At 38.7% G+C, this 72,089-nt stretch overlaps 1 protein-coding gene and 1 pseudogene across 1 annotated transcript; one reads left to right on the top strand and one right to left on the bottom strand.

Annotated features, from left to right (window-relative positions):
* The first annotated feature begins 35,424 nt into the window (after positions 1–35,424).
* Positions 35,425–36,187, top strand: LOC125477495 (annotated as a pseudogene).
* A 7,288-nt stretch (positions 36,188–43,475) lies between these two features.
* LOC125477496 (cinnamoyl-CoA reductase 1-like) lies at positions 43,476–48,955 on the bottom strand. Its single transcript, XM_048584642.1, has 5 exons — positions 48,697–48,955; positions 48,360–48,514; positions 47,726–47,911; positions 45,997–46,349; positions 43,476–43,829 (listed from the first exon to the last, which is right to left on the bottom strand). Exons 1-5 carry the CDS (start codon positions 48,833–48,835, stop codon positions 43,643–43,645), a joined length of 1,020 nt encoding a protein of 339 aa, XP_048440599.1. The 5' UTR covers positions 48,836–48,955; the 3' UTR covers positions 43,476–43,642.
* Between the last annotated feature and the right edge of the window lie 23,134 nt (positions 48,956–72,089).

The following is a 72,089-nucleotide window of genomic DNA, read 5'->3' as shown; positions in this document are numbered from 1 at the left end:
GATTTTTGAGCAGGCGCCTCTTCGATTTCTGAACGACGCCTCTTCGATTTCTGAATGACGCCCCTTCGCTTTCTGAACGACACATAGTAGTGCGGATGCGGCTCTGTCAGAGATCTTTTGACAAAGTTGCACGCGTTTTCTGAAAAGCAGAGAAAGCGTCGCCGAACTTTGCGCTTGTCGGCAAAAGTGTGTAGTTGCGATGATGGCCTCCACGCGTTTTCAGCTTTGTCAGAGATCTTTTGACAAAGTTGAACACGTTTTCTGAAAAGCCGAGAGATCATTGCCGAACTTTACGCAGGAAAATCCGGCTCTTTGAATCGGTGGTCGTGGCGCATTGGCTTTTTATAAAGGTATCGATCACCTCCAACATACACACTCTGAAGATTTCCCATTCTTGAAAATCGTCACTGGCCCTTTGAAATTTTACTCCATCCAACCCTTATCTTTGAACACCTTTGAAAAATGACTAACTCATCGAACCTTTGCTTAGATTTGAGTCTCAGCAGCGATTCGGTTGCGCCCCGTCAAGGTAATGTATGGCGCCCTTCTTTTTTATCTTCTAATGGCCCTCTTACAGGTGAAGACTCCATAATGACGGATGCAACAACAGCTACGATAGTAGCTAGGAACCTCCTCACTCCTAAGGATAGTAGGCTGCTTTCAGGACGGTCCGATGAGTTGGCCGTTCAAGAGTCCCTCGCTCTCAGTGTTCAGTGTGCAGGCTCTGTGTCCAACATGGGCCAACGTCTACTTGCTCGTTCCCGTCAGGTTGAATCGTTGATGGCAGAGGTGGAAAGTCTCAAGCAAGAGATCAAACAGCTTAAGCACGAGAATAGAAGTTTGCACGTGCTTGCCAACAATTATTCGACGGGCATGAAGAGGAAGCTTGATGAGCTGCAAGAATCTAAAGGTCGGATTCAAAGTGACCATCAAAGGCTTGCTGCTTATCTTCAGAGGCACCTTTTTCCTGGGTCATCCAGCGTTCCACCAAGTATTGAGGCCTCGAATGGTCTATCTTCGATGCCTCCCGCTTTGATGCCTCCTGCTTCGATAGTTTTGCCACGTAGTGGGGCTTCACGTAATCAACCTTTGTGAAGGCTACATCTGCTTTATTATTATTATTTCTTTTTTTTTTTTTTTTTTTTTTTTTTTTTTTTTTTTTTTGAATCAAACGGCATGGAATTGGTCCTTGAATGGAAGGTGATACTTGAAGTGAACCGGCATTGGTTTGAATTCTAGTGTAGGTGCCTGATTCATCAAAATCAGCAAGTTAGTATAAAATGTAATGGAATTTGGAAAATATGACTTACTTGTTTTGTCCGACAAGAACTCAATGACAAACACCACTCCTTTGAAAGTTTCAGGGATATTGGACTTGGCCAGATTGCATGTGATGGTTATGACTTGTCCAATGTCATCAAATTCAACTTCTTTGGGTTTTGTGGTTTCAAATATGTCCTCTTTGATGCCTTCTACATCTTCTCCAGCCACTACCTTCTCTTGAATCATTCTTCTTGGTGTACAAAGTCTTTTGAAGAATTCAACACCATCTAAAACTTGCTGTGTTGCACCAAGAATTGGAATAGCATTTTTCACCTTTGGGAAGGCTTCCACGATGTCCTTTTTACTCTCTTCTTGGTTGGGAATCAAAAACCTGCTAGGAAAAGGGACATTGGGTGGAATAACATCAGAATAACATGGAATTGGGACGTCCTTACTTGTGGTGGGTGGTTTAGAGGGCTTAAGGGGCTGCGGCAAGGGTTATTCTACCCTTGCTGTGTGCATGTCTTCTTCCTCCTCCTCAATTAGCAGCTCCTCATCCACTTCTAGGCTATGTTTGGACATTTTTAGGTCAGCTCCAACCTCCATAGCACTTCCCAAAATGATAGCATTATGGATTTCAAAATCTTCCTTCGAGTTTTCAATAGTTGAGTTGGAGAGTTCACTTTGCTCTTGAATTTGTAAGCCCTGCACCAAACAAATTAATTCATCAAGCTTTTGATTATAATCTATTGACGAACTTGAATTTAATTGAGCATATTGCATATGAAGTTGTGGTGGCTGCATAGGTCTTGAATAGAACTCCTCATATGGCTGCCAATATGCTTCACGTTGAACTTGTTGAGCTTCCCACCACATAGAGTTTGAATGATCCCTCCAATCTCTTTGTGGACATTGATTGGCTGGGGATCCTTGCCTATATGAAGCACCAAATGTAGGGACACTCTGCATTGTGGTCCTTTCGGCATACGGCGACAATTGAGAAGTAAGATTTGCCAATTGAGCTTGAATGCTAGCAAAATCCATATCTTACTTCTCTAGTACCTAAAATCAAAGAAAGAGAACTAAATAAAATATCAAAAGTAACAACAAACAAAGAAAACAACACTAAGTTAGAAACTAAAACGAAAACAACTAAACCAAAAAGAAAAGAACCAAGGGATTAGCAAAGTTGCTAGTCCCCGGCAACGGCGGCAAAATTTGATGCGAGATTTATACGCACACAAATTAAACCCTCTTTTTGACAATTGTAGTAATGATGTAAGTAGGGATCGTTCTGTACCGTGGATTAGGAGGGATTGTTAATCACTTGGATTTGACTCAACAACGTAAAAACACAATATAAAACACTATACTAGACTCAAAGAATGCAAAACTAAACAAACGTAAAAGACTTAAAACAAATCAAATGACTAAGACTTAACAAAATATGGGGGGGGGGAGGGGGGGAAGTTTGATTTGACGAAAATTGAAATAACAAAACAAGTTAATAAACTAAGCAAATTGTAAAACGAATTTGGATTTAATGAATGGAATGAAGGCTAGCTAAGGGGTTCTTCTCCACACATGTTACACTTGCATACAATATTGATTCTCAGTTGGTCTTTCGATAAATTATGAAACTCAACGCCTCGGGTCAATTAGGTCCGCTTAAATTAACCGTCAAGTTTTCCTTAAGTTAATGAATTGGATGGGTTTGCGCAACGCAATTCACTACATTCTCCAAAAGTCCTTTACGTGAACAGCACAATAAAGATACAATCAAAGATCATTAAGCATTATGAAAACTATAAGTGTTGACGAGGCATTCGTTACTATGATGAGCATGAAACTCGTGCCAAGAATTCATTTAACGCGATTGTTTATAAGCAACCTCCACTACTTGTGAATATAAGTTCATAACGATTAGGTGAAACTCATTTATATTCTAGCGTCATATTCATGCATGAAAATTAAGCGCGCATTCTCAATAAACATACATAAATAAGTTATCAATCAAACGGTTAAACAAATTGAATCCACAACTTATGAAATTCCAACGAAAGTTAATCAATTCATATTGCAAACATAAACATAGTTTCGAATCACCCCCTAGCTAAAGGGGGTTTAGTTCCTCATAACTTTGAAATCAAAGAAACACCTAAACATTCCAACAACTCAAACTTGAATTGTATGAACGTTTAGGCACTCTTCTCTTCCATTCCTCATACGTACAAAACAAAAAGAATTGAATTTAAACATTGAAATCAAAGAAACACCCAAACATTCCAACAACTCAAACTTGAATTGTATGAACGTTTAGGCCCTCTTCTCTTCCTCTTCGTTGCGGCACAAGGTCTAAGGAAGTGTTTAGGGCTTTAGGTGTATGTGGAATGGAGTGGGGAATGGTTGGAGTGGCTGCAATGGAGGAGAAGAAATGGTGCAGAAATGGAAGGTGATGCACGGCACAAGGTTGTGTTTGTGTTGTGTGTTGTGTTGTGAATGGAATTGTGATGAATGGAATGAATTGTATGAATGCAATGCATGGTTTTATAGGGAGAGACAACTAGATTGGTTGGTGGAAATCTGAAAATGCAAATGGGAATGCTGGAAATGCAAGGGTGGCCACGGCATGGGTGTGTTTGTGTGTTGTGGCTGATTTGTTTGTTGGTTAAAGCTTGTGAGTGAATGATTAAAGATGCATGTGGATGAATTATAAAATGGGAAAGTATGTGATTGACAACTAGGGTGAATGGTGGCTGCAATGATGAAGTGTGATGGCTGAAAATGGCAAGGGAAGGCATGGCAAGAATGGGTTTTGTGTGCATGTGGCTGAAATTCTTAGGTTATGCATGGGTTAGGATGATTTGTGTTAGGTGATGGGTGCATGTGTTGAATTGGTGGTGCAATGATGAAAGAATAAGTGCATGTGGCTGAATTGAATGAATGTAAAGTGAATGAATAATGAAATGGGAAAGCATGTGCAAGGTTGTAGTTTTAGGGTGTTTGAGTGAATGGTTGAGATGGTTTCTAAGGTGAATGGTTGAGATTGTTTCTAGGGTGAATGGTGTGTTGGATGCATGGCAAGGTATTAGAATGGGCTAGGCCCTTTGTTTTATGTCCTAGAGTGCATACAAGGCCTTCAATTTCGTCCAACACTTTGGCTCCAAGCATAAGCTATCCATCCTTAGCCCAAAAGTGCTCCAAAAGGCCCCAAAATGCATCTTTTTGCTTCCTTAGCCATATGAACCTAAAAACACATGAAAATGGCTTAAACTACTAAAACAACTATGAATTAACAATATAAATGCACGAAAACAAGCTAAGTAAGTTTTTCCAAGGCTGACCGTCATAGAGGAGAGCTAGCCGTGTTGCTTTACTTCTTGGGTTTTGACAACCTCTCGAAAATAAAGCTTTGGGATGGTTGCATGTTAAGCCTTTAAAAGACAGAGGTTCGATCTTAACCACCAATGCGTTCAAGTGCCGAAATTCTGGGTTTTGAATGGTTCAACCTATCGAAGATTGATGTTCGAGGGATGGGTTTATGCTAATCTTGACTTTATTCAATGCTCACGTTGATGTGTTAAGCATTAGCGTTTTTCATTTTTCTTGAAATCTTCATGAGCGCATTTGGTGTGAAGCCAAGTCTAGCTTTGTTATTGCCAACTCCGTAATCATGCTCCTTTAACTTTTTTTGAGTCTCGATGAGGTCACGTTCTTTGTTGTTAACAATGTTTGAAACTTTCTTTTGATAGGAGCATATTCATGCGACTTAATTAGCTTGTTCTTGTGCATTTATGTTGTGTTTCCTTATCTATTTTAGTGTTTAAAGTCACTTTTGTGCATTTTCATATTATAAAGCCAAAGTGTGCAAGAAGATGCAAATTGGAGTCTTTTGGAGCAAAAGAGGAATGAATGAGTTGAAGACTTGAAGAAACGATGAATTCCTACTCCAACGATGAATTCCTACCAAAACGAGGATTCCTACTCAAACAAGGATTCCTACTTGAAGTAGGAAAGTTAACCCTAGGTTTCCCGTTTTGGTAACCTTTCCTAATCTTAAACGTCCGTATTTTCTAGCCACTTTGAAGGCCTTGTAGGCACTTTGGGACACAAAACGAAGGCCCTAAGCCCACTTACACAACCTTGCCGTGCCTTAACCCTTCTTCCCTTCCCTTGCCGTGCAAGGGGGCAATTTTGTCCTAGGTTTGCACTTAAAACACATGCTCCTAACCCTAGCCGCACCTTGCCCTTTTGATTTTTGATTTAAACCTATTTCTCTCCCAAACTAAACCCTAGCCGCACCAATTAATCAATTCCCTCTCTAATTTCTAATTTTATTTCCTTTTTCTAGAAGCCTTTGATTGAATTTTAATTAACCAAAATAAGCTAGGGTTTGTTTTCTGAAGTCATACATATTCCTAACCCTAGCCGCACCCTTCCGTACTTCCCTTGAATCCGTAGCCGTTGATTCATCCAAAATCCATCTCAGCCGCAAATCCCCATCCATTTTCACCCTAAGCCATCTAACTCATATCTCAGCCGCACCTATTCTAAAACCCTAGCTCTTTCTCACTTTTCATTCATATCATTCAGCCACCATAACCCTATGATTCTATTCTAAGCCGTAGCCTCCATCACCCTACTTCCCAACCTTGTCGCAGCCTTCCCCACCCTTCCAGCCACCATACAAACCTTCCTCCATCACTCCACCACCTTGCCGCACCACCATATCACCATAAACCTATCCCTAAACCAGAAAATCATCCAAAAACCACCCACACCATCTCTGCCGCAGCAAAGAGAAGAAGAAAGAGGAGCTTGGACGCGCAGAAATTCAAGTGGATTCGTTGGGCGTTCTAGGTGTAATCAATCTTTTAATCTTTATGTTTAAATTCAATTTTATTTCTCTTTCTGTGAACATGAGAGGCTAAATCCCTAGTTAGCTAGGGGGTGATTCGAAACTATGTTTATGCTTGCAATATGAATTGATTACCTTTGGTTGGAATTTCATGAGTTTTGGATTCAATTCGTTTAACTGCTTGATTGATAACTTATTTGTGTATGTTTATTGAGAGTGCACGCTTAATTTTCATGCATGAATATGACGCTAGAATATAAGTGAGTTTCACCTAATAGTTACAAACTTATATTCACAAGTAGTGGAGGTTGCTTATAAACAATCGCGTTAAATGAATTCTTGGCACTAGTTTCATGCTCATCATAGTAACGAATGCCTCGTCAACACTTATAGTTTTCATGTTGCTTAATGATCTTTGATTGTATCTTTATTGTGCTGTTCACGTAAAGGACTTTTGGAGAATGTTTTGAATTGTGTATGCGCTGTCCCATCCAATTCATTAACTTAAGGAAAACTTGAAGGTTAATTTAAGCGGACCTAATTAACCTAGGGTGTTGAGTTTCATAATTCATCGAAAGACCAACTGAAAATCATTTTGTATGCAAGTGTGACATATGTGGAGAAGAACCTTCTAGCTAGCATTCCATCCATATTTTCATCAAATTCATCTTTACAATCTGTTTTAATTCAAATCTGTGCATTTTATTTAATTTCATCAAAAACTCAATCCCTCTTTACTTTAGTGTTCAATTTAGTTAGAAAGTGTCTTTGTGTTTCTAAGTGTTTTGATTCAAGTTAGTACCCAAATTCGTCCAAATTAGTCAAAGTGCTCAAAACTACCCAGAAAGTGTTTTTAAGGCAGTTTTGAGTGTTTTGGTGCAGTTTTGAGTCTTTTGGTTTGTTTTAGTGTTTTTATTGTTTAGTTTTGCATTCTTTGAGTCTAGTTTAGTGTTTTAACCTTTGTTTTAAGTTTTTGAGTCAGTTTCCAAGTGATTTAGCAATCCCTCCTAATCCCCGGTTTAGAACGATCCCTACTTATTCATATAATACAATTGTCAAAAGAGGGTTAATTTGTGTGTTAAGTTAATTTTCGCATCAAATTTTTTGCGCCGTTGCCGGGGATTAGCAACTTTGCTAATCCCTTGGATTGTTACTTTCTGTTTAGTTTAATTTGTTAAAGATTCTGACCTTGTTTTGTTTTTCTTATTTTAGGTACTAGTGCATGACTCAGAGTTCTCAATCGATTCGTGAGCATATCTTGGACTTTGACAGCGATTTTGAGAGGACTTTGAGACGAAAGAGGAAGCAACACGAATCAAATCCACCAAGCCCGGAACCTGACCTTGAAGAACAAGTCCTAGAAGAGGAAGAGGAGGCCACGGCAAGGATCTTGGAGGAACACACAGCAAAGATCTTTGAAGAACCACAAGTCATGGCCGTGGACACCCGGACACTCAAGGAACTTTCGGCCTTGGGATTGGATAATACCGCACCTTTGTGTATCCAATATCCTCCACCTACCCAGGGGAAGACCGACGAGTTCGAGTTAAAGTCAAACTTGCTTCACCATATTCCGAAATACCATGGGTTGTCCATGGAGGATCCGAACAAGCATCTGAAGGAATTCGAGGTGGTATGTTCAAGCATGACTCCCATCAACGTCGATGGAAGTATACTGAAGATGAAGGCTTTTCCATTCTCTTTAATGGACAAAGCCAAAGATTGGTTGTACGAGTTAGCTCCCGGAACCGTCACATCATGGGAGAGCATGAAGAGAGCATATCTGGAGAAGTTTTTCCCAACTTCTCGAATCATCCTTTTACGAAAAAGGATAAGTGGAATCCAACAAGAAGAAGGTGAGTCCTTTCCTACGTATTATGAACGTTTTAAATCTCTTGTTGCTTTGTGTCCACAGCATCAGATGAAGGAGGAGTTGCTTCTACAGTACTTCTACGAGGGGCTCCTACCAATCGAACGTCAAATGCTCGATGCCTCGGCAGGTGGAGCATTGGTGTACAAAACACCCATGGATGCCAAGGTCTTGATTGCTAACCGAGCGTTGAACGCTCAACAATACGAAGGAGTAGGCCAAAGAGGACCCCCACGGCAGCAAGTAAATGAGGTAAGTTCCACACCCGATCTTCATTCACAATTAGCTAATCTTGCTTTTATTATGTCTCAGATGGCCGAAGGAATGAGGATGCAAGGACCAATTGTGTGCAGAGTGTGTTCTATCCAAGGACATGCTTCTGAGAAGTGCCCACAACTCATAGAAAATGGTGGATGGGAAAGTGCAAATGCAATTGGATTTCAAGGCCAAAACCAACCAAGGAATGATCTGTATTCTAACACCTATAATCCAGGTTGGAGAGACCACCCGAACTTCAAGTGGAGGGAGCCCCAACAACCACCACAACAAGGAGGTTTTAGACAACAACCCCCGGGTTTCTTCACTAAGCCATACGTACCCACACATGCTCCACAACAATCTGCCCCAAATGCTTCAGGTACGTCCCTAGACAATGATACACTTCTTAAGTTACTAACTAATTTGTCTCAGGGGAAAGAGAATCAAGCCAAAGCAATGCAAAATCAAGAAAAAAGGGTGGATCAATTGGAGAAACAAATTGGGCAGATTGCGGAGTTTGTAGGGCAATTCCGAGACCAAGGTAAGCTCCCAAGCTCAACCATTCCAAACCCAAAGGGAGGGTTCGAAACCGCCAATGCAATCACCTTAAGAAGTGGCAAGGAAGTTGGAACCACTTCACAACCACCAAAATCAAGCCAAGAAGAGGATGAAAGGTTGCTGCAAGAGGAAGAGAGCAAGGGCAAAGCCACGGCAAGGGTGGAGCAACCTTTGCCGCAACCACTTCAAGCTCCTAGGTCGTCCAACAAATGTAAGGTAAGTCCAAACTCAATTGTTTCTAATGTGATTCCACCAAACGTGCCCTTTTCTAGCAGGTTTATGCAAGCCAAGATAGATGAGGATGAAAAAGACATCCTGGAGACGTTTAGGAAGGTGCATGTCAATATCCCACTCCTTGATGCAATAAAGCAAATTCCAAAGACGCTAAGTTTTTGAAGAAGATTTGTACAACAAGGAAACGGATTCGGGAGAAAGAGGTGGTACATGTAAGTGAGAATGTCTCTGCAATATTGCAAAGAAAGCTACCACCTAAATGCAAAGATCCAGGTAGTTTCACCATCCCTTGTGTAATTAGTAATAAAAGGTTCAAACATGCTATGCTAGATTTAGGTGCATCAATTAATGTCATGCCATACTCTGTTTATGCATCTATGAATCTAGGAGAGCTTAAAAATGATGGTGTTATTATTCAATTAGCCGATCGATCTAATGCATACCCAAGAGGAGTTTTGGAAGATGTTTTGGTGCAGATAGACCACTTGATTTTTCCTGCAGATTTCTATGTGCTTGACATGGAGGATTCAACCCACTCTCCACCATCGCCACCTCTTACTTGGACGACCTTTCATGAAAATAACCCACACCAAGATTGACATGGCCAAAGGAGCCTTAACTATGGAGTTTGGTGGTGATATGATTAATTTTAAAGTTTCTGAATCTATTAAGAATACTAATGATGTTTGTTCTTGTTTTTCCATTGGTATAATTAAAAATTTAGGGCAGGAACGTTCAACACCAATCAAGTAGGATACATCTAGAACCACCATCGAGGAAGGAATTAGAGTGGAGCACAAGGAGCACGCCACTACCCTAAAAATACCCAATATGGCCATTCCTAGTGATAAAATTGGCGAGATGGTGGCTGCCCTAGGGGCATTGCCATAACATCCTGGTAAGTCTCCAATCCCAATTGCAATTCCCATTTCAACTAATAGGTTGTTACCTTCTTTGGTGCAGGTGCCTAACCGATTTAAAGGTGGTGGGAGCATTTACAGGGACTTTAGGAACCCAAACGCCAAAATCAGGGAGGATCACTACCCCCTCCCATTCATTGAGCCATACTACGAGAATTTCAAGGAACATACCCCTCTATGCCGTGAGCCCTAGTGAAGATTAAAAGAAGGTATCGTCCGGCTGGAAGACGTTAAAGCAAGCGCTTCGTGGGAGGCAACCCATGCAATCACCAAAGAGAGGATGACATTTACACTCCATAACCAGATTTGCATCCCTAACCTCTTCTCTTTGTTGTTTACATTCTGCCATGCTTAGTGTGTTTAGTTGCTATTTTTATGTTTACTTTTGTTTGGTGTGATTTTAAGCTTAAAACATTGAGGACAATGTTTGATTTAAGTGTGTGTGGGGGGGGGGGGGGGTAACTAATGTTGTTGATGCAAATTCGTGGGAATTTATCACCCATAACTTCCAATGTTGTTCCTTGCTGTTTTTAAGTGTTTTTAAGCTATTTTAGAGTGTTTTAGTGTGTGTTGACTTAAAAATCCGAAAATCCCCTAAAAATTTGAAAAATTGTGTTGAAAAACCCAAAAAGAGTTGTTTTTGTGTGTTTGTTTGTGTCGTAGGTTACCTTCCAACACAATGATGAGGATTTGGTTTTTAATTGCATGATGGTTAAAGAAAGTTACAAACATGGATGAACGTTTGATATACTCATTGGTTTATGCTTGTTTATAGTTATAGTTTACGAATTCACATGTAATCACAAAGAAAAAAAATTAGTTTGTGTAACATGCTTGAAGGAAGGAACTTAAACAAACGCTACATCCCTGTGAGACTTGAGCCTAAACGTTATTTGGAGAGTTAAAATCTGTGCATTATTGTTTTCTAAAGTCGTTGCATGATCTCATTAATCTTTGCTTGGTTACTACTTAGAAGGCGTTTCATCACTTAGTTCCAAATGCTAGAACTCATGCCCATTACATTCAAAGCATGTTATTGAATTGCATACCACATATTCAAGATGAAGTTGTGTAGTGACCACCATCAAAGCCAAATAAGCCGTGTGCCCTTCACTCATTTTATGTTTAAGTTAACCCCATTGAGCCGTGTTAGCCATGTTCTTTGTTAACCCATATCATCCTCACCTAGCTTAGATTAGGACCATCCGTACCCTTGTTCTTGAAGCATAGTAAGCATGACTGAAAATGAATTCCTTTTGATTAATATGTTGCAGAAAATAAGTGTGGGGGAAGGAGTATTTATGTGAGTTTATGTGCCATATGCACGGCGAGAAAAGAAAAAAAAAAAGAAAAAAAAAAGGAGTTGAAAAGAAGTGAAAAGAGTTCCAAAGTATTGTTTGTTGAAGTAAGGGCCCAAAACAATGAATTAGGCCCTAAGAGTTGTTTGAATCTCCCCTATTTGTCTAAAAGTTGATTTCTACATTCTAAGTGAATTCTAAGTCTTAATTTCATTACTTTGCTACTATTGCTTAAAGAACTTTTGTTTACTCCTATCTTTCCTTGTTAGCCAATACCCCAAAGCTCCGTTACAACCCTTGACTTCTATCTTGAGTGTTGTGCATTTCAATTTGTGGAGTTTGAATTTGGTATGAGCATATGGGGTCACTGGTTCTCGCATCTAAGTAGTAGCATTCCATTCATGAGATCATATCTAAACATGTTTAATTACTCCAGAAATTGCGTTCTTTGTTATAACATATGTGAGTACTAGTCTTTCATGTTTACATCAATCTTCTCACATATAACTAGTATAGGGTGTGTAGTCAGAAAATTTGAGTGAAAATTGAGTGCATAACTAGTGAGGAATTGAGGGAATTTTCTAAGGCATGTTACTACATTCAAAATGTGTTTTAATTGATTAAATGCGAACTAGTGAATGGTGACTATGATTAAGTATGTGCTCGAGGGGAAGGAAGACTAAAAGCTATGTGAGTAATGATCTTTGACATGTCATGTTTCGTTGAAAATCCCTGAGGCAAACGTTGGAAGGTTTAGGTTTCGTTTTGTTTGTTTTGTTTCGTCTTATTTTCTTTAGTTGTTTTGTTTTGCTCGAGGACTAGCAAAAGTTAAGTGTGGGGGAATTTGATAGGAGCATATTCATGCGACTTAATTAGCTTGTTCTCGTGCATTTATGTTGTGTTTCCTTATCTATTTTAGTGTTTAAAGTCACTTTTGTGCATTTTCAGATTATAAAGCCAAAGTGTGCAAGAAGATGCAAATTGGAGTCTTTTGGAGCAAAAGAGGAATGAATGAGTTGAAGACTTGAAGAAACAATGAATTCCTACTCCAACGATGAATTCCTACCAAAATGAGGATTCCTACTCAAACAAGGATTCCTACTTGAAGTAGGAAAGTTAACCCTAGGTTTCCCGTTTTGGTAACCTTTCCTAATCTTAAACGTCCGTATTTTCTAGCCACTTTGAAGGCCTTGTAGGCACTTTAGGACACAAAACGAAGGCCCTAAGCCCACTTACACAACCTTGCCGTGCCTTAACCCTTCTTCCCTTCCCTTACCGTGCAGGGGGGGCAATTTTGTCCTAGGTTTGCACTTAAAACACATGCTCCTAACCCTAGCCGCACCTTGCCCTTTTGATTTCTGATTTAAACCTATTTCTCTCCCAAACTAAACCCTAGCCGCACCTATTAATCAATTCCCTCCCTAATTTCTGATTTTATTTCCTGTTTCTAGAAGCCTTTGATTGAATTTTAATTAACCAAAATAAGCTAGGGTTTGTTTTCTGAAATCATACATATTCCTAACCCTAGCCGCACCCTTCCATACTTCCCTTGAATCCGTAGCCTTTGATTCATCCAAAATCCATCTCAGCCGCAAGTCCCCATCCATTTTCACCCTAAGCCTTCTAACTCCTATCTTAGCCGCACCTATTCTAAAACCCTAGCTCTCTCTCACTTTTCATTCATATCATTCAGCCACCATAACCCTATGATTCTACTCTAAGCCGTAGCCTCCATCACCCTACTTCCCAACCTTGCCGCAGCCTTCCCCACCATTCCAGCCACCATACAAACCTTCCTCCATCACTCCACCACCTTGCCGCACCACCATATCACCATAAACCTATCCCTAAACCAGAAAATCATCCAAAAACCACCCACACCATCTCTGCCGCAGCAAAGAGAAGAAGAAAGAGGAGCTTGGACGCGCAAAAATTCAAGTGGATTCGTTGGGCGTTCTAGGTGTAATCAATCTTTTAATCTTTATGTTTAAATTCAATTTTATTTCTCTTTTTGTGAACATGAGAGGCTAAATCCCTAGTTAGCTAGGGGGTGATTCGAAACTATGTTTATGCTTGCAATATGAATTGATTACCTTTGGTTGGAATTTCATGAGTTTTGGATTCAATTCGTTTAACTGCTTGATTGATAACTTATTTGTGTATGTTTATTGAGAGTGCACGCTTAATTTTCATGCATGAATATGACGCTAGAATATAAGTGAGTTTCACCTAATAGTTACAAACTTATATTCACAAGTAGTGGAGGTTGCTTATAAACAATCGCGTTAAATGAATTCTTGGCACTAGTTTCATGCTCATCATAGTAACGAATGCCTCGTCAACACTTATAGTTTTCATGTTGCTTAATGATCTTTGATTGTATCTTTATTGTGTTGTTCACGTAAAGGACTTTTGGAGAATGTTTTGAATTGTGTATGCGCTGTCCCATCCAATTCATTAACTTAAGGAAAACTTGAACGTTAATTTAAGCGGACCTAATTAACCTGGGGTGTTGAGTTTCATAATTCATCGAAAGACCAACTGGAAATCATCTTGTATGCAAGTGTGACATATGTGGAGAAGAACCTTCTAGCTACCATTCCATCCATATTTTCATCAAATTCATCTTTACAATCTGTTTTAATTCAAATATGTGCATTTTATTTAATTTCGTCAAAAACTCAATCCCCCTTTACTTTAGTGTTCAATTTAGTTAGAAAGTGTCTTAGTTTGTGTTTCTAAGTGTTTTGATTCAAGTTAGTACCCAAATTCGTCCAAATTAGTCAAAGTGCTCAAAACTGCCCAGAAAGTGTTTTTAAGGCAGTTTTGAGTGTTTTGGGGGCTGTTTTGAGTCTTTTGGCAGGAGTTTTACGAAACCTTACGGTGGTTTTAAAACTTTAACATCGCCTAGCTGTGTCAGAGGTAAAACTGCATTTGTCTTGAGTAACTTTATATTATCCTTGTACAGCTGTGTGTTGCCTTTGCTTTGTCTTTCTTGGTTAAAACCTTGGATTAGGAGGCGGCTTCGGGATAGTTCATCCACCTTGATGTTAATTATGGTCCTTGTTCCCTTTGGCATGATGTTTATGGCCGATCCACCATCCACAAGCATGCGGCTAACATTGTGCTCCCTTACATACCAGAGACGAATAGAGGACGATTGTGACATTTGGATCTCAGCAGCAAGTCTTTATCAGCATAGTTGTTTGCGTCATAGGCAGCACAACATGTGGCATATTCATGTGGTCGAAGCTTCAAACCTTCATCCTTGCTGTCTTACACTTCGTGGTCGTTAGGACTCGCTAAGACCACTACTAGTGCTTTTCGCATCTCCTTGAGCAATTATAGTGCCTCATCAATGCTAAAGTGTGCCAGCAGGCTTTATTTGGGCGTGGGAGTTTTCTCTTCCTCGATGGTCATAACTTTACCTTTTGAGGGCTCTTCTATCTCTATATCAACCATGTGGCAGGCAGCAGCATTGCATTGTTGGAAAAAGTCCTTTAGGAAGTACTCGTTCAAAGAGACGGGAATGCATGGCTCTTGCTTCATAATTTCCCCAGCGTACGTTGGCTTAGCAGCTTTTACGTTCGTTTTGGGCTTCGTATTGTTGCAGCGACGGTGGTTTCTCCCTTGTTCCATCTTTGGCCATGCGGCTTGTGGTCTTGGCTTCCTTGTATTTTTGTAGGTCACCAATGTCCACCCTTATTTATTGTCGGTAAGTGTATTTTGGTCACTTTCCCACAACGATGATTGTGCAGAATGTGTCGGTAGCTTAAGAATGGACGAGAGTGGTCATGCGTCATTTGGAGAGGCATGGGATCGAAGAAACCAAACATGATTGTAGTAGTGTGTGTTGCAGCCGTGTCTTCAAGGTTAATCTCAATTTACCTTTGTTGTGCTAGTTTTATGATAAGCTCCTTAAAGATAAAGCATTTGCCAACAGGATGACTCATGATACGATGGTACTTGGAGTCCCTAGGATCATTAACATGATTCATCTTTTGGGGGTGCTTGCATTTAGGTAGCTCAATCACCTTATTTTCTAGCAAGTCATCTAGCATTACAGCCACGTCAAAGTCAGGAAAAGGGTACATCTTCTGCTCCAGTTCCCTCAAGGTGTTTTTGTATCTGTCTTGGGTGTGAGAAGGCTCACCTCTTTTCATCTCCTTCACTTTGTTCTTGGAGAAGATCTTGACGAGTGCGGATGAGGTCCCGATAAGGGTAGTGTTGACGGTAAAAGTTTCCTTAACTGGCTTCTTCTCAGCCTTGTCTACCTTTGGGGCAAACACCTTATCATTTTTAAAGTCGGTGATCGGGTCCTTCTTCCCATGATTGGCGATACTCAGCTCCATGTCATTGGATCGAGTTGCCAGCTCCTCAAATGTTCTCGGCTTTATGCCTTGGAGGATGTAATGTAGCCCCTAGTGCAGGCCTTGAACACATATCTCAATGGCGGAGGTTTCAGAAAGTCGATCTTTGCAATCCAGCCTTCATGAATGCCATCTATTGATGCAGTCGACGACAGGTTCATCCTTCCATTGTTTCATACTTGTCAGCTTCAACATGGTTACGATGCGACATGTGCTATAGAAGCGGTTAAGGAATTCTTTTTCAAGCTGGTCCCAGCTGTTAATGGACTCGGGCTCGAGGTCAGTGTACGATTCAAAGGCGTTACCCTTCAACGAGTGCACGAACTACTTGAGGAGGCAGTCTCCCTTCATCCCAGCATTGTTACAGGTTTCTATGAAATGGGCAATATGTTGTTTAGGATTTCCTTTTCCATCGAATTGGATGAATTTTGGTGGATGATGACCCATTGGCATCCTTAAGGCGTCAACCTTCTTGGAGTAGGGTTTTGAGTACAGCACGGAGTCTTATGAGCTCGCTTCAGACTGCACCTTGATAGTGCTTGTGATCATCTCTTGTAGATGTTTGATAAAGAGAGATCCTATGAGCGTGGTAGCTCGGTCCACCTCCAGCTTCTCTTCGGCTTTCTCCATCAGAGGCTCTTCTTCTTCATCGGTTTCTTTCTTTAGTGGATCAACCTTTAGGTCAACTTTCTCGTCGTGCTGCGCCTCCAGACGGTTGACAAGTGTAGCAACCTGTAAGTCATTTTCTTTCACGGTCCTTGTCAGCCTTGCGATTGCTTTGCTTATTTGTGCCAGATACTCCTCGATTGAAGTCGCACCAGTAGTCATGACTTGCATGGCTATGGGATACGAGCTGCTGCTTGAGTCAGCATCGAAAGTTGTTGTACTTCCTTTCGGGTGCAAATATAAGGATAATATAATGGCACAAGTGAGGATGTCGAACCATGGAGACTGATAAATAACTTACTAAAACCTTTGAGTCTTACATATTAGCATTAGTTAATGACTCCTATGATTTAAAATTGGGGGTTTTGAGTAAGTTTTGGCAAAGAAACAAGGACAGAAAGATAAGGGAAAAATTAACTATCTAGAAACAAACCTAAGATATGAAATAGGTTAGAAATGTTTTTAGAACATAAATATGACTTAAAATGAGCTAAGGCCTTCCCCTAAACTATCATGGATCAATGAGATGATCTTTTAACTTATCCATTTCAAATGCATAACTAAGATGTTCACATATCTAGCATAGCACATAACTAGATTGTATGAATCCTCACTTTCTTTGCATGTGAGATGCATGTCATATACTCAGATTTAGCACCTAGAAACTCATTAAGAATGAAAAGGATCATGAACATCACATGAACCCTAGAACATGGCATTTATCCTAGATTTTCATGGAATCAGTTTACATGATTAGTTATGAACCTAACCACATGTTGCTAATGAATGAAAGAAGATATGGTGGTCATCCTTATCATTCTCAACAGAAAGCAAACGTAAACAATGTAGCTAAGCTTGAAAATATGTGCTTAAAACAATTGAAGACAGAAAACTGATTCTAGCTTGCAAATGAAATTGATAAACTAAAATTGCATCATAACATTAATTCAATCATGTCTAGGGCTTCAAAGAAGCCTTAAGTATCCATAAACTAAATTAAAAACATAACAAAATACATAAAAAGTTAGGAAGGCGAGACCCTAGAAAATGCTCAAGGCTAAAGACTCCTGCTCTCTCCAGATTCTATGTTTTTCTATTTTTTTCTCCTCTTCTCCCCTCATGTTATGTATTTGCACCTCCTATTAAAAGGCTTAGGAGTTATCTAACATTTGACACATTTACATCCTTGAATTGACCCTCATTTATAGCTCATTACAATCAGCTTTTAGTAAAGGAATAACTGAAAACTAGCTATTATTAGAATTTGTAACTAAACAACTCCTTTTTATTCTGTCATAATTTCTTGTCAAAACCTCCTAATCAAAAGTTGTAAAGACTATCAGAAAGAAGACTTCTAGGGCTTTCTAACCACATATGGCCCATTTTCTAATTCGTTCTGAGCACTTTGGGGCAAAGCTCGCAAGTTGGATGTTCTGCAAGGGCCTTTTCTAGCGGATCTTGGGCCACTTGTGGGCTATGGTTTAGTCTTGGACGAGTTGGGCTTCAAACTATCCATTCTAGGCTCTTAAGATATTCAAAATAAGATGATTTCTTCAAGCCCATACTTTCATCCTGAAATACAATACAAACAACAAAATACCTTGTGCTGCATAGAGATTTAAGTCAATAACCTAAGCAAAAGAGGGCGTAAAAGTATAACTTTATGCACTCAATAGAAGTCAACAACTCAGAGTACCTCCTTGGGCTTTCTTCCCTTGGCACTCTCAGCGAGGCCAGGGTGATCACTGGCTCGTGCATTAGGTGCTCCTACTCTTTCGGCAGAGTTGATGTAGGGTTAGAAAGGCATGGCAAAGAGAGAGCTCTTGCCTTGCTTCGGGTTGTAACGCCCAAAGCGCCACCACTAGCGGCAAGGATGTTCTTGTTCTTCGCGTTGGTTGCGAGAGTAGCTTGATCATTTCTTGATGCCATGTGCTTCTTGTGGATTTGAAGACAGAAATGAGAGGCACAGATGTCCCACTAAGCGTGCCAAATTTGTAAACAAGAAAATTCTATAACGAATGAAACAAGAACACATATACAAAGTAGATTTGAACGATTGCTTCAAGTTTTGAGCTTGAAGTAATGCGTGGATAGTCTTCACCTCAAAGTTGCGGTAAAGGTAGTGTTGATGTAGGATTTCGTTGATTTAAGGGTCTTTGCGACTTGATCTTGAATCGAACGTTGTTACAAGTTTTAAGCTTGCAACAAAATCATGAAAGAATCAGCACAAGTGCTTGTTGATTCTTCAAGGGAATGCTTCGGCTTTGGTCGAAAGAAAGCTTCCGCTTTGGTTATACGTCCTTCGAAGAGAGCTTTGGCAGCGTATTAGTCTTCAAAGATTTGCGCAAAGATTCTTCTTTTGTGAGAATTTCAGCCTTTCAATGTAGAAATTGTTAACCTTAAATGTAGAAATTGTCGACCTTCTGCTTGTCTTAGGACCTTGTATTTATAAACTTCCAAAGCCATGCCTTTCGGTGGATTTGGCTTTAATTTGTGTCTTGATTTGTCCATGGGAGAACTTAGGCATGTTTTATGTCTTAATTTCAGCCACTTTCCCTTACCTTGGCCGAATTATAGGGCTTGTTACCTATTTTGTGAGCAATCTTCACTTCTTGCTTGTTTTGTGAAGATGCTTTAGCTTTTACCTTGCCGATTTTAAGATGGATTTTCTCCCTTTTGGCGACTTTTGGAAAGGTTTTATACTTCCTTTGCTTGATTTGTGTAACACATGTCTTTGATAACTTGTCCATTTGTGATGAGTCATATGCCACGTGGAGCTTTGTGATGTATCATTTATATGCAACGAAATTTACATGTCTACAGTAATGATTTGACCTTATATTGTCTACAAATCTCTTCGACAAGTCTGAAGCTTTACTCACCCTGAACATATAGTATACAAAGGCCAAACTTTTACAAGACTATTAACATCCACATGTGAAGCAGTTGCTTGCCAAAGCTCTTCAGCCCTCTTATATCTGTTTTCTCTCTTTAACAACGCAAACACTACAACCCCAGTGTGGGTTCTTAAGGTCACTATTGAGAGGTCAATCAATTTGTATAGCTTCCAGAGGGCTTTAAGCAACACATAGGCTTCACCTCTTTAGTAGCTTAATTGTACCATACAATATGAAGCATTATTAACATATTCTTCAACTATACTAGAACGTCAAACATTGTAGTTTCAAAAAATTAGTTGGGTTCCCATGGATATGGTTTGGAAGAAACTCATTTATTAACTCTTTGAAGGCCTCAAGCATTCTCTACTCCAACATTTACAAGAACTATGAAGTCGCAAGCTTCAATAACCTATAAAGCCATATTTGACAACATGCAAGTATTATATTTTATCTTTACTTACCAATGATGGTAAATGGGAAGCTTCGGTGGGTGATGCACACTAGTGTCCAAGGAAAATCATATTGTATCGTTTCTCCAACTCTTCAACAATGCGAGAATAACCCAACTCTTCACCACTTCAAAATTGCTTTGCACACTCTTGCTCAAGATTGTGCAAAGCAAAATCATATTATATGATTCCTCTGAACCTACAACTACTACAATATGTGGTTTGTCTCGCACACTCTTGCTCAAGAGTGTGGAAACAAAATCTACTTATGTGAGCTCTCCCACATTTTCTTGTTCCTAAATATAAAAAAAGGGGCAAAAAAAAGGCATTAAAAAATCTACCCAAAAAACAAAAGTAATTAATTTTTTATATTTAATTAATAATTAATTATTAATTGTTAATCAACTATGACATGTGGAAGAGGTCCAACAAAGCTTTGATACATAAGATACAATTACAACATGTAGAAAACCTCACACTCTTAATCAAGACTGTGCGAAGCAAATCAATTTATATGGTTATCCGAACCTTCAACACTACAACATGTAGAGAGCCTTGCACACTCTTGCTTAAGACCATGTAAAACAAATCAATATATATGGTTATTCGAACCTTCAACACTGCAACACGTAGAAAGCCTCGCACACTGTAGCTCAAGACCGTGCGAAGGAAAATCAATTTATAGGGTCATATGACTACCTTGGTGTAAATTCAAATTATGAAAGGGTGAAACTTCACACACCCTTGAAAAAGGGGGGAAGGGGGGAGCTTCACATGTTTATAGCTTCAACCTTGTGTCCAAAGAAAAAAGTTTCAACCACAAAGCTTTCCATTATATGTTACTATACTTTGGTACTCAGAAGTTTTGTGATTACTCAGCAGCTCGGGTTTTCCAAATCCTCAACCAAGAAGGTTTCCTCACTCGGGAACTTGGGGGAGCACTGTTTGTACCATACTTCACCACTCCAGAAAATACAGTGCATCGGTCAACTCCATACCTTCAAGGACCCACTGAAGAGTTCATGTGGAGGCACCTCTGCCAAAGCACATGAGTTCCTCTCCAATCAAGAGACCATTCACAATACGACACGTGTCAATATTAGAATAAAGCTCCTAGAGTCCCGCATCACCTGCAAACTAGAGTTGGAGATTCTCCTCAACTATGAAAGGAGTATGTTCTCCTACAATTAATGCCTAATGTCATTATTGTACTTAAACTTGTCATTAGAACTCACTAATGATGATTATGTTTGAACCTATGTATTGCGAAAACTCTTCACTATTAATAAGAACTTCTCTACCCTCGTGGACGTAGCCTAACTTTGGGTGAACCACGTATATCTTGTGTTTGCATCCTCATCTTTATCATCTTACATATTATCTTCACTAGGTGACTGAAGCAACCTTGTGAAGGTCACAAACTTGACATTTTAAGTTGTTCCAAAGTCTCACTGATTTTGTGCATCAACAGTGGGTAAGGACAAGGATATTTTATTCTAGACCCATCATGAGGTTTTTCCTTACCCATTATTCCAGCTAATCCCAGGAAATCAACAGGCAACTTTGAATTGGGAATTAAGAGTCATGATTTTATTGATAACAATTGTTAAGATAGAATTGAGTTTTGGCAAGTTCTTGATCAGAACATTGTTAGGAAGATTTGTAATATTCCTATCCCTATGGAAAATAAAAGCAATTCTTTTGTTTTGGGACCTTCGTCTAATGGTGAGTTCCCAATAAAGTCGGCAACTTGGATTCAGAGCCAAAATAATCAAGATGTAAGCAGACAAAAGTTGCTGAAGAAGTTGTGGAAGTTGTTAATTCTCCCAATGGTTTTTTGTGTGGCTCTTAAGATCATGGAAGGCTTCATACTAAGGTTCGGGTGAGTAAATTTGTACATAATAGTGATAAATTATGTCCTTTATGCAGCAATGATAAAGAGAATCCAGATCATCTTTTTCTCAATTGTGAGTATGCAAAGTTGATTTAGAATTTATCTCCAGTAAGTCCTTGGAATAATAATTAGGTGCATTTTAATAATATAATAGATTGATGGAAACTTTAAATACCACAAAGTTGAAGGATTTGAGTGACTTGAGTAAATCTCTCCTTGATTGCTGGCAAATTTGAAATGATAGAAATAATAAGTATTTAAGAGCACAAAGCTGGAGTATCTCAATTGCAGCAAGTGTAGGTTTGTTCTATTTTAACGATAATTGTAAACAGAAATCCAATAGTGGCACCAGTACCCTGCATCTCATTAAATGGCAACCCCCCATCATGGTTATATTAAATTCAATTTTGTTGGATCGATCAGTTCATAGAAAACTCAAGCTTTTGTTAAAAGGAATAAGGAGAGGAAACCAGTTGTTGCTAAAGCTTTTGATCTAGATGGTGTCACAATCTCTATGGCAGAACCAATGGCTTTAAGGAAGGCCTCAAGTATGCTAGACGTCAAGGTTTCAAGAGCATCATGGTGAAGGGGGATTCCAGGCTAATTATTCAAGCAGCGTAAGGTGCTTGGGATATGTTGGGGCCCCTTACACCAATTGTGGATAATATTAGATGGCTAGCCTCAAAATTTCAATGCATTTCTTGGAATCATATCTACAGTGAAGCAAACTTTGTGGTTGATGCACTGACACATTTTGGCTCACCTGATCAAGTTCTTACTTCTAAGAGTATTGTTTACCAAATTTAGCTATAGATGGTTTTAGGTTTAATTGTATGGGAAATGATTGTACGAGAAGTTTCAAAGAAGAAAAAAAAAAATGGAAACCTTTATATATACTCATAAACAACTCTAATTAATCTACATATCTCCATTGTTGGACAAATTGACTCACGTCAACAGTTACAATTGACTGACTAAACAACTTTAATTTTAATTTATTTCTGTGGACATGATTTTTATAAAGTGATTTATAATATGAACAATTTCGATCATAAGCACGAAGTTCTATAAATCGACTACTAAAAAAAAAGTAAAGAATTCTTCCTGCTTCTGTTTTGATCTTGTTTTCCTCTCTCCCTCTTTCTTCTCGCACTTCAGCTTCACAAAAAGCCTAAATCTAAAAGCTTCACAGTCGCCAGCCCTTTGCTACGACTTGGGGCTGACGGCAACCCCTTTCCTCCTTTCTTTTAGCCTCCCTCCCTCCTCCTCTCTGTCCTCCCTCACTTTCAAACCTCTATTTTTCTCTCCTATCTTCCCCTTCTCACTGATCAGGCCCTCCCCCCGCCATATCTCCTATCTTGTTCCTTCTTCCTCTATCCACGTCTCAACACCTCTCTTTAGTTGGGTGGAGTGAGGCTATTATCCTTCATATCGATAACGGCCTAATTTTGTTTCTTCTACACTAGCATGTTAGTCATGTTCACAGCGGTGGTAGTTCGGGTAAACATGTGGTTTGATTTACAGGTGGTTTGATTTGAAGATCTAAAGCTATTGAGGCATCCTATCGATTGGATTAGGTTTGCTGAGGCATACCCTTTGGAAGCTTCAACTCGATCCTTTAGTTTGGTTTGTGGTGCTGGCTGGCTACAGATTCATTACGGTGTAACACATGGCCTCCAAGTTGAGGCCGTTACCATTACCATTGGAATTTTGATGCACACTGGCCCATATCGTTGCTTCAATATGAGGATTACTGCTTCAATTTTGCTGTATTGCGATCCATGTGGACTTGGTGTCCACAAATCTTACCTTTTTCCCAATCGGAGAAAATGCTTGGTGGCTTTTGGCGCTAAAGATTTTATGCAGATTACTCTGGGCTCTTGGTGGCGGGGACGATGAAGTCCATGGTGGCTTTGTAATGTCATGGGATTTGCAACCTCTGTTGTCCTTGCTACCCACACACACATGTGGTCCTGTAGCCCACGCATTCTACCGCATTTGTACTCATGTCTTCTGTATGGACACGTCATCAGCTTTAGTTAAGTTCTAAGTATTTGTTTTGTAGCGCTTTGAGCGGGTTAGATTAGTAGATTTTGTGGTGCTTTTGTGATCTGTTTATGGCACTCAAGCAATTTATGTGGCTTCGTTGCTAATAACTTTATGTCAATTACCGGTGTTAGAACTGTCATATCTACCGGCTTTGTGACAGTTTTATACAGAACTCCTATTTGTGTTGGTTTATTGTAGTAGCAGTATAGCGGTTTAAAATCTTGCATCGTGTGTGAACTACTCCAGATCAAGAAATTAATTACTAGAGAAATTATACTTATTTAGCACCTCTTGTATTTAGTTGTTCTTAGTAATGAAACACATTATCGCTTCTATAGAAACAAAAAAAAAAAACAAAAAAAACAATCTTGAAGAGGAAAGTCTTTCTCTCACACTAAACCCTCTTAGGTTTATGTGTGTATGACTACTGGGTCTTTTTCACGCTAAGGCCGACTTCTTGGGTTCATATATGTATGACTGATGGGTCGTCTATACTTTTACCGGCTCAACTTTTTTGATGGCGGATCCTTTCTCCAATATATTATACCACCAATCTACCTTCTTGCTACAGAAAAGAGGAGAAAAATAAGAAGGAAGCCAAAGTCTGGAGACGAAGAGCAAAAAATTGCTTATAAAATACAGCTGTTGGCGGTTATAATTGAACATAAGTATGTAGTACATTAAATGGTTGAAACTTCGAAGAAAATAGCTCCTTTTTTTAATGGTGGGATGTTTGCTGAGCGGCAGCAACATTTTGAATTCTTCTCAACCCTTCATATACGGCCAATATACACGGTCAAATATACATACTACATATTAGAAAGTTATATTCACACACTATACATACTAATCAACGGAATAAAAATTATTATTAGACATTAATGTGTAAATGACTAAAAAAGTGTATAAAATTATTTTTCTATATAATATTTGTATGATATAATGGTGATATGAAAGCTAGCTAGCTTACATATGCATAGGCATGCATGACATGGTGGGTTTTGTTTGTCCTCGTATAGTGGAGTTTGCTTTGAAAGGGTCAGCTTTATAATTTAATATTTGTGATAGTTTATCAATAAGCTGCTCTACAATCTATATCATATATAAGCCTAAACTTCCAACTTCACAGGTGCTTCACCAACCAATTGTTCCTTGGTCACTAGGTTACTGATATGAAAATTAACTTAACACACAAATTAAATCTTTTTTTGACAATTGTAGTATATATGTAAGTAGGGATCGTTCTTAAACCGGGGATTATGAGGGATTGCTAAAACACTTTAAACTGACTCAAATAGATAAAACTAAGCTTTAAAACACTTAACTAAACTTAAAATACTCAAAACAAGTTCACAAGACTCAAAATAAGCTAAAAACACTCAAAACTGCCTAAAAACACAAACTGGGTAGATTCTGACTCTAAACATAATATTGGACAAATTCTAGTTTCAACTTGACTCAAAACACTTGAAAACACAATCTAAAACAGATCCTAACTAGTTAGACACTCTAAAATAAAGGGGGATTTGGTTTTGGACGAAAATAAAGTAAACAAAACAAGAACTAAAACTAGGCAGATTTGCACGAATTTGGTGGAAATAGATGGATGATGGGCTAGCTAGGAGGTCTTTCTCCACACATGAGATACTTGCATACAAAACAATCTCCAGTTGCTTTTTCAATGAATCATGAACCTCAACACCCTACATTAATTAGGTACGCTTAAATTAACCCTCAGATTTTCCTTAAGTCATTGAATTGAATGGAACTAGCGCATTACAATCAAATTATTCCTCAAAAGTTCCTTACATGAAAGCGCATAATAGAGAAACAATCAAAGATCATTAAATTCTATGAAAATCATAAGTGTTGACAAGGCATTAGTAACTATGAAAGCGCATGATACTTATGCCAGGAATTTACTTAACATGATTGTGACTAACAACCTTTACTACTTATGAATATAAGTTCACAACGATTAGGTGAAGCTCCCTTATATCCTAGCATCAGATGTATGCATGCAAATTAAGTGTACACTCTCAACCCACATACACAAACAAGTTTTAATTCAAACAGATAAGTAAATTGAATCCACAATTCATGAAATCACTGTAGACATCAAAATTTCGGTGAAATGAATGTTGACCAATAATTAAAATTTCAACGCTCACGTGTCACATAAATTTTACATGTAGCGTGTGACTCAACGAAAAATCGAAATAAATTGGAAAAGTCATCAAATAGGACACGTGTCAATACCTGGCAGAAATTATTTATTTCATCTAATTATTTAAATCCAAAAATCAAGTTTTGGAATTCTATAAATAGGAAGCCAAGGCATTCATTTGGGGGGGGGGGGGGAGAAAGAAAGGAATTTTAGAAACCTACACCAAAACCTTGAACCTTTCAAACTCTAAAGCTCTCAAGAAAATCCCGAAGGATCAAGAAAACACTCTTCGTTCTTCGTCAAATCCTCCTTCAAGGTCAAGCCCCAACGGCCCTTGAAGAACTTCCACCAACTCAAGATCAAGCCCCGACGGCCCCTTGAAGAAAGTGTTCATCATTCATCATCCATTCATCCTAAGATCAAGCCCCAACGGCCCTTTGGATCAACAATCTCAACAAACCTATACACCCATTCTTCAAGATCAAGCCCAACGCCCCTTGAAGAAAGTGTTCATCATTCATCATCCGTTCATCCTAAGATCAAGCCCCAACGGCCCTTTGGATCAACAATCTCAACAAACCTATACACCCATTCTTCAAGATCAAGCCCAACGCCCCTTGAAGATCCATTCATCAACTGTTCATCCCTAGATCAAGCCCCGACGGCCCTTTGGATCAACAGCTCATCCACAAACCTACACCCTACGAAGATAGAATCAGAGGATCCAATTACAAAGAGATTGTAACCCTAAAAATCATTAATATAAAAAATATATTTTGTACACGTATTTTTGTTTCTTGTTTCAGGAATTTTTCGTGTTTACAAATTTGGCACGCCCAGTGGGACATCTCTACCTCTTATCTCTATCCTCAAATCATCGAAAAACGCAAATGGCATCAAGAAAGGATCAAGCTATTCCTGCAATCAAAGCAAAGATCAAGAACATCATCGCCGCAAGTGGTGATATTTCGGGCATCATAACCCGAAGTAAGGCAAGAGCTCTTTTTGCCGCAGCTTCCGCCCCTGCATTAACTTTGTCAAAGGAACAAGAGCACCTGAGGTACGAGCCTGTGATCACCCTAGCCTCGCTAAGGGCATCAAGGGGGGAAAGCCCGAGGAAATACTCAGAGTCCCTACTCTCCGACGCTGATTCGAGCGGCAGTACAACCATGCAAGTCATGACCACTGGAGCAACTTCAATCGAGGAACAGCTATCTCAGATGAATGAAGCAATCGCAAAGCTCACACGGACTATGGAAGAGAAGGACTTGCAGATTGCCGTACTCGTCAACCAACTAGATGCGCGGCCCGACGTGAAAGTTGACCCAAATATTGGCCTAGTAAAGAAAGAAGTCGACGAAAAAGAAGAGCCTCCATCGGAGAAAGTCGAAGAGAAGCTGAAGATAGACCAAGCAACGGCGTTCATGGGATCTCTCTCTATCCAACAGCTACAGGAGATGATTGCAAGCACTATCAAGACACAGTACGAAGGAAGCTCACATGACTCCATACTGTACTCAAAGCCTTATTCCAAGAAGATCGATGCTTTGAAGATGCCAAGGGGTTATCAACCCCCAAAATTTATGCAGTTCGATGGAAAAGGCAACTCGAAGCAACATGTCGCCCATTTCATTGAAACTTGCAGCAATGCTGGGACAGAAGGGGACTACCTCGTCAAACAATTCGTGCGTTCACTGAAAAGCAATGCTTTTGACTGGTACACCGACCTCGAACCCGAGTCTATCAATAGTTGGGACCAGCTAGAAAGGGAATTCCTCAACCGCTTCTACAGCACTCGCCGTACTGTAAGCATGCTAGAGCTGACCAGTACGAAATAGTGGAAAGATGAACCTGTCGTTGACTACATCAATAGATGGCGCTCCTTAAGTCTAGATTGCAAAGATCGGCTTTCTGAAACCTCTGCCATTGAGATGTGCGTTCAAGGCATGCACTGGGGGTTACATTACATCCTCCAAGGCATAAAACCAAGAACATTTGAAGAGCTAGTAACTCGTTCCCACGACATAGAGCTGAGTATCGCTAATCACGGGAAAAAGAAGCCGATTACTAACTTCAACAAGGATAAAGTATTCGCCCCAAATGTAGACAAGACAGGGAAGAAGCCCGCTAAGGAAGCTTTCACTGTCAACACTACCCCCATCAAGACCTCCTCAGCACCCATCAAGACCTCCTCAGCGCCCATTAAGATCTCCTCCAAGAAGAAAGCAAATGAGATAAAGACAAGTGAGCCTTCTCGCACCCAAGACAGATACAAGAGCACCTTGAGAGTGTTGGAACAGAAAACTTACCCTTTTCCTGACTCTGACATGGCTGCCATGTTAGATGACTTGCTGGAAAAAAAGGTGATTGAGCTACCCGAATGCAAGCGTCCTGAAGAAATGAATCGCACAAAAGATCCTAGGTACTGCAAGTACCATCGTATTGTGAGCCATCCTGTTGGCAAGTGCTTCGTTCTTAAAGAACTCATCATGAAGCTAGCACAACAAGGGCAAATTGAGCTCGACCTTGAGGACACGGCCGCAACGTATACCACTACAATTGCGTTTGGATCGTTTAATCCTGTGCTTCTCCAAGCGAGACCTGACCATTCCCGTGAATGCTCAAGCTGCACGACACCTCCTACATAACCATCACTGGAAAGAAGCAACCAAGATGCACATGCTGATAATGAAGAAGGATGGATATTGGTAGCCTACAAAAATACAAGGAAACCAAGACCACGAGTCATACAGCCAAATGTGGAACAAAGAAGAAATTACCACGGCCGCAACAATGCGAAGCCTAAAAAAAACATAAAGCATAATAAAACAACATATGCTAGGGAACCTATGGAGCAGGAGCCACGCATTCCCGTTTCCTTGCGTGAGTACTTCCCGAATGACTTTTTCCAACAGTGCACTACCGTGGCCTGTCACATGGTTGAAGTAGAAATAGAAGAGCCCTCAAAAGGCAAAGCTATCGCCACTGAGGTAGAAAAGACCCTCACACCTGAAGAAGGTCTGCCAACACACTTTAGCATCGAGGAAGCGCTACCATTGCCAAAAAAGATGCGAAGAGCACTAGCAGCAGTCTTGGCAGGTAACGGCGACCACAAAGTGCAAGAAAGTAACGACGAAGGCTCGAAGCTTCAGCCACATGAATGTGCCACATGTTGTGCCACCCATGACGTAATTAACTTCACTGACGAAGACCTACTGTTGGGATCAAAGCCTCACAACCATCCTTTCTTCGTCTCCGGGTACATAAGGGAATACAAAGTCAACCGCATGCTTGTGGATGGTGGGTCGGCCATAAACATCATGCCAAAATCAACAATGACCATAATTGGCATCAAGGTGAATGAACTATCCCTGAGCCGTCTGCTGATCCAGGGTTTTAACCAAGGAGAACAAAGGGCGATGGGCATGATCCGAGTAGAGATGACCCTTGGTGAGCTCAAATCAAGCACGATATTCCACGTGATTGATGCAAGAACTTCCTACAGCTTGCTCTTAGGAAGACCTTGGATCCACGCAAATGGGGTAGTGCCGCCACCCTTCACCAATGCCTAAAATTTTACCAAGAAGGAGTGAAGGTGATCCAAGGTGACACCAAGCCATTCACCGAAGCCGAATCACACTTTGCAGACGCCAAGTTCTATATGGATGAAGACATGGTACCCGAAGCCCTTCCAGAAGATATCAGATCCACGGGCAAAACAGCACCTAAAAGGCAGGAGTGGCAAGTCATGCCTAAAAAGCAAAAAGAGCAGACTGTGCCATCTTCAAGCAAAGACGATGATGAGTTTGCTAAACCTGCAACAACCAAAGGGAGTAGGATGCCGTCAGAAGGACCGAACGCACCCATATTTCTGTATATCCCGATGTCAAGAAGAAAGAATGGTCAATCTCCATTCGAAACTGGAACAAGAAAAGCCGACACACAGTGGCACATGGATAATGTGAAGTTGCTCAAGACAAATGCAGTTTTGCCTTTGACACAGCTAGGGGGTGCTAAGGTCGCAAGACTACCACAAGGCTTCATAAAAGCTCTACCAAAGAAGGTGGAATCAAGCTTTCTTCTAACCAAGAGGACCGAGGAAGGTTTCGACCCTAACGCCTACAAACTCATGTCAAAGGCCGGGTACGACTTCGCTTTTTCTGCGGTGGCTGGAAAGAAGGTTTCAAACACTGTCAATGACGAAGAACGTAACCTCACCAAAACTCAAAAGAAGTTGAAGGAGCATGGTTACGGAATTGACAACAACAAAGCCGGACTTGGTTTCACACCAAATGCACCTGTGATGATTTCAAACAAAGCGAAAAACACTAGCACTCAATACGTCAGCGTGAGCATTGAACAAGACCAAGAAGAGCCTAAACCCTCCCCTCGGACGTCGGTCTTCGATAGGATGAGTCATTCAAGCTCCAGAACTTCAGTGCTTAATCGCATTGGTGGTCAAGACCGAACCTCTGTCTTCAAGAGGCTTAACGCACCGACATCCCAAAGCTCTGTTTTTGAAAGGTTGTTAAAGCTTAAGAAACAAAGCAACACAGTTATCTCTCCTCTGCGACGATCAGCTTCAGAAAGATTTGAAGATAATGAGAAGCCTTTTGGAAAGAGGAAGACAACACCAAAGGAAGAAAAGCTCGATGGGTTAGCAGAAAAAGGTGACGTTCGAAGCTTGATTCCTTCAAGGATGAAGCGCCAAGCAATCCTAGAGGTCGACACAAAAGGACCACTGAAGGTAAGGAGGTGCATCATCGTCCACACTGGCAAATCTTCATGCCGACAAACCCAAGAGAACGGCACTGAAGATGAAATCCCTAAGAAAGATGTCACTTCTGGCTCTTTCGACTGAAAGTCTTCACCTCGACTGTTGGTGAAATTGAAGGATGGACTCATGTCACTCCGAAGAAATTGCACGAGAAACATATGTCTTCTCCACAAGTGCACCAATCAGAAAGGAGGCAAAACAGCTCTTGTCAACCTCCAGAACAATGTGAAAGTGTTGGAGATAATGAAATTTCGACACAAAGATCGTCCATCCCCATCACAATGTGCGACCTCTTCCCAGAAGACTTCTTCAATTACTCGGTCAAGGCTCTTTCCTATGAAGATTGCGTAGAACGCCTCTCCCAGAACACCAGACAATCCTTATGCCAACAAGCTCAAGAAGACAGCACTGAAGAGGAGATCCAAGATGTTTTCCACATCACGGTTCAAGAAGGTAAAGAAGACGAAACCCCCGAGGAAGATGTCACTGCTGCACCACCACAGCTCGAAGATGGGGGGCAAGCCACGGTCGATGATCTCAAGGAACTCAACTTAGGTACAAGCAAGGAACTAAAGCCTATCTTCGTAAGTGCATTATTAAGTACAGATGAGATAGAGGAGTATTATCAGCTGTTGTTAGAGTACAAAGACGTCTTTGCCTGGACCTACAAAGAAATGCCCGGCCTGGACCCTATCATCGCTGTTCATCATCTTGCGGTCAAGCCTGGAACACGACCGATAAAGCAAACTCAAAGACGCTATCGATCTGAGCTTATCCCACAAATCGAGGTCAAGATCGACAAGCTAATCGAAGCAGGCTTTATTCAAGAAGTGCAATACCCCAAATGGATCTCCAACATCGTCATTGTCCTTAAGAAATCAAGACAAATACATGTTTGCGTAGACTTCCGGGACCTCAACGATGCTTGCCCAAAGGACGACTTCCCCTTGCCAATCATTGAAATCATGGTGGATGCAACCACTGGCCATGAGGCATTATCATTCATGGATGGCTCTTATGGGTACAATCAAATTCGCATGGCCCTCGAAGACGAGGAACTAACATCCTTTCGTACTCCAAAAGGTATCTACTGCTACAAGGTGATGCCCTTTGGTCTAAAGAACACTGGAGCTACGTATCAACGCGCAATGCAGAAAATCTTCAATGACATGCTACACAAAAACATAGAATGTTACGTAGATGATGTGGTGGTTAAGACGAAGAAAAGATCAGACCACTTGAAGGATCTGCGAATAGTGTTCGAAAGGCTGCGAAAATACAACCTCAAGATGAACCCGTTAAAGTGTGCGTTTGGCGTCACCTCTGGAAAATTCCTCGGCTTCATCGTTAAGCACCATGGTATTGAAGTAGACCAATCAAAGATCAAGGCCATTCAAAGCATGCCCGAGCCAAGAAACCTGTACGAGTTGAAAAGTCTACAAGGATGGCTAGCCTTCATCAGACGCTTCATCTCCAACCTCGCAGGGCGTTGTCAACCATTTAGTCACCTTATGAAGAAAGATGTTCCATTCGTATGGGACAAAGCATGCCATAATGCTTTTGAAGCATAAAGAAATATTTGTCAAGTCCACCTGTCCTGGGGGCACCTGTGCCCGGGAAACCACTCATATTGTATATTGCTGCTCAGGAAAGTTCAATCGGAGCACTCTTGGCGCAAGAGAATGAATCCCAAAAAGAAGGAGCACTTTACTACCTCAGTCGAACTCTCACCGGCGCTGAATTGAACTATTCCCCAATAGAAAAGATGTGCCTCGCTTTGGTGTTTGCCATTCAGAAACTCAGACATTACATGCATGCTTACACCATCCACTTGGTTGCTAAAGCCGACCCTGTCAAATACGTTATGACTAAGCCAGTCTTGACAGGGCGACTCGCTAAATGGGCTTTGCTTCTTAATCAATATGAGATCATCTACATCCCAGCTAAAGCCGTCAAGGGACAAGCGCTAGCAGACTTCCTTGCCGATCATCAATCCCGGCTGATTGGAAAATCTCAGACGACTTGCCTGACGAGGAGGTGTTCTACATCGACATCTTCCCGACATGGACGATGTTCTTCGACGGATCCGCATGAGCAAACGGAGCGGGGGCAGGAGTAGTATTCATGTCGCCACAAAGGCAAATACTACCTTACTCCTTCTAACTGAATGAGCTATGCTCCAATAATGTTGCTGAGTACCAAGCATTGATCATCGGGCTCCAAATGGCGATCAACATGGAAATCACAGCTCTTGAGGTATATGGCGATTCCAAGCTCATAATCAATCAACTCTTAACTGAATATGAGGTGAGGAAAGATGATCCCGTCCCATACTTCAGGCTAGTGACCTAACTGCTACAAAAGTTCGAAGCTGTGACACTAGAACATGTGCCAAGAAAGGAAAATCAAATGGCAGACGCTCTCGCCAATCTAGCCTCGAGTATGACACTAGGAAAAGATGAAGTTGCAGACGTGCCAGTTTGCCAAAGATGGGTGATTCCGCTCGTTAATGAAATGTCACTAGATGATACAAATGTCATCTCAGTACTTCCAGTCGATGCTGAAGAGTGGAAACAGCCGCTGATCGACTACTTAGAGCACGGAAAGCTTCCAGATGATCTTAGACACCGTTCCGAAATACGTCGACGAGCACCTCGCTTCCTTTACTACCAAGGAACACTCTACCGACGCTCTTTTGAAGGACTACTCCCGAGATGCCTAGGTGAGGAAGAAGTTAATCAAGCCATGGAAGAAGCACATTCAGGTGTGTGTGGGGCATATCAGTCTGGACCAAAGCTACATTTCCAGTTTAAAAGAATGGGTTACTACTGGCCGAGCATGGTGAAGGACTGCCTGGAACACGCCAAAAGGTGCCAAGCCTGCCAATTCCATGCCAACTTCATACATCAACCGCCTGAACCATTACACCCTACAGTTGCTTCATGGCCGTTTGACGCATGGGGATTGGACGTTGTAGGACCAATTACGCCAAAGTCATCTGCAGGGGAAGCTTACATCCTAGCTGCAACAGATTACTTCTCCAAGTGGGCTGAAGCCATACCTTTAAAGGAAGTAAAAAAGGAAACTGTTGTTCGTTTCATCAAGGAGCATATCATCCACCGATATGGGGTGCCTCGCTACATTATCACTGACAACGAAAAGCAGTTCTCCAACCGACTCGTGGACGAGCTTTGCGACAAATACAAGTTCAAGCAGCACAAGTCTTCCATGTATCATGCTCCGGCTAACGTCCTCGCGGAAGCATTCAACAAGACGCTGTGCAACCTCCTGAAAAAGGTAATCGGCCAAACAAAGAGAGACTGGCATGAAAGAATAAGTGAAGCACTTTGGGCATATAGGACTACACATAGGACTCCTACCCAAGCTACACCTTATTCTCTCGTATATGGCGTAGAAGCTGTTCTACCGCTCGAAAGTCAAATTCCCTCATTAAGGATGGCTATACAAGAAGGCTTGACTGATGAAGAAAATGCAAAGTTGCGCCTTCAGGAGTTGGAAGCGCTGGATGAGAGAAGGCTCGAAGCTCAACAACACTTGGAATGCTACCAAGCACGGTTATCCAAGGTATTCAACAAGAAAGTCCGCCCAAGGTCTTTCCAAGCCGGAGATCTCGTGCTGGCATTGCGTAGGCCTATCATTACAACTCATAAGACAAAAAGCAAGTTCACATCAAAGTGGGATGGACCCTACGTAATACAAGAGATCTACACCAATGGCGTCTACTTAATCATGGCAGAAGACGGGTTGAAGATCGAACCCATCAACGTCAGATTTTTGAAGCGCTACTACCCCTAAAGCAAACGCACCACGCTCCTGGCCCGCAAGAGCATAAACTGTGTACGGCAAAATCATAATCAAAACCATCACTCATTTGAACTACGTCATGACTTGATCCCTCCTCAACCAAGCGTACGTAGGCAACTTGAAACTTCAAAACTTCAAGTACAGTCACATCATCCGGAAAAACAAAAAAAACAAAAAAAATTTGGAGAATAAAGAGCAAATTCAGGAATGCAAACACTTTATTTCTTTAAAGGAATGATTTGGTTACAAAGCCGTATTACAAGGGTGAGCATCACACCAACGTCACCACCGAGGGAAAACCGTGACCAAAAGGCACTACACAACGAAATCCCGCTACAGTCTTTTGCACAGCACCACACGGTAAGAAGTGACGTACTACAACAAGCACCAGGCAAAGAACACGGTTGTACCCACGTCCTACTCACTCCGTCACCAATTGCAAATTCACAAAAAGCTGCCACCAATTGTAAACCTGGGTAATCCGTCAAAATAACAAGGAAAGCCATGAATGCAGTGAGAACCTGTAAAAAAAAAATTGCAATTTTCTTTGTATAAAAAAAAATTAAATTATAGTTTCTTCCCAATTAAAAAAAAAAAATATATATATATATATATATATGTATGTGTGTGTGTGTGTGTGTGTGTGTGTGTGTGTGTGTGTGTGTATTCTCTGCCCAGTGCCATCATCATCCCCAGCTCGCTCGAGCAGCCGGATTCCACTAGCCCAAATCCAGGCCCAGCTCTCGAAGTCTCTACTCAAATTCAACTTCCTGCTTCTGTCCTTCGCACTATATAAACCCATGGCGGCTGTTATCCTCTCCGCTCTCAGTCCTCCAGCCTGAAGACTGGGCATCTTTCTCTCTGCACTAATCTCACCGGAGGTAGCACGGAGATCCCAAGTGGAGCAAAAGTCGGCTTGTGACATGGCGTTTGTGCTAAATTGCGCCGGCGGTGGGTCCAGCGGTAAGTTAACGTGCGCCGTGGGTGTTTTGCGTGTGATATGTCGCTGGTGTGCTTGATAATACCAGCGACGTTGGTTATAAGAATCTCGCGGTACAGAAAGTCGGTTTAGTACCCAGGAAAACAAGTGAAAAAGATTCGATCGTCGGACGGTTGGGGTTGAATCAATCGATCAGTTGGTTTTCTAAATGGAAGGTCAGAAAAGCCACGCGAAGCTCACGAGGACCCAGTCGTTACTGCTGCGGTCGTCGCCGACGATTCGATCCTCCATTCACAGCTTCAATTCTGTCACGGAGGAGGACGTCTTTGCCGCCAACGAAAACCACCACTACGACGAAGAAGAGCAGAAACCCAAGAATACAATCCCGTACCGACCCACTAGAAATCTGGGTTGACCCGGATCAACCACCAGCACCTGGCGATGGCCACCGTCACACTCTTCACCCTCTTCAGCTTATCCGGCTTCTTCTTCTTCTTCTTCTACCTCTGCCGCGAAGAACTACCCACCTCTGAAAACCTCCTCCTGGCACTGGTCTTCGTCGCCTTCATGCTTTTGTTGGCGAACAAGAACAAGAGTCTGATCAACCGCAGCATCTCCGTCCTCAAGCATTCCTGGGACGAGAATGCAAAGCAGTGCTGCTTCCACCGGTTCTACAAGATCATCGGAGGCGCGAAGCCGGTCCAGTGGTTCATCGGGTCGGACCCGAACCCAAACAAGACCCGGAAGGAGGAGAAGATCATAAGGGAAGGGGTCGAATTCTATAGCAATGAGGATTTCTACGAGGGGGAATTTCACAAGGGGGAGTGCAATAGCAGTGGGGCCTATAATTACTTGGTCAACGATAGAACCTGGAGGTGGAATGGTGGATGAAGCACTGGCCATTCTAGCAATACTCTCTAGCCACGGTGAAGGGAAAGCAGCCATTGGAGCTGCTGAGGCATTGCCTGTTTTGGTTGAAGTTATTGGGACAAGGATTTCTGATCCACTAGGGACAAATCCACCAAACCCCGAGCCGTCTCCATCTTCGTTGAGCTCTTCGTCCATGCTCTCCATTCTGCCCATCTACCCCAGTAAGATCTTCATGCTGCTGTATGGACAGTTTGTCTCTCTCTAAGGTTGAGCAGCGCGGCCTTCTCCCTTCGATCATTGACCTCCTCACGGCTGTGCTCCATCTTCAGCTCTCCAAACTCCATAGCCGCAGCAACAGAATCCACTAACTACCTCAAGCTCCTCACTCCGGCCACCATGGTCAAAATCGGCGAAGAACTTCAGTGACCGCTGTCAAACGACTAGCCGATCGTGAAGCTCGACGCTTTGCACTACCTCCAAGCTCGACTCCAGCTCTCTGTCCGTCTTCGTCCTCCTCTGCGAGCCATCTCTTTCTACCGATCAGCTTCAGCAGCACGTACACCCCTTCCTCCTCCGTCTTCTCTCGGACTCGGCCTGGGTTTTCACCCACAAACCTAGCCTTGCAGAGCACCATATATATATAAAAAATAAAATAAATAAAATAAATAAATAAACAAAATAATAATAAAGAAGAAAAGTATTGATGGTGCCAGGCGCACCAAGAGCAATTATACAAAAAAAAAAAAAAGAAAAAAAAAAAAAAAAAGAAAAGATGATGCATGCTACTATTAGCAAGTCAAAAGAAAAAGAAAAAAAGGGTAGCGGCGACATAATTATTGCAAAGAAGAAAATAAGAAGAGGGTTGTGCATGGCACCACTTGCAAAAGTCTAATTGAAAAAAAAAAAAAAAAAAAAAAAAAAAGGGAAGGCGACATAATTATTGCAAAGAAGAAACTTGCAAAAGTTTGATTAAAAAAAAAAAAAAGGGAGGGTGACATAATTATTGCAAAGAAGAAAATAAGAAGAGGGTGGTGCATGGCACCACTTGCAAAAGTCTGATTGAAAAAAAAAAAAAAAAAAAAAAAAAAAGGAGGGCGACAACATAATTATTACAGAGAAGAAACTTGCAAAAGTTTGATTGAAAAAAAAAAAAAGGGAGGGCGACATAATTATTGCAAAGAAGAAAATAAGAAGAGGGTGGTGCATGGCACCACCTGCAAAAGTCTGATTGAAAAAAAAAAAAAAAAAAAAAAAAAAAAAAAAAAAAAAAAAGGAGGGCAACATAATTATTGCAAAGAAGAAAATAAGAAGAGGGTGGTGCATGGCACCACTTGCAAAGTATGAAAAAAAAAAAAAAAAAAAAGGAGAGCGACATAATTGTTGCAAAGAAGAAAATAAGGGAAGGATGGTGCACACTTGCAAAAGTGTGTTTAAAAAAAAAAAATAAAATAAAAAAAAAAAAAAAAGAGGGAAATAACACATCTTGGTGATATATATGTTTTATCTGTATTTAGCACAATACACTGAATAAAATAAAGCATGTCCATTGATCTCCGAGAAATTACAAGTGCGTACAAAAAAAAAAAAAAAATAGAGAAAGATGGAGCTTTCACAAAGTTTGTTCAAGTGAAGCCCCACAACTTGGCAAAACTCCAGGAGTGGGAGGCATCGAAGATAGATCATTCGAGGCCTCAATACTTGGTGGAACGCTAGATGACGCAGGAAAAAAGTGCCTCTGGAAGAAAGCCGCAAACCTTTGACGGTCACTTTGAATTCGACCTTCAGATTCTTGCAGCTCATCAAGCTTCCTCTTCATGCTCGTCGAATAATTATTTGCAAGCACTTGCAAACCTCTATTCTCGCGCTTAAGCTGTTGGATCTCTTGTTTAAGATTTTCCACCTCCGCCATCAATGATTCAACTTGACGGGATCGAGCAAGTAGGCGTTGGCCCATGTTGGACACGGAGCCCGCACACTGAACACTGAGAGCTAGGGACTCTTGAACGGCCAACTCATCGGACCGTCCTGAAAGCAGCCTACTATCTCTAGGAGTGAGGAGGTTCCTAGCTACTATTGTAGCTGTTGTTGCATCCTTCATCACGGAGTCTTCACCTGTAAGAGGGCCACTAGAAGATAAGAAAGACGGACGCCATACATTACCCTGACGCGGCGCACCCGTATCACTGCTGAGACTCAAATCTAAGCAAATGTTAGATGGGTTAGCCATTTTCAAAGGTGTTAAAAGAGAAGGGTTGGATGGAGTAAAATCTCAAAAGGCCGTTAAAACAAAATACACCGGAGACGATTTTCACGAATGGGCAATCTTCAAAGTGTGCATGTTGGAGGTGATCGATACCTCTATAAAAGGAGAGGCGACACAACCACCGATTCAAAAAAAAATTGAAGAGACACCACTCTTCAAATCTTAAAAGCCAGATTTTCCTGCGTAAAGTTCAGCAACGCTCTTCAGACACAATCTCGGCTTTTCAGATAACACGTGCAACTTTGTCAAAGATCTCTGACAAAGTTGAAAACGCATGGAGGTCATTATCCCAACTACCACACAATTTTTGCCTCTATAAAAAAAGAAAGAGGAACAGGGTTGTTCATTCAGAAATCGAAGAGGCGCTTGCTCAGAAATCAAATAGGCGTTTGTTCAGAAATCGAAGAGACGCTTGCTCAAAAATCGAAGAAGCGTTTGTTCAGAAATCGAAGAGGTAACACCCTCCGAACCTCAAAAGCTGGGCCGCTTATTCAAGGATCGAAGAGTCATCACTCTTTGAATTTCAAAAAGCCGGATTTCCTGGATCAAAACTTTTGTCGACAATGGGAAAGGAACAGTACCACCACTTGCTATTGGGAAATCCCTATATATGTCGACCTTCATCTTTTATGCCAAGGCAGACCTGCAAAAAAATGCCCAACTCTTCCTCACCTCTAAGGGCGCACTCCCAGCAAAGCCTCTCGAAATACTCAATTTTCTTCTTCCCCAAAGAAGATACCAGATGCCTGGAGTACAGATGAGGCAGGAGGAAACGGTAGATCGAAGCATGTGGAGACAAGCACAACAAATATACGTGCTGATTCATTCGCTGCTTCTTCAAAAGCAAAAGTATCTCATATCATCAAGGGCGAAAGCAAAGGTATCTCATATCATGCTTTTTCCCTGTCTTTTCCTTTGCCCTTGTTCTCACTTGCCAAGACAAGGACAGAGAAAGTAATATGTCGGAACCTCCACTCACACTTGCGCTGCCACCAAGAAGTGAGGGTCTATTCAAATGCAAGGTTTGCATTCCACTCATGTATCAGAGGACAAACACTACAAGAGAAGATGCCAAACCTGCATAAGGAAATACCACTTCTGTAAAGAGAACAAGTAAGGCAAGTGAAAATGATACATGTGGAGACAAGCACAACAAATATATGTGTTGATTCATTCGCTGCTTCTTCGAAAGCAAAGAACCTTTGCCTGGTTGCTTACCTAGCGTTGCTCTCGAGTGCTCGTCTTCAACTGTTGGTGAGTCTTGAATTCCCTCAGCGCATACTCCAGGACAGGTGACGGAGTGTCGGCTCTTTACACTGAAGCTGCCAAGCATGGATGAATTACTGAGAAATGATGCCCTGAAAGACCATTTAAAGGCAAAGGGTTGCGCACCACCTCGGGCTATGTAAAAGAAACAAGCAGAAAAGAATGCGGTACAAGGAGCTGGAACAAATTGCTGGAGCGCAACACCTTCCCCTGCAGAACCATCCAGACAGAGGAGTTTAAGTCAAATCCAAGCTCGACATCATTGTTCTAATCAAAGAGCTCGAGAAGCCTCAACAACCCTCCGCTGGCGCCGTTGCCAAAAAGCAAAGCCTCGCCCGCGCGACGCTGTTAAATCGTCAACACTTCTTCAAAAAGCAAAAGTATCTCATATCATGCTTTCTCCATGTCCTTTCCTTTGTCCTTGTTCTTACTCGCAGGGCAAAGAGAAATAGAGCAATCAGCTGGCACTTGGAGTCAGTCTTCCGATCTGGAACCGACTACCTGGAATCTATTCCCTGGTTGCTTACCTAGCGTTGCTCTCGAGTAGTCATCTTCAACGGTTGATACACTTCCAGAGAAGGGACCACATCTGCTTGGAGAACAGCTAAGACGAGTGACAATGAAACATCAATCTTGTGGATCGTCAGCAAACGCAACAACTGCATATGCTGAGTCATCCTCCAACCCTCTTCAAATATGAATTGGAAAGATTGAACAAAGAAACAGGTCATCACCTCCACCTCGTGCTTGCCTGCCATGTGTCTGAATCCTGAAACCGCTCATGGTCTTATTTTCACTCAAGATCAAGCCTCGATGGCCCTTGAAGAAATCACAAGTCCGATTCAAAATCAAGTGTTCACCACCCTTGAATCAAATTCAACTCCAGATAAAAGAAGTTAAGTTCAGACCTTCGGGGGAGACCAAAAGAATCCTCCAGCCCAGTTCAAGATTAAGCCTGTGGAAAATCAACGATTGGAGGAAACCAGAAAATCTTCCAGTCGAACTCAAGATCAAGCCTCGATGGCCCTTGAAGAAATTTCCAGCCCAATTCAAGATCAAGCCTCGACGACCCTTGGGTTGACATCTACATTAAGGGACTTCAAAACGCATCTTCTACACGTGACAAGCACATGTCTACGACGCGCCTTGAAGTGGGGGCATTTGTAGACATCAAAATTTCGGTGAAATGAATGTTGACCAATAATTAAAATTTCAACGCTCACGTGTCACATAAATTTTACATGTAGCGTGTGACTCAACGAAAAATCGAAATAAATTGGAAAAGTCATCAAATAGGACAGGTGTCAATACCTGGCAGAAATGATTTATTTCATCTGATTATTTAAATCCAAAAATCAAGTTTTGGAATTCTATAAATAGGAAGCCAAGGCATTCATTTTGGGGGGGGGGGGGGAGAAAGAAAGGAATTTTAGAAACCTACACCAAAACCTTGAACACTTGAAACTCTAAAGCTCTCAAGAAAATCCCGAAGGATCAAGAAAACACTCTTCGTTCTTCGTCAAATCCTCCTTCAAGGTCAAGCTTCAAGGTCAAGCCCCAACGGCCCTTGAAGAACTTCCACCGACTCAAGATCAAGCCCTGACGGCCCCTTGAAGAAAGTGTTCATCATTCATCATCCGTTCATCCTAAGATCAAGCCCCAACGGCCCTTTGGATCAACAATCTTAAACAAACCTATACACCCATTCTTCAAGATCAAGCCCAACGCCCCTTGAAGATCCATTCATCAACTGTTCATCCCTAGATCAAGCCCCGACGGCCCTTTGGATCAACAGCTCATCCACAAACCTACACCCTACGAAGATAGAATCAGATGATCCAATTACAAAGAGATTGTAACCCTAAAAATCATTAATATAAAAAATATATTTTGTACACGTATTCTTGTTTCTTGTTTCAGGAATTTTTCGTGTTTACAATCACAACTGGAAGTAATCAAATCATATTGCAATTATAGCCATGGTTTCGAAATTCCCCCTAGCTAAGAGGGGATTAGTTCCTCATACTCACAAAACAAAGATTATTGAATTTAAACATTGAAAACACAAGAAAGATTACACCTAAAACGTTCCAGCAACTCCAACTCAAATGGCATGCACGTCTAAGGGTTCTCCCTCTTCTTCCTTGCTGCGGCACAAGGTGTGGTTGGTGGTTTTGGGGTGATGAATGGTGTATTCTTGCTTAGGATGATGAATGATGGTTGATGAATGTGAAAAGTTGCGGCAGGTTGTCTATGGAAGTGAATGGATTCAATGAATGATGTAGAATGGTGTCTAGGGTCGCGGCAAGGGGTTTTCTGAATGGCATGAGGCTTCTCCCAAAATTGTGGCTGAAAATATGAATATATAGGTTCGGCCAACCCTAGGGTTAATTAGATTAGGGTTACAACGTAGCAGATTTTAAGGATTAGGGCCCTAGGGTTCGGCACAAGTAATTTAAATCCACTAAGGAGAGGGTTTGGCCCAATTAATTTCAGAAAATGATTTGTATAACCCAAATCCACAAGGAATAAGGCCTAATAAATCAGAATCCACAAGGGAAAAGGGATAGAGGGGTGCGGCAAATATTAGAGGGAAAGGAGAGTGGATTGCAAGGTAAGGCAAGGCTTTCTAGAAGGGAATAGGCGCCACCTTTGTAAGGTTTCTAGAAACAATGTGCTTTGTGGCTGATTTGGGACTTCTAGAAGAGAATGTTTTTAGAAATAAGTTCTAGAAATATATATATATATATATATATATATATATATATATATATATAGGTCCCTTGCAGCTAAGATTAAGGCATGATAAGATAGGATAAGATAAGATAAGGTTAGATAAGGTAAGATAAGGTTGGATAAGGTTTTGGATAATGTTTCCTCTTTTGAGCTGATTCCTTATCTTCTTTGTCTTTAATTTAATTTCTTCATCTTCTTATTAGATTCCTAGCCTTTTGAACTCCAAATTCGTCCATCCATATTGGCCCATACATGTGTTATCCATTTAGTGCCCAAAACTACTCCAAAGTGCACCAAAATGCACTTTCTTGCTACTTTAACCCTTTGGACCTACAACCATACGAAAATAACTTGAAATACTACATTAACTAAGAAATAACAACACAAATGCACAAGAACAAGCTAACTAAGTCGCCTAAATATGCTCCTATCAGTTACTTGTATTTATCTTTCCCTTCTATGTTTACACCCCGTCGAGTCATCTAGTTAAGCTACCCCCTAAACCAGCATCTAATTCAACATTCGGATGGACATTGAATGGCCCTACATCAGTTAAACAATTTTTTTTTAAAAGCAATACTTCTACGCTAAGGAAAATAAAGCGCGAACTTGGGACACAGTGAATTGAAGAGAAAGACTAAACCATCAGGGTAAAAAATCTACCACTTGCAAACAAAATTCTTGGTTCAGAAGTTGCAAATGGATTTGCATGTTGCTTAACCAAAAGAAATGTTCTCACTGATGATCGGATGAAGTAAGCGTTGTTAGAACAAATACAATTGTCTCGTATCAAAAAAGTAATAGTACTCAATAATATGTTGCATATTAAATGGTAGATCTTCCTAACCAGTATCGACCTTTTGCTTATTAAGGGAATGGTTTTGCTAAGCTCCATGCAGATCCATAATTAGTGGGAAATTGTGAAAGGAAGTCAGAAAATTAACCGTTTCCAAAGATAAAGATTCGTTTGCTTAAGATGTTATTGTCTTCATTATAAAAAAAATAGCATTTGTCCTCAGAGAAATGGGACTGCAAACAACATCCTCCCTGAAAACCATGCCATCTACGTACTATAATTAAACTGGTTTTACAATACCATCGCAGCATTCATACAGACACCAAAATAAGATAAGTGTTCATACAAACAAACGATTAAGGGCTGCACATATTCATATATTCTTCTTTTTTATTTTTTATCCTACAAGTATAAGTTAAGATTGAATTTTAATGGAATCTTGTTCTTGTTTTGTATGGACTGGAAGGTGACCCTTCTCCTGCAAGCTCTTGACAGTTTCATAGAGGGCTTGTTTGACTGGTGTGAACTCCAACCCTATGTCTCGTAGTTTCTGGTTTGTGAACTTATATGGTTCTACTTTGGGTTTCCCATTATCTTTACACCTGCAAAGTATATGTGCGACATATTAATTTAATCATACAATAAAAAAGACCAAGTTATAAACTAAAAAAATGCAAATATATATGTCACGGGTGGGAGCGACTATCAACTAGTAATTTAATACGGCAATAATCACTGCCTTAGACATATACTCCACAAAATATATAAAACAAGGAAACCAATGAGTAGGAATAATTAGTCTTCAAGACTAAGTATTATTTCCTGAATTTTTGTTTACCCACTTCATTTCCTCAACTGGGACTTAGTAATAATGTTGGAATATTAGCATCTATATTTCTAGGGTTATACTATCTACGTATTCATTTTTACTTCTTACGCACTCCTCTCTATTTTTAATCATCGGATCGAAGAAATTGAAAAAAATAATAATAGATAAAATTTAACAAGAATGTTTGAAAGGTGGAAAAGAATGTGTGAAATGCACTACCCATACTCCTAACATCATTGAGAGCACTTAATGTTGTATTCCATGGAATTAGATCCTTTCCAGATCCTCTCACTAGATATCTTAGGGATCAATAATAACAACCGTTCATCAAGGATCGTGCGGCCACAATTTTTTTTATTTTTTATTTTATATATTTTTCACGCAAACTGCTTTACTTTTGAAAATATAAAAAATATTTAATTATAGCCACACGATCTTTGATGAGCGGTTGGTATTAATTGATCCTCCGAATTCCCAGTGAGGAGATCTGGAGAGGATCTAATTCCGTATTCTATGAAGTTGCATGCACACCTAAAGAGTAATTTATGAAGACTAAATTGCAAATTAAGTGATGTATCACTACTAAAAAATAATCACCTTAATCAATACTCAAATAATAATCAAATCTTCAATTTTTATATTATTTAATTTATAATATTAAATGTACATATTTATTCTCCCTAACTTTTCACAGACTTAAAAAATGGATAATTGTTAGGTAAAGACAGTGACATGTTGCAAAAGAAAACAAAAACTAAAGATAATGTCAGCGTGAGGTGGAGTATTGTAGTAGGTAAGGACTCATTAGCTCCACAAGTATCTTTATCCATCAGAGTTTCAACTTTTTGGGGGTTCAAATTTTCAATATGCCCCGTCCTTAGTGTAGACATGTCAGATGTTAGTATACCTACTACTGCCCCACACCCCCACACCACAACAGGACTCGAGGAATCAAAAGCTTACACATGTTATGTCAAGGGGGCGTTGAGGAGGGAGCAAAAAGTGCAGTTGCGCAGGGTTAAGAGGCCTTCAAAATTTTTGTATTATGTAATAATATTTTATATTTTTTAAAAAAAAAAATTATTTTTGTTGGCACTTTAAAACCTCATTATGCACCTTTTATAAGTGTAATTTTTTTCCTAACTAAATATAAATATTTAAAGTACAATGAGATATTTTGTGTGCCAGTAATAACATCCTAAAAACGATATGTTTTTCAATTTTATTATATAATAATGTTATATGTTCAAGTGAAATTTTAAAGTCGAATTCTCAAAGATGGCCCTGTGTCTTGCATCAAATCATAAACTAATCCTATGATTTTAAATTTATTTTCTCAGCAAAAAAATAAAAAATAAAAAAAAATAAAATTAGAGGTAAAGAAAAATTCATATCATTATGTGTTGGCGGAGATAAAAACCCAAAATTGTGAAGTTGAATGTTTATTTGTAGCATGATCAGAAATTACTCAAAAGTAAAGCCTAAACATTTATGATCTGGTATGGCTTATGGTCGTCGTCACTACAATTACAAGTAGTTCTGTTAGGTTCAATTTCTCTTTTCTGTTGATTGCATGGTCTTAGTCGGTACAGGAATCATGTCCTTGTTACTGCCCATAAACAATCCGTAATGTTAATCGAAATCATAGAGTATATAAAAAGCACCGTCAACTTAATTAGAAAAGTGCTTAGTTTGCTAGTCATTGTCGTCCACCCGTCCCACGTTAAATCAATGACTTAAAAGTCGTTTACGTATGCATAATAACGACTGCAATTAACATTTAATTTTAACAAAAACCAAGCAGACATCTTATTGTTATACAAAAACCAAACCTAACAATAACATTAATAACAATGATAAAAACAAGAAAAATTACTGGTATACTCAGTAAAAGGGTTTGAAAAAATATTGATAATTAAGGACAATGATGTTGCACTTACTTGTTGGGAATAGGGTATTCCGGGAAGAATTTGGCCAGGATTTCCACAACGTCACCACGGTGGAGCACACTCTCAGCACAAAGGTATCTGCCGGAGACAGAGGGTGTCTCGTAGACCAAAATGTGAGCCAGTGCGACATCCCTAACATGCACATAGGCTTGAACTGAATTGGCATAAGTCTTGGTCGAGCCAGTCAGGTACTTGAGGATGTGAATGATGCTGGCATTGACAGTTGGTTGTAGAAGTGGTCCGAGCACCAGCACTGGGTTCACCACCGCCAAGTCCACCCCTTTCTCTTTGGCCTCCTCCCATGCTGCCTGCTCTGCCACTGCTTTCCCATAGCAGTACCAGTTCTGTAATTTAATAAATATTTTTTAATTCATTATTAATTTATCAAAGTAATTATTATTATTATTTTTTTTTTAGGAAAAAAGCTTCTCCTATTAAACAAACTAAAAGATACACGAATACAAAGCCAAGGCCCAAATAGTACACAGAAACAAGCAAAACACGAGCCGAAAAAGACGAATTACAAAGGGTCAACCAGTAGTTGAAGCCCAAAACGCACAGAAGAGCTGACAGTCACCAGAAAATTCTTCAACATACGCCCTCGGTCTCGATCCGACCAATTCCCTGTCCACAACCAAGCAACGCCAAATCAAGTGCAGCATCTCACCTTGATTTCCTTCCCTAGCACAGCCATAAAGGAAGGATAGGTAGCAACGAAGCGGAAGAAGCCAATGATGAGGATGAAGTTCATGGCAATCCACGAACAACACTACCGGTAAAGACAGAGACAGTGAGAAGGTGGTGGTAGTGAACAAAAGGAGAGAAGGTCTATCACGGAAGATCCTCACCAAAAGGGGAAAGTAAACTCTCACAAAAGGAGAGAAGGTCTATCACGGAAGGAGAGAACTATCAAAGTAATCTTTTATGATGGGTTTTTCTATTGATTTTTCTTTCCAAATTGTTTGTTTTATATTTGCTAACAGAGTAGGTTACTTTGGGCTGTTATGGGTTTAGGATTAGTTCATTTTGCATGTTCAGCCAAGTCTATATTCATGCATCCAATTGACCAAAAATATTTCTAACTATTCGTTGATTGTTTTCCAACTTTTGATCGGTATGTATGTGTATATTTTCACTTATTTTTTGGTGACCTTTAGAAATTATTTATATATTTTACAAAAATAATTTGAAAAGCAACAACAAATAACATATTCTGCTGTGTTCTATCTAATATTCTACTCAAGAAAATATAACCTAGTGGGCAAAAAAAAAAAAAAAGAAAAAAAAAAATATATATATATAACCTAGCTAAACTTTAGCTCTTGTATCAAAAAATTAGTTTCATATGTCACTTAGTACTACAGTCTAATGGTATTCTTCACTTGTAAGTGAGAGATCTTAAGTTCGATTATTGTCAAAGACGAATTTATACTATATTATTGCTAGCCTATTATGAGGCTTAACCCAATCCCTCACTTCCTTAGTGTAGATAATATCGTTTGTTAAAAAAAAAATTAGTTCCATATGTGGTCCAATAATTTCCTAGACAAAATAAGCAACTCATGTTTGTTTGAGTACATCAAATATCATTGCCTACCATTGAGCATGTATTATGGATAAAAGAAATAATTAGCACTTTATTGATGAATATGATTAATATAAATAAGTGATTTTTGTGTTAATGAGAAAAGAAATTATATACAATTATGATTGTCCTGACCTTGGTGTTCTTGCAAAATTCAAGATCACTCCAACAAGACTCGTCGACCACCACTTCAGGACCCCTGGAGGGGTCCATGTACACCGCACCAATTGACGATGTGAAGACCACCCGTTTCACCTTGGCTTGGGCCGCTGCTTGAATCACATTCTTGGTTCCGTTCACCGCCGGCTCCACCATTTGTTCCTGTATATACATATTAGGTCAGTCAAACTAATTACTACTAATTTTTGGATTGCATAATTTTTTATTTTTTTTCTCCTTTTTTTTTTTATTTTTTTTTTTTGTTAACAACTTGTTCAGTGAAGTATGACAACAATTAAAATGAAGACATGGTCATTCTGGCGTTCTGAATCAATAACAATATATTACGTGTAAATCTCTTTAACATAATATGATATTATTGTCTTAAAACACTATGATAACGGTACGAACTATAGTCTCTCGTTTGATTGGGTTTCAAGTCGTAATACTTACGGTTGAAGGATCCACAAAGCGATCAGTTAGTGAAGATTAGAAACGTATGGGTTTGGTGTGGTAAAAGACTAAAGAGAAAAAGCGCGCACATTTTCCAGTATTTTCTCATCAACCAAACAGAAACCAAAAGTGAAAGTAAGGGAAAAAGAAGGCTCACTGGATCATCCGTGACAGGTGACGCTGTGTGAAAAACTCCATCACTGCCGTTAATGGCTTCTTTGAGGCTCTCATAATCAAGGAGATCAGCTTTGCACAAACTTAGTCTCTCTGTAGCTCCTTCAAGCTCCCTCAAATGAGCATTTTTGGGGTCATCTACAACCAAAAAACCATAAAATAAAAGCTATATAAATACAAGAAACGAATAAACATGTCTCAAATCTATTGAATGGTTTGAAATCTGTCAAAGGAGTGTAAGCATTTAATATTGGATTTGGGGAAACAGATAGAGAAACAAAGGCCTAAAAGGTGTTAATGATTTGTACATAATTATTTACCTGGGTTTCTCAAGGTTCCTTTAACAGTGTAGCCTCTTTCTAGCAATAGCTTCACCATCCATGAAGCAATGAAGCCTCCAGCTCCGGTGACACAAATAGTTTGGCCGTGGCCGGAAACTGATAAGCTATCGGCTGGCATCTTGGTTATTTGCTTTGTTTTCGGACAATATACGATATAGATCTTTTTTTTTTTTTTTCTTTTTTGGGGTTGGTGGGAGCCAAAGAAGAGGGGATAAAAAAAAAGACGAAGTGGAAAGTTTAAAGTGTGTTTGTAATGGAAGAAAGAAGAGGCGCAAGACAAGAATAGCGGCTAAGTGGGGTTTTATAAGGAGGAGAGAGCCCACCAGACTCACCTAACACCAGTAAAAGATTTGAGAGAGAAGAGACAGACATAACTGTATGGCATTTAACCATTGCACTATCTTACAAGTGGAACGGATCGGAAGGAAAAATGTGACGTGAGTCGCAATACTTTTTACTTTTTTTTTCTTTAATTTGTAGAAAAATGATGTTTCAATTGGTGCTTTTGGTGGGGTTTTTAAATGAGTGGTTCTGGATACTTACGTATGAATGTAATCATATATTTTTACTACATCGGTTATGAAAAACGCAAGGAGGTCATATTTTTTAACCACATGGTGTACTATTTGACGTGGCAAGGATGTGTGCGTGTGTGTATCATTTATCACAGCATGTAGTACATTAACCGTGGCAGAGTCAGGATTCTAGATGAGGAGAGGCATCACATAAATGTTAAAGAATAAAATGAAGGAATTGTTATTAGCACACCGAAATTCTCATTTTGCACTTAAACTTTCTATATCTTGAAAAAAAAATACACTGGTGGGAGTGTAAATGAGATTGGTGGAGTACCAATAACAATTTCCTAAATAAATAGATAGTATTTACGAGAGAGTATAATACATGGTTGGAGTTGTGAGCTAATTAAATTTTTTGAGGCTCTAAACGTTTTTTTTATGTTGAAGTTAAACTTCCATTCTCAAGTCAATACAAAAAGTAATTAATCAAAAAATAAAGAGGATTAAGAGAAATTAACCTTTCAATATCAAGTCAATGAAACAAATGCTATGAATACAATGTTTTTAGACCATATTTTGGAGATCACATAATGTGGGCTCATTGATGATTGAATTCATTCTTTAGTGCTTTAAAGAAGTAGTCTAACCATTAATTGCTATATAATCATGCGGTCTCAAAATATGGCTCAAGTAGACGCTATCTCTAGCATCACCCCAAGTCAATAAAGAATAGATTGGGAATTTTCAAACAAAAAAATGAGAAGAATGGATTGGGAATTTGGTGAACAAAATATATGAGATTTAAAAAATTTAGTAAAAAGTTAAAGAGAACAAAGACAAAATAAATAAAATTTCAAGAAGTAGAGGAGGAAAAACTCAAAGTTTATTATTTTTTAGTTGGCAATGTAAAGAAATTTTTTTTGATAAAACTAGACTAGACTTTAGATTTTAATTTTAGGAGTTATTGATTTGTTTATAAAGTGAGATTTTAATTTTATTTTTAGGAAAACTAATGAAAAAGGCTTGAAAACTTTGAGTTTTAACAATAAGGACAAAATAAAGAGTAAAGTGAATAGTACCAGGATTAACTTTTTAGTGTAAAAATATGGTTTTTCGTTACAGTGAACAGTACCAAGAGTTTTTCGTTAAAGTTCCCTTTATTTTTAGGATGAGTGCTGTTGGCATTGAAAAGAGCAAGAGGCCTCTTATTTTAACTATTGGTGAATAGAAATTAAGAGTTTTGTGTAAACTAAAAGAAGTATAATATTAAATTTATCAAAAAAAAAAAAAAAAAAAAAACACACACACGCACGATTATCTAGAAAGGGAAGTCAAGGGATCCTTAGGCCATCTCCATACCATCTCCAACTAAAGGGGCTAAATATATCCCCTCAATAATTTATTAGTTTTAAGTTTATACTTTAAATTTAATGGTTAATTTGGTTAAACTACTCTTAGATGTTTTCAAATCTAGTCGTTGAATTTAAATCAATTATTGCAACTCAGGAGCTGGACCCCAAAAAAAGGCTAAGAGGAGGCTACATTTTGCTAGCTTGATACCCCTTTGGCCAAATAATAGCCAAGTGGGCTTCATAGAATTATAGTCTAGCCATCGGTTGGAGATGAATCTTTGGGCAAATTGTGACGACCCGTCCCGAATAAATACATATTTTGTCCTCGAATGTGTGAAAATGACGATTATGCCCTCGTTAGCTGGGTGACGTGGATGTACGTATATAGTTTTAAATTATTTTTCTTGTTGACATGATTAAATTGTACTCAACGTCCCAAGGGTATTGACGCGAGCTAGGCTCGAATCGGAGTTATAACGAGAAGGTTATGAATATTTAGGTGCGTAAACGGGTAAATTTTGGACTAATTATATGGGCTTCTATTCTTTTGGGCCCAATCAGATCGTATTATTTTCTTCTGTTGTCCAATCCCGTAACACACACACACACATGTACAACCTCACCCTCTCCTTCCTTCTCGAGTTTTCTCTCGTTTGTACAAACGAGAGACCATCACTTATAACCCTAACCAAATGTCACGGATCGAATTGTTGAAGTCCACCATCGTATTCCTCGTAACCTCGCGAGTTGAGTGATACCTTTTGGCCATGGAACGTGTCACGGGAACCTGGGAATTCTTGAACTCCGGTGAGGTGGTTGTTGCTTCGTCGTGATCAAGGCCTTTTTCCAAGGTTTTAAGGCTCGAGGAAGCTCCTAAACAACTTTATAGGAATCTTAGAAGGGATTTGGGACAAAGTTGACTTCAGATTAGGTGTTTTCGAGAAGTTCCAGTTTAGCCAAATTTTCCAAGAGTTTTTTCGACCGTTTTTCGTTGGTTTTAGGACTTCAAATAGGTAAGATGATGTTCTCCTTCTTGAGAGCTTCAAATCCATATAAAATTCATGAATTTTGGTTGAGAAATGAAGTAGCTATATGCTTTAGAAAATTTTCCAGAATCTGGCGTTGTAGGCAGCGGCCAGTGGCGATTTCCGGCGAGTCACCGGAAAAGACAAGGAATATTCCATCAACCTTGATGGAATATACTTACGATGTCAAGTAACTTTGTTAGTTTTTAAATGGAATATTTCTTAACGCTGTTAGGGATTCCGTCAGCATGCCAGGCATATGCTTGTGCGTGGCCGGGGCGTGTGGCCGTGCTTTGACTGATGCGTAAGGGCACGTGGAACATTAGAAAAATTTTCTAAAAATATGGGGATGCTCATGGTGTTAATTTAAGGATGATTTGTGAAAAACAAGTTCATTTGAGCAACATCAACAACATGCAATTAACAATTAAAAGGCGGAATCATGTTTATATGCACTCAAAAACAAAACTTAACCCATGAACTTCAAAGCCTAGTAGATAGGTGAACCAAGACTCAACTCAAAACAAAGTGAGTTGAGAAATCAATACCTTTGTAGATTCCTCTTTGCATAAGCAAAGGCTAATCACCCAAAGAGAGGGCCTTCATTCCTTGCATCTTAGATCCATGGATTTGGATGGATGAAAAGGTTTCTCCTAGTTCCCAAAATTGAGAACCTCTAAGTCTCCACACCAAGACATATTGTAGAAGAAATGAGTGACCTTGGAGGAGTTTGATTGCTAGATGATCCCTCCAAGGTGGCCGGCCTCTTTGAGAGCAAAGGGAGGTTTGTGTTCTCATCTTTACTCCTAAGAAAACCCTTAGGATGAAATGGCTATAAAGATGTCTTTATACCACCTCACAATGGAGTGGCAAACTTGCAATTAAGCCAAGTTCACTACCCTCCTCTAAATGGCCGGCCTAAGGGGATTTATTGGGCTATTTGGGCCTTTGTGAATCATTATTCATTAAGTTGTCATACAACTTAAGTCAATGGACTTGACGTTCGAAGCCCATTGGGCCTTAAGGTCCAAAACTATCCCGAGGTCTTTAACGAACTTATTCGTTTGATTAATTAACATATTAATTAATCCTTGCCATAAATAATTAAAGCATTTAATTATTCTTACTCATCTTCATTGAATCTTCAATCTCTACCTTACACGGTGTACGATCCATTAGGTTCCTTTTAGCGAGGCAGTGGGCGATTCAAACTCTTTCAAATCGATTGTGAATTGAAACTTACTTTCAATTCTCCCGTTAGTGATAATACACTTTTAGGGCTTCCACAAACCATGGTTGACGCCTAGCAGCATGTCATGGTTACCCAAGCTAATCAGAAGAGGTTGAGAACCTATTCAGTTTTAGGATTACAAATGCAATACGGTCTTTCTCTAATACAATACTCTTGACCACATTGTTTGGTTTGATAGTTTATTCATGTCTACTATCCAATGTGAGTCTTGTGCTTATATGATTACCTTGAATGTGATTTGGAACACATTCCTAAATCTCATTCATACTTTGGCCAAAGATTCTTAATCATATCATAGAGTATTCTCCCTCAAACAGTTTGAAGGTTAGAGATCCCTTGTTACGCATTCACTTGCCTCCATGGCTAAGTGGCTTAACCCCAACAATGTCGTGGACACCCTCCTGATGGAGTGACTTTGACATAATCAAAGATTAAGGACCTAACCACAAGACAACTGTGATGCCTCAGGTCAAAAGACTAATTTGCATTATCCCAACCATGAGTTCTCATGTGACATGAATATGAGAACTCTTCGTTGATCGTGTTCAGTGAACTCATTCTCTATTGAGCACCTACGTACTTGTCTTGATGTCACACACACCAATGACTCGAGACTAGTCACTCTCCCTGAGAGAAGACATAGCACGTACTGATCTTAACGGACTGTCAATGCCCAATTGACAATCCTATGATCAGGAACGTTGAGGATGTGTCAACGAAAGAATGGTCTCATGAATCTAACTTCTTTAGATCGCATTCTTCCAATCACATATTCCTTGGACTTATCGTTTAAGCATATAACATTTATATGAGACGGCTCAAACAATAATGTTTGCCCTTAATATTAAACTAGATTAGTTTAACATGTGAAATGTCCATAAAGTATCATCATATGATTGGTTTTAGGGCACATTTCCAACAGTTAAGTAGGTCACGATGGTATATTCAAACACCCTAATTGAGCAACGTATGAGAAGTTATTACACGGTTTGGTTATGTGCTTAAAATTAACGTTAAATTAGTTGTTTCACATATAGGTGAGACATTTCCAGAGGACGAGCATAGCCAGACGAGCCTTGGGGGTTACAACCATGCTACATACCAATGAGTAGGCTTTTGGTTTTCTATATATATACTTATATATGCTTTACATTTTCCCAGAAACTATTTCAAACGAGCGTATTATTCTAAATGTCATGTCATGCTTGCACTCCATTTTATTATATGCATTAGCATGTGTATGCATAACATTGTATGACGCTACGGAGGCCAGGTAAGTTTTAGCTGAGTACTATGGGATGATAGTGGTTGCATTGTTTATGATTATGCGTAAATGCATTTAGAGCTCATTATCCTGCACCCTGCTGTTAGTGCTCCCGCCCATGGTCAGGGCACAGTCCTTCACATGATGTTTACCTTCCGCACAGCATGCTCACCTTGGATCCAAGTTTGATGCACAGCCCTGTCGTACAGACCACATTAAGTGGTTCCGACTCGTAGGTGACCCTCGATTATTCGCACAGCCTTCACGTGATTGTAGCACTTGAGCGTACTCATTTACACCTAGCTCTGTCGTACAGACCACAATAGGTGGTTCCAACTCGTGTGCAGGAATTGGTTTATAAGCTATAGGTTCAGCCGTATAGGTCACGTTAGGTGACTCTGGCTGGCATATCATTTTATATTGATTCACATCACCTGGCTTACATATTTGTTACTGAGATACTTGGCATGTCATATACTTCGGTTTTCATTGTGCTCAAGCATGATTTTTATATACGTATGTATTATTATTTTTTGGGAAATTACACAGGTTTTACGGTGAGAGGTTATTATTTTTGGACAGAGAAATGGTTTTAAAAAGCTTTGTTTTTGCCTACTCACGTTTTATGTTTTGCACCCCTCCAGGTTCTAGTTAGACGCTTGTGTTGGTGGCTTACGAGGACTCTACGGCGGTTCTGACAAACTTCAACTAATGTAGGAATTTCTCTCTTGTCTTGTATAATTAATATTTAGCCTGCTAGACTGCATTTAGGTTACCTACGCTCTGAGTACTTGTATTACTACTTTAAACATCTTTGCATCCTTTTATGGTTATCTTAGTGTAAATTAGTTAGTTTTGGTTTTTAATTACTCACATTTTCATATCGTTATCACTTCAACACTGCGCTTATGACTACGTCACCCGCACGTGACGACCAGCATGCCTCGATTCCGGTCAGAGTGTGTCACAAATTGGGCTATTTTTTTGCTTTGAGAGCTTTAACCCTCTTCACCATTATATGCCTAGTATAGGCATAGGCCTACTCTCACCTTTTCATCCTTTCTAAATAATATGAATTATATTTCTTTCTTTTTCAGTAAATTTAGTATTATATTTCTTTTAGTTTACACAAACTTCTTAAATTCTATTCACCAATAATTAAAATAAGAGGTCTTTTTTTCTTTTCAATTCCAACAACACTTACCTCAAAACTAAATTTAACATCTTACTTTATAAACAAATCAACTCTTGAAATTAAAATGTAAAGTCTGATTTAGTTTTATTATAAAAAAAAAAAAAAAAAAAACTATTCTTTCACATTGTTCAACCAAAGAATAATAAACTTTGAGTTTTCCTCCCTCCTTGAAATTTCATAAATTTTGTCCTCCAAATTCCAACCCACAACAATATTAAGGTTTATAAATCTCCATGTTCTCTCTAAATTTTTACTAGATTTATAAAATTACAAATATTTTGTTCTCTAAATTCTCAATCCATTTTCTCATTTTTTTTGGTTCAATAATTCTCAATCCATCCTATTTTTCACTAACATGATAATGGAAGATTTATTTGTCTTAATCCTCCCTAATTTATTATTATTTACTCTATATATTGACTTGATATTGAAAAGTTAATTTCTACATGAAAAAGCATTTAGCGCCTCAAAAATTTTAATTAGGTAACAATTCAAACATGTATTATACTCTCTTATAAATACTATCTATTTTTATTTTTAATATTTATGTGAGGCCCCTCCTTGTTAGGAGTATAATGAAGAATGTGATGTATTGGGTTGTTGATGATAGGAGCATATTTATGCGACTTAAATGGCTTGTTCTCGTACATTTACGTTATGTTTCTTTAGTTATTTTAGTACTTTAAGCTATTTTCGTGTGTTTGTAGGTCCAAAGGGCTAAAGGAGCAAAAAGATGCATTTTGGAGACTTTTGGAGCACTTTTGGGCTAAGGACGGATAGCTTATGCTTGAAGCCAAAGTGTTGGACGAAATTGAAGACCTAATTGGAGCCAAAGTGTTGGAACCTTGTTCTCTTTAGTTTTAGGACATTTAAACCTTTCCTAATCCCAATCATGCCATGCATAACACACATCCATTCTAACACATTGTCATTGCACATGCATTTCCTTCATTAGTTAACCCACATGCACTTATCACTTATCATCACCACATATCATATCACTTATCACTTATCACTTAACATATCATCCACCTACTTCACCTACAACATCCACCTACTTCACCTACAACATCCACTTCACCTACAACATCCACCTACTTCACCTACAACATCCACCTACTTCACCTACAAATGACATAGCCATATGTTCCCTCCACTACTCCTATAAATACCCTTGCATTCATTCATTCATGGACATCTCATTTTCATACACAACACACCACAAACACTTTCATCTTCTCCCTAGCCGTGAGTCTCTCCATTTTCTGCACCATTCCCTTCCCTTTCTCCTCCATTTCTTCCATTTCCATAATCCCCCAATCCATTCAACACACCAACAAAATCCCTTAGTCCTTGTGCTACAACGAAGACGAAGAGAAGAGGGCCTAAACGTTCATACAATTCACGTTTGAGTTGTTGGAATGTTTACGCGTTTCTTTGATTTCAATGTTTAAATTCAATTCTCTTTGTTTTGTAATATGAGGAATGGAAGAGAAGAGTGCCTAAACGTTCATACAATTCAAGTTTGAGTTGTTGGAATGTTTAGGTGTTTCTTTGATTTCAAAGTTATGAGGAACTAAACCCTTTTTGGCTAGGGGTGATTTCAATACCATGATTATTTATGTGATATGAATTGATGAATTCCGGTTATGAACTCTTGATTCGTGAATGCAATTGGCTTAACTATTTGATGATTAACTTATTTGTGTTTGTTGATTGAGGGTCGATACTTAATTAGCATGCATGAATATGTGGCTAAAGTTTAAGAAGGTTTCACATAATCGTTACTAACTTATACTTGAAAGTAGTGAAGGTCGCTTGTCACGATCGCGTTAAGTTTAATTCTTAGCATGAGTAACATGATGTCATAGTTGCAAATGCTTTGTCAATGCTTATGGTTTTCATTATTCTTAATGATCTTCGATTGTATCTCTATTATGATGACATGTAGGGAACTTTTGAGAATGTTTTGGGTTGTCGAATGATGCCATCCAATCCAATAATATAAGGAAAATCTGAGGGTTAACTAGTGATGTCACGGTTAATTTGGGGCATTGTCGTTCATAATTCAATGAAGGAATAACTGGAAATTGATTCATATGCATAAATATCATGTGTAGAGAAAGAACCCTTAGCTAGCTTCCCATCCATTCATTTCCGTCAAATCCATATTTACAATTTGTTTTGTTTCCAAGTATTCATTCTAGTTTAAATTCGTCCAAATCCAATTCCCCCCTATTTCGTTGAAATCTTAGTCTTAATCTTTCTTATTTTTAGTTTTGCTTTCTTCGAGCATTAAATAGTGTTTTATATTGTGTTTTTATGTTTTTAAGTCAATTTAGAAGGTTTTAGCAAGCCCTCCTAATCCCCGGTCTAGAACGATCCCTCACTTATCCATTCTACTACAATTGTCAAACGAGGGTTTAATTTGAGTGTCAAGTAATTATCACACCAAATTTTGGCGCCGTTGCCGGGGATTAGCAACTTTGCTAATCCCTTGGTTCTTTTCTTTTTTTTGGTTTAGTTGTTTTCGTTTTAGTTTCTAACTTAGTGTTGTTTTCTTTGTTTGTTGTTACTTTTGATATTTGATTTAGTTCTCTTTCTTTGATTTTAGGTACTAGAGAAGTAAGATATGGATTTTGCTAGCATTCAAGCTCAATTGGCAAATCTTACTTCTAAATTGTTGCCGTATGCCGAAAGGACCACAATGCAGAGTGTCCCTACATTTGGTGCTTCATATAGGCAAGGATTTCAAGCCAATCAATGTCCACAAAGAGATTGGAGGGATCATTCAAACTCTATATGGTGGGAAGATCAACAAGTTCAACGTGAAGCATATTGGCAACCATATGAGGAGTTCTATTCAAGACCTATGCAGCCACCACAACTTCATATGCAATATGCTCAATTAAATTCAAGTTCGCCAATAGATTATATTCAAATTCTTAATGAAATAAATTCTTTGGCGCAGGGGTCACAAAATCAAGCCAAGGAGGCTCAACAAGAAGCATATTGGCAACCATATGAGGAGTTCAATACAACACCTATGCAGCCACCACAACCTCCCCCACAACAATTCCAATCAAGTTCAAGTATGTCCATGGATAATGATAAAAATTTTCAATTACTAACCTCTTTGAACTCCTATAGGCTACAACACATTTAAATGTGTAATAAGAGGGCGTGAGAATGTCATTTCACTCGAGGATTTTCATGCACAATTGCTCGTTGAGGAAGCCATTGTGGATTGTGTTCCTGCGCCACCTTTCTTGTCTGCTATAGTATCTAAATATGAGATAAAAGGTTCTTCATTTCCTCTCTCTAGCTCTCATTTTCATGCTGGTCAATCAAGTAATATAAATGGCAATATTGTTGCTGGTTATAATGGTGGCTATCATGCTCAATCCAATTGTAGTTCAGGCAAATCTAACTATGATAATGGGGCTTATAATGGTTACATTTGTGGTCAGTCGAGCAATGGTAAAAATGTCGGTGGTTATAATGGTGCTTATAGGAATTTTCAGTCCAAGAATTGTGGTAAAGGTCAGTTTCATTGCAATAATGTTGAAAGATTTAATATCTACAAGTCTTTTCCTCAATTTTCACCAGGAGTTCTTGGCTTACCTCCATCTTCATATCTTAGTTCTCTACCACCTGAATTTCCTCCACATCAAATTTGTTCACATAAAGATCATTTTGATGCTGATTGTTATCACATACATAAGGCTCAATCTTCAATTTCAAACCCTGAATCATGTCAAAGCACATTGGATCAGCAACTCAAACTAATGTGCCCAGTCATCCTACAAAATCATGAAACACCTTTACAGAGCAATTCTAATGTTGACTAATAGGAGCATATTTATACAACTTAGTTAGCTTGTTTTCTTGCATTTATGTTTTTAGTTCCTAGTTATTTTAGTATTTTAAGCTATTTTCGTGTATTTGTAGGTACAATTGACTAAAGTAGCAAGAAAGTGCAATTTGGAGCAGTTTTGGGCTTGGAATGGATAGCACATGCTTGGAGCAAGGTGGATGGACGAAATTGAAGTTCAAGAAAGGCTAGGAATATGCTAAAGAGATGGAAGAAATTAATTCAAGACTTGGACGAAATTGAGTCAAACTTCCTTATTTTGACTTAGTCAATCATAATCTTTTCCTACTTATGTTTAAGCTGCAAAGGGGGCTCCTAATTAATTTAGGACACTTAAATATAAGTACTAGAAGCCCTAATCCCAGTCAAAGAGGGATGCCGCACCAATTCTCCTTTTCCCTTTCCTTGCCGTGCAAGGAAGTCACTTTCCCTCTCTCCTTAGGTGCTGCCACAACTTTCCTACCATTTTTCCCCTAGGATTCTGATTTTAACTACCTTTTTTCCTTGAGGATTGGGAGTCCAAATCCTTTCCTAAAATTAATTAGGGTGTCTTCCTTCTTAATATATATGTTTCTGCCGCAAGTCCTTATATAATCAATCATTCACCCATTCGGCCATCAACCATTCAATCATTCATTCTTCCCTTCCACACCCACATCTGCACCACCTATTCACCATACACCACAACCTAATTTCATACCCAACCACCTTGTGCCGCAACAAAGAAAAAGGAGGGAAGACCCCTTAGAGTCGTGCTTGCCATTCAAGATTGTTAGATTGTTGGAGCGTTTCTAGGTGTATTCAATCTTTTGTTTTCAATGTTTAATTTAAGTTTTCTTTGTTTTGTTGTGAGCATGAGAGGCTAAACTCGTTTTGGCTAGTGGAGACTTTGAAACCATGATTATATTTGCAATAATGAATTGATTACTTCCAGTTGTGATTTCATAAATCGTGAATGGAATTTGCTTAACTGCTTGATTGATAACTTATTCTTGTATGTTGATTGAGGGTGCACACTTAGTTTGCATGCATGAATTTGATGCTAGAATATAAGGGAGTTTCACCTAATCGTTGTGAACTTATATTCACAAGTAGTGAAGGTTGCTAGTCACAATTGTATTAAGTAAATTCCTGGCAGGAGTATCATGTTGTTCATAGTTACAAATGCCTTGTCAATGCTTATGATTTTCACAAAGCTTAATGATCTTTGATTGTATCTCTGTTATGATGTTCATGTAGAGAACTATTGAAGAATAATTTGGTTGCCGATGCGTATTCCATCCAATTCAATGACTTAAGGAAAATCTGAGGGTTAATTAGTGCTGATCACGGTTAATCTGGGGTGTTAAGGTTCATGGTTTATTGAAAAAGCAACTGGAAATCAATTTGTATGCAAGTCATGTGTGGAGAATGACCCTCTAGCTAGCTTATCACCCATAAAAACACCTAATTTCGTCCAAAGTTGTTTAAGTCTTTAAATTTGTTTGTTTTACTTTAAATTCGTCAAAACCAATCCCCCCCCCCCCTTCAATATTTCGTGTTTTACTTAGTTAGAACCTGTTTTAGTTTGTTTCCTTTAGTGTTTTGAGTCAAAGTCAAGTTATAATTCGTCCAAAATCACTCTTAGTTTCTATTTTGAGTCTATTTGCTTGTTTTGTGTTGTTTTGAGTCTTTTTAGTTTGTTTTGAGTCTTTGAGTCTAGTAAAGTTTAAGCCTAGTTTTGTGTTTTTGAGTAAGTTTTAAGTAGATTAGCAATCCATCCTAATCCCCAGCCTAGAACGATCCCTACTTACATCTTTACTACAATTGTCAATAAGAGGGTTTAATTTGAGTGCTAGTTTATATCACATCATTGACATTCATACAGCTTATGATCGCAAGTTTGGTTCTCTCTCTCTCACTTCATTGTTTCAGAAGATGAAATGTTTTTAGATGATGTAGAAAAACAAGTTTTGGAATGTATTGACAAGGAAAGTGCAGACTCTCAGTTGATTTTAGTGGGTTTACAACCGTGTATTCAAGTCACTTTTCCAGTTCTTAACTTTGACAACAAGGTGAAAATTGGTGTTCCTACTCAAACTGTTGTACATGAGTTTCGAGTATTTTATGTACTTCGGTTATGCAATGGTGGAAGTATATTTGATATTTAGTTAGGCTACCATATGAGAATTTTTTTATAAGGGTGGGAGCACCAAGTCTATGTTGATTTGGGTACTATGGTATACACGATATAATGGTGGTAAAATACAAGCTCCAGATGCTAGGAGGTTTTCTTATTGCAGACTACGTGTGCAGCAGTGACCATATACTCCACTCTCCAATTGCAAGGAATACTATCCAAAAAGAGTTTAGATTGCCAAAGCTAATGGTTCATGCTAAAAGCCATATTTTTTTAAGTTTCTACTGGCTGGAGTAACAACAATAGATCTTCATCAACGAGTCGTCTGCACTTTGCATTGATGTTTTCTTTACAACCTGAATGCATCAACCTCATGATTGGGTGCCCCAATCTTGAGTTTGAGTGGGGATGTTAGGAGTATAATGAAGAATATGATGTATCGGGTTGTTGACACTTGTCACAATCCTAAATTAGTTAGTTAGCTATATTGATTAGATTGATGAGATTGGGGCATTGAGATAGAAAACTGAAGTTGTAGAGCAGAGTGCTCATTATTCAGAAATAGGAACAACAAAATACAGATTGTTCTCTCTCCCTCTCGTTTCTTTCTCTCTTCTATCTTCTTCTTCAACTATCTGAACACTCCTCACGCCAAATTTTAGCTTCACTACTGCAATTGGAGATGGCCTCAGTGAGGGTAGGCCTAGACGTGATACAGAATGTGATATCCCTGCCGTTATTCTTCATTTACTCCATCACGATCTTAATTTGGAGGAGAATTTTGAGAAACAAAAGATAATATGTGGTCATGGTTCATTTTATTATGAATGTTAACATGAACGTGATTTTATTGTCTCACAATAGACTTTCTCCATAACATGACATTATTTTTTTCAAAAAAGGGAACAACTGGTGGTATACCACAGTTATTCACTCCTTTAGAGTCCATAGACGCTATGAGGAATTTCACCTAGCTAGTGGTCATAATCAAACTGACTCACCAGCTCAAAACATCTAACCAATAACCTCTCATATTTTTTTGTTTATTAGGAAGCCGCAATCTACGTCCTTATCACTGGATCACTTGCTGTGGTTTTCCGTAACATAACATTGGACGTGTTCTAGTTATGTTCTTATTGAGATTTCGTTTATTAAATTCGTGTGGTTATACGTTAACATGTGGTCCTTGCACACTAAACATAAACTTGAAGCGTACTTACACAAATTCTGTATTAGAAACTGATAGTTTATTCTCCTTGTGATTATTTTCATCGAATATAAGAAATAAATTATCATTTAATTAATTAGACATAAGTCCATAGACTTTTTCCGGTCAAAATAATGATTCGATGGTTTGGTTAAGTCACTTGGGATCAAGTTCGGCCGTTTGATTTGATCCGGTCTAACTTTGATGTGTACCCAACATAAAATACAACCTTTTTCTTTGTTGGAAATTATATATCATCATTTAGCAAATCCAATCCCCTTTTTTGTGTTCTGTTACTAAGATTAATTCATCAAAATAATGGGTAGCTTTTTCATTAATTTTCTAATAAGTTTCTTCTTCATCTTTTTGGAGTGGTAATCTTCCTTTTTGGTGGCTTAGTTACTCTCAAGTACACTAGAAGTAAGTGCAAGTGGCAATCCCTTCTCTTTGTTGGCTCAATTACAATATACTTATGCATGATACATATGGGATGGTGTGTTTTGAGTTATTTTTTTAACAAACGATATCATCTACATTAGGAGGGGTTGGGTTTAGCCTCACATTGAACTAGCAATAATGTGTTTCAAATTCGCCTTTGGCAAAAATTGAATCTAAGACCTCTCACTTACAAGTGAAGAGGAATATCAATAGACTATAGTACTAAAATACGGTGTGTTTTGAGTTATTTTTCTAAAAAATCACAAGAACATTTGTTACAGAGTTACCATTATTAGGTATCAACAACCACTTCTTTGGCACTTCAATTTTTTTCTTTTAAAAAAAAAGTTTCAAATGCTATTATTCTAAAGAAAACAAAAAGTTCACTTACCTAAATTGAAATTAATGACCTGAAATGTCACTATAAAAGGAAAGTCAATACTTTTATTTGGGGTGCAGGACACAGATCAAGACTCAACAACCACTTACCAATTCAAAGCCTTGGAGGGAATAATCGTTTGACAATTGGGGATTTCCAAGGACACACTTAACCTACATTACATTAAGCTTCAATACTAAATAGTCATTCTTTCTTTCACGACGACATCACGTGACACTAGAAGTCATAATTCGATTGTTTATTTTCTATTCTTTTATCTAAAATTATCTTCAAATTTTTTTTTTGAATTGGAGAGTGTTAAACCATCGATATGAGTTTAACATCTATATGTGTGAAATAAATTGGTGGTTATTGTAACAACTAAACCTTCAACTTGTTTGATTCATCTGAAAGATTAAACGGTCTTCAAATCGATTAAAATTCTCTAGGTTTAAGGATGATTTTTAGATGACGGTAAAAGGAATGAAATGTTTGGATTATCATGTTTGTACAATAAAATAATGCCACATGATCATGTAAGAAAAAAATAACACTTAACATGTAAGGAATCAAGCCATATCCATGCTAAAACACCAAGTTCTCAAAGCTTCTTTTAAAGCATCCTCCACATATTGTACAAGGGAAACTGGGTAATTTGCCGTACTCCTACATAAAAAGTATTTGTATCCTTTGTTTTAATAAAGTAATTAGTTTATTGTTACAATTAATGTTGGTATAGTCTGATTGTGTAAATTCTAAGTAAATTATGCCTGAAATCTTTCGAGATCAAGAAGACCTTTCCTATTCGACCCTTTTCTTCCCTCTTTGCCACGTCTTCTTCTCCCCCTAAATTTTAGGTCACATCATGTATGTCATAGAATTATCAATTATCATTATTCTATTTTGCGCTTCCTACATTTTACATTTAACAGCATAATAAGACGTCTACAATTTAAACACTAATTAATTTTGTTACAGTAATAACAATGTCATTTTATGTTATTAATTATAGGATAATACTTGCATCCCCATCTGGGAGAATGTACATATCTTACCCCTTATGAATAATGTATCTTTACAAATACATTCAGTCTGATTAATTTCTTAATCTTTATTTCAAGATCGCTCCTATTCAAAAATCATGTGAATTAATGATTATTTAGTCATGCAAATGTATGGAATAAAGGGACGATTTATCATGAATATGTTACTTGGTACTCATATCGTTGATTTGTTCTATACATTTGGATGTATAAATAATCTTTGATTCGAATGATTTTTTGTAAGGGTGATCTTCAAGTGGAGTTTAAGAACTTAATGTATATAGTGGATGATATGTTAATCACAAGGGGTAAGATATGTGCATTCTCCTAAGAAAGGAATGCAAGTATTATCCTATAGTCAATAACACAAAATGACATTATTATTATTGTAACCAAATTAGTGTTTACATTGCAAATGTCTTATTACAATATCAAACTGAATTGTTATCTGTCGAGATAATTGCGTTACAAAAATAATTACAATTCGAATTAAAAGGTACCTATGCTCTCATCTTTTAAGGGTGTCGTAGACTGATCCAAAAGAAATTAGCTTTCTAAAAGGGAGATTATATTCACACACCTCAAATTACTTCTCCTACACTTTTTTTAATTTTTTAATATTTTTTTATCAAGTGTTACTGGTGCGTATAATCTCTTTTCTAAAAATATCAAAACACCTAACTATAACTCTCACCAACCATCCATGTACAACTTTGTCAATTGCGTGATATGATGACATTATAGTAAAGGATATTACCACCGAAAGAGGATAAAGGAATAGTTTTCAGTCTTCTAACTAATGCTTCTACCCCTTACTTCAAGTGTATATGACATCCATGCAAAAGATTGACAGAAAAGCGATCCGCAAACAGCCTAATCAAACCAAGAAGCTTCAAGGCTTTAGATTATTATTATATTAATTAAAAGGTGATTTTGCACGAAATGCACTTCCCACTGCAAAAATTGGATAGTTTCTATCTATAGTCGTTTGGGCCTCCTAAAAAATCTACTAAATTCATCGAGTTGTTCTAAAGGATTAGAACGACCAGTTATGACATCAAGTCATCATGCCTCTTATGCCTTGGGCGACAAGCATACTACAATGACTGGGACAAAAGATTGCGATCCCGAGAGGGTGAGCTAACTTCAAAAACCCGTCCTCAGTTCTAATTGAGTTTGATGGAATTATTTCGTAAGAAAAAAGGACTAACTGCATTTTACACCCTCAATGTTTGAAGTGATTTTTAAAATAAACCAAGAAATTTTAATTATTTTTCACATTACCGCTTTAAGGATGAAAAATATAAAAGATGGCTTACATGTCAACCCAATTACAAGTTTCAAGCTCACCATGCCATCAATTTAATTAAAATTCAAATAAAAAGTGTAAATTGATACAATTTGAAAAACTTAAGGGACAATGTGAGAAAATTAAAATCTCCCGACCCATTTTGAAAATTACCCCAAACATAGAAGATACGAGAGTTATTTCTTGGTCCCATGGCTTTGAAGGTTCGAAATTGTTGTGGCAGTACAGGAAGAGGATGTTGCAGTCATTCAACTGTATATGCATGCAGCTAGCATTGGTATAAATGCTGTTTGGGCAGAATATTAGCCCTTGCGTTGCTAACTGATTCAAAGTGTGTAAAAATCAATTTGCTTGCCGTTGACAATGAAGGTTGTCTCTCCTAATTGATACTAAATATATAAACATCACGTAACGACTGTTGTGGAAGACGAACGATTGTTATGGAACACAATCTAGTAACATTCAAGTTTTTCTATATTGCTAATACGACGAGTGTTGTAGTGGTGGCTGAGTTCTTAGTAATTTTTTGTTTGTTTAGTGTGCATTTTTTGGATTACTGGACAAGATGTACTGTTGACACATTCTTATAATCATGTTTTCTTATTCATAAATTATCAAAATTGCTTCCTCAAATTATTTCGTAATTTTGAATGACGTTAAAAGATAACGACACCGGTGCATCAATTCATTTATTTGTCAAAATTATTTAAAACTTGTAGATCATGAATTCGATACTAAATTATTATGGTAAGTCTTTTTTGTAATCTGTATAGTAAATCAATCCTTTCACTTTGCTTTCCATCCTTTACTTTCCCAATAATGTCATAGCATGATCAAATCCTTATAATATAGGGAAATAAACAAAAATGATCCATTTTATTAATCTTGAGACAGATATAAAATTTTTCGAATATGCACACGCCATGCACAACAATAGGACAGAAATATGATTTTCCTACACCTTGAAATGACCTAATTGCCTTCGTATATAAATATGTTAATTCCTCCCATTTTCTTATTTTTCTCTCTACTCTCTCTCTCTCTCTCTAATTGTAACAACCCATCCCTAATTTTATGAATTTATTTATTTTTCAAAGAGTGAATTGACAAAAATGCTCCTAAAGGCGAGATTGTTGATTTTCGTTGACGATCATTTTCTGACATGTACGAGCTATTATTTTACCGTATTCTCGAAGTACTTGACAGTATGAACGCGTAGGCACAAGCGGAATGGAATTCAAACTTGAAACGAAAATTCTACGAAATTACGAATGTGAAGGGCAATTTAATAATTTCACATTTTCGGAGATATGTTTTTTGTTTTGTGTTTTGTGGAATTTGAGTGTGAGCCAAATGGGACCCACGCCCCCTCTTCCCTCACTTCCATGTTCCCTAATATGATTTTTAGTACCTGCGCAAATAGCTAGGGTTAAAATCACAAAAAACTACTTGCAAGAATACAATGTAATTGTAGTATAATTGCTCATATAAGGTCGTTGTCCCCAAAGATTGTTTGACTAATTCGTAGTTAAATTAACTCTTAATTAATTATTAAAACTGATTTCTATCATAGATTTGAGATTTTTGAATTCGAAAAGATTAAGTTAACAATAAAAGAAATTTGGAAGTTTGGAAATAATAGCATTAAAGAAGAAAAACGTTTTTTAAATTAAAAAATTTAGAGAAAAACTAGGGCCGTCACCGTTACAATCCTATGCAATTCTACCAATTACTTATGAATTTCCACATACACGCTTTGAAGGTTAGGTTTTCCTAATGCATATTTTCCTCGTGATGTTCAATCGAAAACATATATCGAACATGTAATCTGTCTATAATGTTCATAACAAATATAAACATGCAAGACTCATTAAGCTTTGTGAAAACCCTTTGAAGAACCATGCAACCCATAAGAGCGTGATGTTTCCCTTAAGTGAACTTACAATTACTAATCACAAGAAGTCTTCTTCAATTTCAAGGTGATGTTCCAACAGAAATTGCATCAAATTACTTGTCTAAATATCTTAATGGTGATCAATCATTAAAATATATAGATAATTTTAATTGCAGTGATTAATAATTCAAAGCAAACATGTATCCATTCATAAGCAAATTAATAAAATCACATATTCATGCGCTCATGGCCTAACCCTAGCAAAAAGAATTAGTTACGCATACTCATAATAAAAATCGAAGAAAATATCATTAACTAGAAAAAGATTGAAAACACCTTGTAGGTAAAAAGTCTGAAATCCTCCAAAGCTTTGCTAAATTCTCTCAATGCCGCGTAGAGAACCCTAATGGCTAAAAGACCTTATTTATACTACTCCAAATTAAAACCCTCATAGAAAAGGTTTCCTAAAAACTAGGAAATAAAATAACAAAAGAATAACTAGAAATTACAGTCCTATTCTGACTAGGAAATCTGCCCAACACAAAATAACCATGTTTTTGGAATTTCAGGGCTCCAAAATAGGCCCAAAACGACTCGAATTAAAGATTAAAACCTCCTCTTCAAGTTCCAAGAAGAGCCCAAAAGTCGCAAATAAGCTATGCAGCCTAATCTGCCAACATTGCGCGCTGGGCATAAATTAATTCGCTATGATCTAACACCTTGAGATAAAATTATGAAATTTTGATACAATCTTCTTGATAGATTCACAAACCCGTTCCAATTGGAATCACTCAAAAATTCCACCATTTGATTACTTTTTTTTCTCAAAACAAGTTTGCATGTCCTACATTAAAAACACATAGCAAAGCATCAAAATATCACCAAAATAATAACCAAAATATACCAAGAATAGGGAATAATATATAGTATAAAATCGACTCATCATTCCTCTCCTTCCTTTTTTGTCAGACACCTATCTCTTCTAACTCTTCTATTTCCCTCATCACTCACTCTATCTCATCCCAAACTCTCTCGCCCTCTGTGAAAACCTGTTAGGATGCCAGCTGGCATCATCTTGTGGTGACAATTAGTTGAGTATTAGTATAAATAGTGCATTGTAAAAGAAGAAAGGCAGTTAATGAAATTGTATTGTTTGTATTGTTCTTCTGTTACTCTCTTTCTATCTCTTTCTCTCTCTTGCAATTGTGGAAGATGTAGAGCAGGGTTCTAACATTGGTATCATAGCCAAACGTTCATTCATCTCAATCCTTCTCCATTGTATACCGCCGTAAATGTTTTGCAAAAACCATGGAATCGAGGGTTTCCAATCGGGAAGCCAAGTCCGACAAGTTCAAGAAGTTTCAAGAAGAATTCAGGATTTCTCAGGCCAAATTTAGGACCGACTTCAAGACTACCACTGATTTAATTCTTCTTTAATTGAAGTTGCTTGTGGAAATACTGGGTGTGGAATCTTCTGCAAATACACCGACGCATCAGCAGTTCATCAAATCGACATCTCCTCTCTCTCTTGAGAAATTGAATGAAATTGTTCTCAAGCTTCAATCCTTCCACAAGGAAAAGGTTTGAGCCCAAGAGAAAAGAGATGAATTCTGGTCTAAATTTCGTCCAAGATACAAGCCCAAGACTCTGTTGGAAATGTGCCCTAAAACCAATCATATGATGATACTTTACGGACATTTCACAAAGTTAAACTAATGTAGTTTAAATGTAAAGGGCAAAGATTATTGTTTGAGCCGTCTCATATAAATGTTATATGCTTAAACGATAAGTCCAAGGAATATGTGATTGGAAGAATGTGATCTAAAGAAGTTAGATTCATGAGACCATTCTTTCGTTGACACATCCTAAACGTTCCTGATCATAGGATTGTCAATTGGGCATTGACAGTCCGTTAAGATCAGTACGTGCTATGTCTTCTCTCAGGGAGAGTGACTAGTCTCGAGTCATTGGTGTGTGTGACATCAAGACAAGTATGTAGGTGCTCAATAGAGAATGAGTTCACTGAACACGATCAACGAAGAGTTCTCATATTCATGTCACATGAGAACTCATGGTTGGGATAATGCAAATTAGTCTTTTGACCTGAGGCATCATAGTTGTCTTGTGGTTAGGTCCTTAATCTTTGATTATGTCAAAGTCACTCCATCAGGAGGGTGTCCACGACATCGTTGAGGTTAAGCCACTTAGCCATGGAGGCAAGTGAATGCGCAACAAGGGATCTCTAACCTTCAAACTGTTTGAGGGAGAATACTCTATGATATGATTAAGAATCTTTGGCCAAAGTATGAATGAGATTTAGGAATGTGTTCCAAATCACATTCAAGGTAATCATATAAGCACAAGACTCACATTGGATAGTAGACATGAATAAACTATCAAACCAAACAATGTGGTCAAGAGTATTGTATTAGAGAAAGACCGTATTGCATTTGTAATCCTAAAAACTGAATAGGTTCTCCACCTCTTCTGATTAGCTTGGGTAACCATGACATGCTGCTAGGCGTCAACCATGGTTTGTGGAAGCCCTAAAAGTGTATTATCACTAACGGGAGAATTGAAAGTAAGTTTCAATTCACAATCGATTAGAAAGAGTTTTAATCGCCCACTGCCTCGCTAAAAGGAACCTAATGGATCGTTCACCGAGTAAGGTAGAGTTTGAAGAAACAACGGAGATGAGTAAGAATAATTAAATGGTTTAATTATTTATCTAAGGCTAGGATTAATTAATATGTTAATTAATCAAACGAATAAGTTCGTTAAAGACCTCGGGTTAGTTTTGGGCCTCAAGGCCCAATGGGATTTGAATGCCAAGCCCATTAACTCAAGTTGTATGACAACTTGAATAAACAAAGGGCTTGAAAGCCCAATAAACCTTATAGGCCGGCCATGTTAGAAGAATAGGGCTTTTGGTCCATTAGGTCACTTATTTGAAGGGACTATATAAAGGACTTTATAGCCTAAAATTCATTAAGGGTTGTTTTTGGGGAAAGGATGAGAACACAAGCTCTCCTTTCTCTCTAAAATTTCGGCCACCTTGGAGGGATCATCTAGCAATCAAACTCCTCCAAGGTCACTCATTTCTTCTTCATTATGCCTTGGTGATGAATCATTAGAGGTTCTCAATTTTGGGAACTTTGGAGAAACCTTTTTCATCCATCCAAATCCATAGATCTAAGATGCAAGGAATGAAGGCCCTCTCTTTGGGTGATTAGCCTTTGTTTAAATACAAAGAGGAATCTACAAAGGTATATATTTCAACTCACTTTGTTTTGAGTTGATTATTGGTTCACCATTTTACTAGGCTTTGAACATTCATGGGTAATGTTTTGTTTTTAAGTGCATGCTAGCATGATTCCGCCTTTAATTTGTTAATTGCATGCTAATGATGTTGCTTAAATGAACATGTCATCTTCCAAAATAATCCTTCAGACTCGTCCTTGTCTACAACCCATATTGAAGAAATTCAAGAAGGTGCGTGACTACGATAAGCACCACGACGATGATTCTGCAACGTTTCGTTCCAATCCCAAATTTCAAGGAAGTTTTGGGGTTTTTCGAAAAGCTTTGGCTCGGAAGAACGAAAACATTTTCGATTTGTTCCATAGGGAAGCTAAAGATTCGGTGAATCCTCCAATTATTGATTCTGATTGCAAGATAAGCACCACAAAGGAATTGATCTGGGTTTCCTGTTTTTTATTGTGAATTTATAAGAATGGAGAAAAAAGTCGTTGCATCAAAATTGTTGGCCAAGAAAGGTGAAGACTCCTTGCTCTGTGACGTGGGTATTTGTTCTTGTCCTAAAGTGGTTTTAATTTCAATTGCAAAATTTGGTGAACATGATTGCCACCATGTCTTTGTTGGATGGCACCAAAAGACCAACATTGCTTCTTTGAAGCATGGCTTCCATGAATTCATTCATGACAAAGGTGGAGGTTTACCAAAAGACAAGATTTGGATGGACCATTCGAGAATATCCAAGAATTTTTTAGAAGAAATCGATCTCTTAATTGTACCTACTGACCAAACTTATATTGCTCTCCAAGTGTGTAATGAAAGGTCACACTCAGCAGGTTGTGATTTTCAATTGGGCTATCACATGCCGATTTCTAACACCGAAGGTACACTTCGTAGGTTCTTTACTTCGAATGTTAAATCAAAGATGCTCATAGTTCTAAATTTCTTGTTTGTAATGGTGAAGTCATGAAAAATGGTACTATTGTGCATTTGAAGCTTGGTTTCCATGAGTTAATTCGTGACAAGGGTGGGACAATTAGTCAAGGGCTCTTTAAATCGAAATCCAAGAATACAAATTGTGCGCTGGGTTTTGATTGTTCCAAATTGGTCAAATGTAAGGTGAGTTCTGATTATTCCATGATCATTGATGGGGAGTATGCTGGTAAATTAAAAGTGCATCATTTAGAAGCTTGTATGGAGACGAACAGAAAAAATGAAAGAAAGTTTACTCTCTCGAGATTTGAAACT

The sequence above is a fragment of a genome, unplaced genomic scaffold (assembly GCF_019419815.1).
Source record: "Pyrus x bretschneideri cultivar Hongxiangsu unplaced genomic scaffold, Pyrus_bretschneideri_v1 Contig211, whole genome shotgun sequence".
NCBI lineage: Eukaryota > Viridiplantae > Streptophyta > Magnoliopsida > Rosales > Rosaceae > Pyrus > Pyrus x bretschneideri.
Note: the sequence above shows the minus strand (reverse complement) of the source record. Positions and strands in the feature narration are given on the sequence as shown.

What these genes read in the sequence shown, in the direction of transcription:
- LOC125477496 (XM_048584642.1), bottom strand. Translation starts at nt 48,835, where the DNA reads ATGCCAGCCGATAGCTTATCAGTTTCCGGCCACGGCCAAACTATTTGT. An exon ending in AGGAACCTTGAGAAACCCAG is followed by an intron (nt 48,515 to 48,696) that starts GTAAATAATTAT and finishes TTTTGGTTGTAG; the next exon opens with ATGACCCCAAAAATGCTCAT. An exon ending in AATTTTGCAAGAACACCAAG is followed by an intron (nt 46,350 to 47,725) that starts GTCAGGACAATC and finishes ATTAAATTACAG; the next exon opens with AACTGGTACTGCTATGGGAA.